This window comes from Podarcis bocagei (genome assembly GCF_964188305.1).
Source record: "Podarcis bocagei genome assembly, chromosome: 13".
Lineage (NCBI taxonomy): Eukaryota > Metazoa > Chordata > Lepidosauria > Squamata > Lacertidae > Podarcis > Podarcis bocagei.
Window position 1 is genome coordinate 50,277,548 of NC_138138.1, and position 60,948 is coordinate 50,338,495.

Here is a 60,948-nt window from a genome sequence, read left to right on the forward strand (position 1 = left end):
GCCAACAGAGAGGTCTAAAGAAGGTAGGTGAGAAAAGCCCCAGGGTTCCTTGCTAACTTCTCCCAAGCTTGTTACTCAGCTATGTCCCAGCTGGCAGTGGCGTAGCGTGGGTTGTCAGCACCCGGGGCAAGGCAAGTAATTTGCGCCCCCTAACCCATGGATTTGCCCCCCCTAACCCGTGGATTTGCGCCCCCTAACCCTAACCCCCAGATGTTGCGCCCGGTGCGGGCGGCCCCCCCTGCACCCCCACGCTACGCCACTGCCAGCTGGTCTACCTGCCAAGCTGCTTCTTGCCTCCAAGCTACGGATTATGCTAGGAAGCTGGAGGAGGGCAAGGGGGCTACTTGAGAGTCTGGCTGAAGCCTCATGGTCTACTGGGAAACTCCTGAGCTCCCAGAGGAATGTTGAGCTTCAAAGAAGTATGTAGGGGAGAAGAAGGCTATTGGAAAGCTTGCTCAAATGCTAGGCTTTTGTTTACTATGAATTGGCTGCTTGGAAGGAGGTAAATGAAAGTCAGGTGCTCAGCTGTGAAATGTCTCACCTCACCGTTCGGCAGCAGGCTATGAACTAGTGGGCCAGGGAAGGTACCTGAAAGCTTACTCCAAGCCTAATGACTCCTGCTCTCTTGGAGGGGTGCAAGGCTTATGGGAAGCTGGTGGGGAGGAAGGGAGATACCCAAAAGCCTGTCCCAGCCTGATCCTCAGCTGGGAGATGGCAAGGACCCAGCTGAGCACTAGGGCTTGCAACAAGCTGGACAAATGCAAGGGAGTGCTATAAAATCCATGTCAGCTGTAAGATCCCCTTACACTCAAAGGGGTGTAAGGCTTATGGGAAGCTGGTGGTGAGGAAGGGAGCTAGCCGAAAGCTGGAGGAAAGCATGGGGTCTAGCTGAAAGTCTGGCTGGAGCCTCATGCGCTACTGGGAAACTCCTGAGCTCCCTGAGGAGTGTTGAGCTTTTAAGAAGTAGGTTGGGTAGAAGGTTGCCTACTGTAAAAGCTTGCTCAAATGTAATGGTCAGCTAGGAGAGACTTTTGGATAGCTCCCTTCTCAATGAACATTCGGCTTCCAGGGAATTGGCTGAAAATCTACCCCAGGCAGATGCTCAGCTTAGAAATTTCTGACCCCTCCAGTTCAGCAGCAGGCTTTAAGCTACTGGCAGGTAGGGAGTACCTGAAAACTTGCTCCAAGCCTAATGATCATTTGGGAGACTCCTGCTCTCTCTAGGAGGAGCGTAAGGCTTTTGAGAAGCTGGTGGAAAGGAAGGGAGCTACCTGAACGCTTGTCCCAAGCCTGATCCTCAGGAGGGAAATCCCCCAAACCCAGCTAAGCACTAGGCTTAAAACAAACTGGGTACAAGTAGTTTCTGGAAAATCCATCTGCTGTGAGACTCCCTAGCTTTATGTAATAGCAGCAGGCTTCATGAAATCTGGAAGGGAACAAGGAGGAAAACTGGAGCTCTGCCCCACCTGATGCTCAGCTGGGAGATCATTCAGTAACTAGCTTAGCAGCAGGATTCAGGGATGCTGACCCTGGAGCAAACAGGAAATCTGAAGCCAGCCCTGAGTGTAAGGTTTTACAGGTGCTGGGGAGCATCTGGAGTGGTGGGGGGCTGCTTGGAGGCCTGCCCTGAGCCCAGTGCTCAACTGGGGGATTATTGACTCCCCCAGCTGAAGGCTGGCCTTCGGGTAAGCTGGTGGGGAGCATCAAGAAGGGGGCTACCTTCTATTCCTGATCTGAGCCCGGGTCTCAGCTAGGAGATTCTTGAGCCCCAGCCAGGTGCTAGGAGTCACAAAAGCTGGTAGAGAGCAGCTGGGGGGATCTAGATCCCTCCCAAAGCCTGATGATCCCTCCCAAAGCCTCCCACAGCAAGGAGATTCTTGATTCTACCTAAGTGTTGGGATTCACATAAGCTGGGGGAGGGGAGCAGCTGGGGAGGTAGGCTGCCTGGATGCCTACCCACATGCTTGCCACAAGCTGATGCACTGCTGTGAGATACGTGACACTTGAGTGAAATGCTTCACAAAAGCTAGTGGGGAGCAGCTGGTGGGGCACCAGCCTGGATGGCTGGCCAAGGGCCTCATGCTCCACTGGGAGACTCCTGTCTACCCAGCTTATTGTTGGCCATAAGCGTGTGGGAAGCAGCAGAAAAGTGGGGCTACTTGGATTTTTGCTCAGGCTTGATGCTCACCTGGGGGATAAGTTGGTAGGGAGCAGATGAGAGGCTACCTGGATGCCTTCTTTGAGCCTGGGAGATTCTTGACTACCCAGCTGAACATTAGGATTTACAAAAGCTGGATGGAGGCTGCCTGGGTGGCTACTACAAGCCTCGTGCTCAGCTGGGGGGAATTTTGGCCATGCAACTGTGTGTCAGGCTTCATATAAGCTAGTGGGAAGCAGCCAGAAGATGGCTGCCCCAAGACTGATGCTCAGCGAAGAGATGCAACCAGAAGGTTCCAGGACTGGCTGGGAACAAAGGGACTGCCTGAGAGCTTGCTCTCACCTTATGCCCAGCTAGGAGTTCCATCTGCAGGGAGGAGGGTGGCTGAAAATCTTCCCCAGCCAAATGCTTAGCTGGGAGATTCCTGAAACCACTACCCCCAGATGAGCAGCAGGGTCTAGCCTGGCAGAGAATCTTGCCCCAAGCCTAATGCTCAGTTGGGGAACCCCAAAACCTCTCAGATTATCATCAGGCTCCAAATAAGCTGCTGGGGAGATGCAGGAATCTCTGAAAGCCTGCCCCATGCTCATCTGTGGGGCTTGAGCTTCCCAGATCCACAGGTGGCTTCAGAAAGGCAGCAATGAAGTGAGGAGGTATCTCAAAGCCTGTGCAAAATAAAGCCTGTGTTAAACAGAGTCGCAACCTTCCTGAGCAACAGCAGGCTGCGGAGAAGCCAGCCGGGAGTAGCCAGGGTATGGGGAAACTGGCTGAGAGCTGGGAGGTTCCAATGATGGGTTCCTTGCCATGTAGGCAGCAGGAGGTGCTATCTGAAACTCTGGTTCTAGCCTGGTGCTCAACTGGGAGATTTTTGACTATCCAGATGAGCAGCAGGCTTCATGGGGGCTGGGTGAACAAGGAGTTATGGGGGGAAATCTGACCCAGGCCTGAAGCTCTGCCTGGAGACCCCCCAATTCCTACCAGAAGTGTCTTTGAGGTGCCCAAGTTCTACTCCATGTTCAGAAAGTATTCTTTGGAGCAGAAAGATCTCCAAGCTTTGCTGCACCACAAGCACTGAAGCCCTGGAATCTCTCTCAAGTGAGTTGCTATTGATGAGTGGGTTGAGCTGGTTAGGGCAGGAGGCTTGTCAAAACTCCTAGTTGCAGGGAAAGTTTCAGGAGACCCACTGAAAGACCACTTTCTGGGTTCTGTACCCAGCCCCGGGATGGTAGAGTAATCGAGAGGTTTAGCTAAGCAGGAAAATGCAATTTGGTATACCTGAGAAAGGCAGCCCCAAGGAACTGCACACTCCTGGGAGATGGAAAAGGACCATAACAGTTTAAACCTAGCATGATTCTTAGTGGTTGCAAGCTGAAGTGAGAGCAAGCTAGGTTTGATCCTCAGGATAGGAAAGATGTGTATTGAACACCAGAAATTTTGAATTCTCTCCTAGGGAGGTAAGACTTCCAGGGTTACTGTGTGAGAATCAGACATAACCAGGACTAGACCAAGAGGGGCTTGTCCCTAGCTTTGGAAGGGTAGTGGGTTTTAGGACAGGCATAGGCAAACTCGGCCCTCCAGATGTTTTAGGACTTCCACTCCCATCATCCCTAGCTAACAGGGCCAGTGGTTAGGGATGATGGACATTGTAGTCCCAAAACATCTGGAAGGCCGAGTTTGCCTATGCCTGTTTTAGGACAAAGGCATTTCAGAAAGCTGGAACTGACAGGATAGGTTAGGGAGCTAGGAGCCATAGCTCCTAGAGTCTGTCTAGCTGGCAGCGGTGGGGTGGGACAACCTCGCTGTGCCTTCAAAAGCAGCTTGAAAAGCTATGCCTGCTGAACTTCTACCTGCTTCGGAGATACTAAAGGCACAGGGAACATGGCAGGAGGAAAGTTCTCCCATGCTGTAGTTGGCTGGATTTTATGTATTGTAGGGCTGCCTTTTTTGATTTCATCATTTTACTGATTTGTTGCATGGTTGATTTTAATTTTGTCTATTTGATTTACATACACTGCCTGGAATATGCTCTTTTTATTATAAACAACTTAGAAGCTAAATAGTTGAACCTCTGCTTTATCGGATAGAAGAAAGTAGCAGGCCAGTGTATCGTCATTTATGGAATAGGTTAGGCCCACAAACCACCATCTTTCACATTTAGAGCTCAAAAACCGTTGCAACTGACTATACGAACTGACTTGGCTTCATATTATGGCTGGATTTTATCTGTTGTGGATTTGTGTCTTTTTGATTTAATCATTTTATTGAGTTGTTGCATGGTTGGTTTTAATTTTGTATATTTTATAACATATGCTACTGGGAGAATTATTATTTTTTAAAGTTACTCATAAGCTGAATAGTTGAACATCCACTTTTATCAGTAGGGGGGAAAGTATCAGGTCAATGTTTTGTCATTTGTGGAGTAGGCTGGGCCCATAAACCACCAGCTGCAGATACCCCGTAGGCTAGATAATCTTACACATTTATAACTCCAAGCAAGTTGCAATTGGCTGTACAAACTGATTCGGCTTCACTTTTATATTATTACTGACAGTTAATGAAGTTCAAAATCTCAGTTTGCTTGCCTCTCCATTTTTGTTTCTTCTGTTGACCAGCACTATTTTATTGTCCTCTTACCCAGTTTCAGTCAAATTTGTATGTGAGACGGCACTAAAAAGGACACCTGCAACCTGCGGCTGGTGCTGAACAAAGAGGAAGTGAGAGAACTCACACAACTAAAAGGAGGCCTGGAATTTTAAGATGTGGGCAATGCCAGCAAAAAACACCACCCAAGAGAGTGAGAAACACGCGCTGACTCAAGACATAAGTCTATCAGTGTTCAAGGAAGCTATGTCCCATTCACACCATACATTTAAAGCACTTTCGTCCCACTGTTTCATAGCTTCCCCTAAAGAAGCCTGGGCACTGTAGTTTGTTAAGGGTGCTGGGAACCGTTAGGAGACACACACACCCCGCACAGAGCTACACTTCCCAGCATTCTTTTGGGGAAGCCATGACTTTTAAGGTGATGTAAGAGCACTTTAAGTGGATGGTGTGGGTGTGACTGTGTTCCGAGGCAAGCGCATTCAGGACTGCAGCTACAGATCTTGAGCCAGAATTCAAATCTTGATTGCTTCATCCCACTGGTTTCGGTTAGATGAAAGGGGCTCAAATCTAATGACTTGGTCTCAGATGAGTGGCGAGTCAGCCATCAAAGTGGCTATTACCTTTTCTCCTTCATCTTACTCCGAACCAAGATAACTCAGTAGCTAAAGGCTTTCTCACTGTGGCAGGAAAAGCTTCCCCACTTAACTTTCTGGGGGACACCCGAGCACAGCCCAAAAGCAGGGAAGGAGCTGCCAACCTCAAGCGTAAATGTATCTGGTCTAGACACTTGTGATTTGCAATCTGTTGAGCAACTGGAAGCTTTTGTCATGGGGCAGGAGCAGTGGCGTAGCGTGGGGGTGCAGGGGGGGCCAGCCGCACCGGGCGCAACATCTGGGGGTTAGGGTTAGGGGGCACAAATCCACGGGTTAGGGGGCGCAAATCCACGGGTTAGGGGGCACAAATTACTTGCCTTGCCCCGGGTGCTGACAACCCACGCTACGCCACTGGGCAGGAGTCCAGAAGCACCCTCTTGGCCTAAGGCTCCACACCTCCTAACCGACACAAATACCTTGTTCTCTTAGAGGTAGTAAACCTAGGTCTCAGAGGTAACACGCAGCTAATACTCTTTCATAAAAACAAAACAAATCCCCACATTGTTTTTTAAAAGCACTGTTCATTTTCCACTTGTGAGAACACTGGGGAGGTTAGGAACTTCTTGCCAAGGTGCCAAATGTGGCCCTCTCTCCAACTTTTAAAACCCTCCCCAGACCTTTCCTTTAGTGTTTTTCCCTGGTTGGAATATGCCAATGAATTGGGATAATGGCTCTTGCTTATCTGGGTGGGGGAAATAGAGAGGCATGTGTGTGCAGAATTCTGACTTTCCTACAACTAGGATGTACAAAGGTAAGAACTGCATGTGTTTTTCTGTTCACCCTTGTTGCCTTTTTGCCTTTGGTCCTGCCCGCGAATGAAATGTGGCCCCTAGAAGCCTGGTTACAAGGGATGTGGCCCTTTGCTATTAATATTTCTTCCCTTTCCTTTGGGCATAGGCAGATGCGGATTTGCCACCACAGTGACAACTAGACCAAAACGACAGCCTTTCTCCTTACTGCTTTCCCCCACGCCCCACACTCTCTCACACTCCTTTCCCTTTTGCATGAAAGGATCCCCCATCTAATGGCTGCAAAATTCTCTGTTGCCATATCTTTCTCTCTGTTTTGTCAACATACCACGTAAAATAAGAAATTCTCCAGTATTGTCATACTGTACGTGATGAACTTGCAGCCCAAAAGCTGAGGTGGAATTCACTGAATAACAGTGCAAATGCAGCTTAAGGACAGACATCAGGCTTTCGGCAATTTTTAGAGAACACCAACCTGCCAGTGGGTGTTGAACAGGGCTGTGTCTATTCTGCAAATAATTCAGCACCCTAAGCTTTCACTGTTTTTAAAGCAGGTTTCTCAATCTCATAGCTGAGAAAATAAGCCTGAAAGTGAACAGATATTTCCTCCCCACCCCCTAACAAATAGCAGTGAGATCAATCATGGAACCTTCTTCATTCCAGGTGAGCTTAGCACTTGTCGACAATGGCAAAAATAAGAATGACCTCAGACGTGCCCAAGTGTCTTCAGGTTAATGCGCTACCTCAAATAATGTTTACCAAACCCCTTACAGGGTTTGAGGTTCTTATTGTTAATGCTGGCTCTAAGAGGAAAGGATTTGTCTTGAGGATTAATAAGATCTTAATCGAAATTTGAGCAGGTGTCCTTGCATGGCTGAGAGGAGGCGGATATGAGTGAACAGAGGGATGAAGTGTATATATCTATGGTGCTCTAGACCAGAAAAGTCAATGTCTCCCTGTATAAGGGAAAACATATAAAGATTAACCTACAGTACCACTGTCACCTATGGAAGATAACATAGCACCAACAGGTTGGTGTGAATGTGGTGCTAGAGGCACTTATTACCACTCACTGTGTTGTGATGAAGGCATAAATGAGGCGATGAGATCCTGCAACTCCCGCTCAGCTCATGGAATCATAGAATAGCAGAATTGGAAGGGACCCCCAAGCAGCATCTATTCAAACTTCTGCATTGCAGGAACATAAAAACATCCACATTTGCTGGACAGCATACCCTCAACATGCATTTCTGTCTTTTTTTTTTATTGCAGCGAGCACCACAGCCCCGACGGTCTTCCCATTGCCTCCCTGTAGCCAAGACTCCTCTACTGCCTCCCAGGTCTCCATAGGTTGTCTGGTCTCTGGCTACTTTCCTGAACCGGTCACAGTACGGTGGAATTCAGGAGCCATCTCCAGCGGCATCCGGACTTTCCCTGCAAAATTGGATTCATCCAGGGGCCTCTACACCCTCACCAGCCAGCTCACCATCCCAACCAGCACCTGGGAATCGGAGAAGTTCCAATGCAATGTCGCCCATGCAGCTTCCAGCTCCACAATCAACAAAGACATTGAGCGTGAGTCTGGCTGGGCCTTTGTTATCTGCTTCCTCTTTAACCTACAAATGGATGGTCGATCTGGCAAAAGAAAGAAAAGTAAAATACAAGGGTTGGGAGAGACGGGAAATGGATTCAATATATTTGGGTAGTGTTATTGTCGAGTACCAAGGCATGTTAAGCGCAGCAGCAGCTCAACGTTGGCTCACAAACGAATTGTGGGGGACAACTTCGGAGTTGTCTGTTCAGCACTAAAAGTGATGTTAGGGTTGCGCCATTTAAGATTTCAGTCTCCGGGGGCTAGGTACAGCAACATCCAGCGGCATTTTTTTAAAAAATACACTTTAGTTTTAAATTGTTAAATTTGGGGTGATTTATTTTTAAAGTTTATTTATTGCTGCTTTGTTCTCAGAGCAATGTTACCAGCATGTGTACCACACACAGTGTGTGCTGATAATAGTATTCATGACCTGCTCCTTTAAACTGCTTGTATTCACTTGCACAACCAATAGTAGGGCAGTATCTTGGTGAGGCTGTTCAAAACTTTGGGATTAGTAGGAGAGACAAAGGTGGCGAATGGCAGATGAATTAGTGGCCGCTCACTCTCCAGTCTTCTATCGAAGTGGGTCCCTCAAGGCTTACATTGAGTAGGAGACAAGTCCCAGACTAGAGATCACTAAAATCACAGAGAAGTGGTATTAATGCCCCTCACATATGGATGGGTTGAGAAGATCAATTTGGTTCATATTTAAAGACGAATATACATAATTCGCAGTACTTGAACCAAAACATGTCCATCATTTCCAACTTACACTTCTTTAAATTGTGCAAAGCTGTTCATCAGCCAAGTAATGTGCACAAAGAATACATATCGTGTGTGAGTGAATAATATATAAGAATGTGTTACATTAGGAGCACTGTTTTACAGGAATGTTTATATTAGGCAAAATATTACTCAGAGGTGTGTATATTAAGAGAAGTTTGAATTAAAATGCAGATGACTTTTCATGAGGACTGGTTTGCTGATTGGTGTGAAAGAAAACTTGAAAAATAAGCAACTGAGAGGAACCATAACTGACAGATTCACCCATCTCTGCCTTTCTATAATGTAGGAACCTCTGCAAAATCACCAGTGGCCCCGGAAGTCCGCCTGCTCCATTCCTCCTGCGATTCCAAATCCAGTGGTGCCACCATTGAGCTGTTCTGCATTATCTCCAGCTTCTACCCCAAAACGTTGACGGTGGAATGGCTGGTGGGTGGGCAAGCCGGGCTCCTGCCTTCATTCACTGAGCAGCCCAAGAAGGATGCCCACGGATACACTTTCAGTACCACAAGCACAGCCAATGTCAGCCAAGCTGACTGGCAGGCTGGGAATGTCTACTACTGCCAGGTGTTCCATGAAGCAACACAAACGAAGGTGAAGAGCAAAGCCAAGATATGTGAAGGTAAGAGCAGCTGACTAAGTTGGCACTTGAGTTTCCCTCTGTTTTGGTGGGCATGGACTGGAACGTGAGGGGGAGGGCTGCTTCCAGATTGCAGCTTCCTCCCACTTCATTTATACATATATAGATATAGCTGCTTTCAATTATGTCCCATTGAATTAAGCCTTGAACACATGACCTTACTAGTAGAGTAGTTGTTTTCCATTTCTGCTGGAAGCAGGACTCAGGGAAGACATAGGGGAGTGGACATCAGAGTGCCCCAGATGTCCATGAAAAGTCTTGGCAAATATGCTATCCTCTTCAGGGTCAGAGGATGTATTCCATCCTCTACAACATGTAGTTTGAGTCAATGGTGTAAACCACCTCCTGGATAGAACAATGTAGTCTTGATAGCAGAAGCTGATATTGTAGAAAGGGGTGACAGGGAACTGTTTGTTCCTGCTCATTGTTCACAATGGAATATGGAGCTTTTTTTAATTTTAGGACAACCAAAGGCAACAAACACCAGCTTCATTCTTTTAATATTTGTACCAAGTCTGGAGTTTTTGCTCCCTTTTACTCTGGAGCAAGGAATGCCCTTGTTAACAGCTGGGCTGCTTCCAACAAATAGAAAAGCATAATAAAACATCAAACATTGAGAACTTCCCTATACAAGGCTGCCTTCAGACGTATTCCAAAAGTTGTATAGTTATTTATCTCCTTGACATCTGATGGGAAGAAGTGAGAGTCAAATAGAGAATTAACATGAAGTTTGTGCCTCCAGATGCTACCGCCTGCCCTTCCACTGGCATTGATGTAAGAATCATACTCCCAACTCCAAAAGATCTGTATGTAAACAGCGACCCCAAACTCATCTGCGTGGTGGAAAACTTGATAGATACAGATGGGCTGATAATCACCTGGTCACGGCAGACACCAGGACCTGTGAGCCAAGAACTACTGGAAACAAAAGAAGAGCCTAATGGAAAGTTCACCGCTGCGAAGGCCCTCTCTGCCACAACGTGGCTACAGGGAGATGAATTCACCTGCAAAGTGGAATATCCAGGCCTGGCTGCTCCCATCATTAGGACCATTGCCAAGACAATAGGTAAGGGGGAAACAGGGTTGGTCTCCCATCCCAGGGCTGGTGGTTTTGTGTTACAGAAGGAAAATGCAACACAACTTGGCAAATCTGCAGTTTATGCTAGAGACACAAGTTACATTTTCAAGCAGTCTAGTGGAGGTCTTGTGCAGGTTTGCACAATCATTCTACTACCCTTGTCTCTGCTCAAAGGTTTTATGGTGCTAGAAAAACCTGCAATGCATTTTTTTTTAAAAAAAAATCAGAAGGCAACACTGGAACCAAGGAAAGAAAGGCTTGTGTCCACTCCAGGGGCCAAGACATCTCCCATTACTCTTTTCACTCTCATGAAAACCATTTCATCTCTAGTTACAGATCCTTCAAACCCCTGAATCTGTCTATTGATAATGTTTACCCAACATTGGTTGAGCTGGATGAAGGATTGAGCCAGTTCTGATGAAGGCAGATCTTTATGTCCTTGCCCTGGTGGCCCACTCCACAAATTTAACGAGCCACCAGGGTAACTGCTTCGGGAGCAACTGTGCAGAGCTTGCTCCTTGAAGTTTGCAAGATTTTCACCTTTCAACCCCAAGCCATGCTGCAACTTGAACATACCAGTACCTTCTCGGGAAAGACTGGGATTCTGTGTGGGCTGGGTGACTTCTGTATATCTGTTGAGAAACTGGGCTGTATAAATATACCTCATATCTCTGCTGTCCCAGTTTGTGCTCCTATTCATTCATCCAGCTCAAAGAAGCCCAACACATGCTATAGATCTTCACATAGATCTACACACTGGTGGTGACTTCAGCTGAAGGCACTTCAACTCATTGGCAATTGAGTATTTACCCCACTGTGTTTACTGTACAGACATAAACTGCTCTTCAAAGAATCTAACAGATAATATTTAGAGTCAAATGACATTAAAAGCCAGGTGGAGCAACTATTGGGAACATACTGCTGTTACGAAGTGCATATGAACAGGCCAGAGGTGAGGCACGCTCTCTGCAATAACCCTGTCTGGAGTACCTATGTTCAAGACAACAAAATCACAGGGACTCTCATTGTCAACACTGCATCCACTCATTTGGTCTAAACTTAACCACTGTTGCCTCTCCTTTTCTCTCACATATATTGTCCCTGATCTCAAAAAGGAACGGTCCGTGCTCCTGAGGTGTACCTTTTCCGACCCCACCCTGAGGAAATCCGTACTCGGCCACCTATGGTGACCCTCACCTGCCTGATCACTGGGTTCACCCCAGAGGCAATTTCTGTCCAGTGGCTGAAGAATCACAACGCTATACCTGACGATCACCATGTCAACACCCCAGTCATGAAGAACAACAACAACCATTCCTACTTCATGTACAGCCACATGAAAATCGCATTAACTGAGTGGAACAATGGAAATGCGTTCACCTGCATGGTTATCCACGAAGCCCTCCCCATGAAGTTCACCCAGAGGACTGTGGAGAAATCCCAGGGTAAAAAATGATGACCATCCCTCCTACGGCATTGCAACCTCTTCAGCCTCTCCCAGATTTTCCTCTAGCATTGTTAGATAAACCCTGTGTAAATAATTTCCATGCATGCATGTTTGGCCTATGGCTGAATAAAAAGAGAACCAACTCAGATATATCCCATGTTGTGGTCATTTGCAGGAAAATTGATGACTAGAGTGAGTTTTGGAAAGCGGGGGTGGGTGGGTGGGTGGGTGGATTAATTAAGTGGGTATTCATGGTATTTGGAAGCAAAATGTATTCACCATTATCAGAGCTATGCCATGGGAGGCAGGGGTGCAAACGTCTGATGTCAGTATATATGTATTTTAATGCTCACAACAGGCCCTTGATAAGTGCCGGAAGTGAGAGGGATTTGGTCCAAAGACACCCAGTGAGCTTCATCTAATTGGGTGGTGATTTGAATCTGGGTCACATTCCACCAGGCTCAAGTCCAATATCCCATCATCTGCTCCACCCTGGCTTCCATCTATACATGTCCATACACAGGAAGCTGCTCTCCTTTTAAAGTCTGGTGCTGAAAACAACAAATAAGCTGCTAATTCGCTACTGAGGAATATTTCTGTACCAGTCTCTGCCTCCTTCAGCCAACTGCCACCAGGCCTCAGTTCCTCAGGGGTTGAAACCAATTGATCATAGCAGAGTTGCTGTGTTCACTGCATTCCAAGAACATAATTATAGCTCAGTGCTCTTTATATTTTTTTATCTGCCACGCCCCCCCAAAAAAATCAAAGCCCAAAGTTCATCCAATAAGTTTGCCTTTTTAGGCACCCATATATATACAAGGGAGTCCTGCCCATATCAGAATATTTTGCATTGCCTCTCCTTCCTCTGCCTGCTCCAAATATTGATATATGGTACATGACGTAAGAAGCTGGCTCATTGGTTTGCCTACTCAGAGTAGGCCCACCGAAATTAATTGATATGTGCAATTTAGGTTCATTCGTTTCAATAGGTCTACGCTGAGTATGATTAGCATCGGGTGCAAGCTATGCAGCGTTCTCTGTCGCAGAGCTGGAACCTTGTTCCAATAAGAGGGGCAGAGCTATCTGTATGGAGGTGCAATACAGAGGCCAATGTCATCCTGTGGAAAGTTAGTTCAATGGGGCACAGCAGCATGAGCAGCAGGGACAGAAAGTAGGCAGAACTCACCTGGTGCAACATATGTGCACACTCCCCGCTTCAACACATGTAGCTTCCCTTCATATCAACTCACCTGGCCTGGATTTCAGTGACAGGGCAGAAGAAATGAGACAATGCAAAACACCTGCATTGCTTGAAAGCAAAGAATAGTTTCTGAGGGCCAGCTATAATGTGATGCCATGGGGGGAGGGCATTTTTGGGGGGGCAACCCACAGTTTGCTGGGGCTGCATTTCAGGTCACCGCACAAGGCAGCAGAATGCGTGTAAACCCCTTATGCCCTGTTACGCCCTCTTCCAGGTCAAAACACAGCGAGTGTTTACACAGCCGCATGTGCCTTGAATGTGCACAAAATGGTTGTTGTGGATATAGGGAGAGGTTTTCTCCCTTACCGCTCCCCATGGTTACAATAGAAGCACCATAGGGAAAGGTTATTTTAATCCAGAACCACATAAAAAAATAACCTCCCCTTGCACCAGGATCCTGACAAAAAAAATGGCCTTCAAAGTAGCTATTAACTGTTAAAAAGAATCAGAAGAAATTTCATTTGACACCTTTAGCATCACATCAGTAAGACATGGGGGGGGGGGAGGATAATAATAAACCTAGTTTGACCCTGAACTTGAGATGGGTGAGCAAACTGAGCCAAGTCAGATGGAGCCATGAGAAAGAATCAAATTCACAGAATATTCAGGCCATAATAATGGATTGTTCATATATTATTGGGTGGGTTATGAGAAATAAAAGGTCCAATCAAGACACATATGTACACAATGCAAAAAGGCAGAGCGAGGATATGTTTTCCAAAATGATAGTCAGGGATCCCCTCAGAACCATCCCATCAAATACGAAAGAGCAAAATCTCTGACATTTTACAAAATCGGAGAAGGGAGAAAATAGGACTTTCAAGTACACTTTTCCCCAGTCACCCCTCCTTTTGGAAACCAAACACAACATCTCCACTAAGTCACTCTTGCCCTAGTTATGCTGCAAGGGTGCGGCCTCAGCAATCACACACAAACTCCCTACCCACACCTGCTCCCTGGTTACTCCTTGAGTCAGTACTTAATGTACTGGTTAGTATTTGTTTTGGTGCTTAGAACTCCAGATTCAAATCCCACCTCAACCATGAAGCTCACTGCGTGGCCTTTCTGGACTTCCTTCAGAAAACGAGTTAATTTAAGACTGTGCTAAAACATGCCCACCCCCTCATTTATTGAGGATTATTCCATCCAGCCATCTTCTGTGACTCACTGAAACTGTCAAGATTAGGATGTATTTTGTCATGTGGTGAAACGGTTAAGCAACTGTTTTGAACACCTCTGAACATTGCTATTCCTCATTGATTTATTACCTGAAAAAAAGGAAGGAAAATAGCATTCTGCAGATGAATTGAAACACATTGCACAACAGGTTCATCCTAAACAAACTGACGAAAATTAGATGAACTGGTACTTTAGGCAGAGTGTCGGAAAAGGGAGAAGGGGAGAGAGAGCGAGAGAGAGAGAGAGAGAGAAGTGTTGCAACAGAGTGAAGTTACTCTGTAGGACAAGGCACAAACATTATGTGGGGTGAACAGAGAGAGTTCCCAAAGAGCCAAAACCAAGCCACTATTGCAAAATTTAGATAATATTAATTGTTATATAGGCCACAGGTGATCTTGCAGGTATATGGTTAGTGCATCATGGATTTTGTAGCCTATGTTAAACTGTACGAAATAGAAGGAATAACATTAGTAGTACGTAATTCGGCATAATTCTATATGTACAATTAGATATTAGTGGTGGGTGAAGGGATGGCTGAAGTTATAGGATATTTTATGTTGAACACTGGAAATGACGTCTCTCTCTCTCCCCCTCACAGAGGTGGCTGTGTCAACAATTGATGATTACAGCGATGAAAAAGAGGAGGAAATGGATCGTCTCTGGGTCACCATCTTTGTTTTCTTCATTCTCTTCCTCCTCAGTGTTTCTTACAGTGCCACCATTACACTGTTCAAAGTGAGTAGAGAGGAACGTCTGTTATATGTCTACATTTGAATCTTATGATGTGGAGTGACAGAGGCAGCAGAAACACCACTGGGATGGAGGGTGGGAAGCAAAGGATAAGGCTGAAATATTTGTACTCTTTATTGTAAATTAGTGAATGGTTCTGTTTAGGACTCAGCACTTACCTTTACATATCCTTGATGCCAAATAGTCCATTAGATACACCATTAAAATCAGATGACTGGGATGAAGGAAAATATTTGACTTACTGATCTGCAAGAGAAGTTTAGGGATAGGAAGATGCTGGAGATGCAATGGTTGAGGGTACGTTCTTCCATATGTGGTGGAGCTGTAAAAGGTTAAAAGTGTATTGGGAAATAATCCACAATGAATTGTAAAAAATGTTTAGAAGTACTTCCCTCCCCCCCAAAAAAAAAAAGCCAGAGTCCTTTTTGTTGGGGATAATTCAGACGGAAATTCCCAGGTGTCAGAAAAGGTTGTTTATGTTTGCCACCACTGCAGCCCATGTTTTGTTAGCCCCAAAATGGAAAACGAGTGAGGTCCCAACTAAAGAAGAATGGCAACTTAAACTGATGGAATAAACACAGCTTGTGGACCTAACATATAGAATAAGAGAACAAGAAGAACATATGTTTAAAGAAGATTGGGAAATGTTTATTGAATGTATGGGGGGAATTTTGTACACTTGAGAAAGTTGGCAGCATTAAGATAAATTCAACAGTGTAAACAAATTTTGTTGGATATAATAATGGAATACTGAATGGTTTAGTTTATGTAAAATATGCAGGGATTTATAATATGCAAAAAGAGAAGAAAGGAAGTCATTGGCATTTTAAGGTTGTTTAAATGAATATTCTAAAGTGTAAAACAAAAAAATTAAGAAAAAATATATTTAAAAATGGGATAGGAAGATGCAGAAGGATGGCAAGGAATGATGTTAGTATACGGTGCCAAAAGAAAGTACTTCTTCACACAGCATAGCTAAGCTATTGAATTTGTTCCTACAAGAGGTAGTGATGGCCCCAGACTTTGATGGCTTTAGAAATGATCACACAAATTCCTGGAGGAGGAAGGCTATCAATGGCTACCAACCTCAATGGCTAGGTTCCACCTTCATTGCTCAAGACAGTGTTCCTCTCAGTACCAGTTGCATTCAAATCCTGCCTTTGGGCTTTCCACTACAGCATCTGGTTGGCCAATATGGGAGCAGGAGGCCAGGCTGCATGGACACTCTTTGACCAGATCCAGCAGGGTTCTTCTATGTTCTTACACTTTCTTGTGAGCTGGTGGTTTATAAATAAATAAGTAAATATAAGGAATAAGTACAGGGTAAGTAATAATACATCATACAACTTGCAACCTGTGACTGGCAGGAAACAGGGAGGACAAAACCACGAATGACAAATAGAACATGCAGATCTTTCTTCTTCCACACGCACTTCTGTTCTGTGTCTTCCTTTCTCCTAATTCTCATTCCTTCCTGCAGGTAAAATGGCTCTTCTCCACTGTGGTGGTCCTGAAAAAGCAGCCAGCAGGCCCTGACTATAAGAATGTGCACCAATGATTGGCCTAAAAGCATTTTCCTGAGAGCTCTTGTCCTACACTTTGAGATGTGCAAAGAAGAAGTCACTGGCTGGAGATAGGACTCCGTTTCCAGCATTAACAACCAAAGCTTCTCTCTGCTGTCTGCTTTTCTTCCCTGGTAGGGGGACAATGAAGTCCCATCAGATGAAGGACAGAGAGGCAATTTTGTTAGAACTTGAAGCTGGACTCGTCATATTATGTCATTTGCTGAGACTGGGCTCCCAAGACAGGAAGCCTACTGGCCCTATGTACATCTGTTTCCCACAGTGACTGTCAAGAAGAGCAACTAGTACTCCCAACCCAAGGTGTGGAGACAGTCCCACAGGCCTTGAGAAAGGAGTTTGGCACATCTACTCAGCATTAAGTCCTCCTGAGTTCAATGGGACATACATCTAAGTATACATATGACTGCAGGCTGGGTATCCACTGGACTCTCCCCATTTCAGAGCTTCAGATCTGCTCTCAACCCCATGTTCTGCCATATGCTCTGCCGGCTCATCCAACATACCCTCATCACTAGTAGGCATCGAGCCTCACCCAGCTATTGGAGACACTGACCTGTCCTGACCTGACCTAAGCATTCTACATAAATGTCCTATTCTGAATATTGTCCTTCTCTATACTGAATATTTCAATCAATCAGTTTAAGACCCACACAATACCAACAATTTGTTCTTCCTCAGCCCCATGACTGGCACTGAGGACATTTCTGCTCTTTTATATATTACATGATTTGTGGTCACAACCAGTGGTTTTTTTCTGGGCGGACACAGCGGGACGCATACCCCTAAACGTTTTGTTTTGCCCCGACTGATGGATGAATTGACATGCCAACTGTCTCTGTAGTAGCAGCACAGACTGGAGCTCCATCATTCTCCCTGCTGGTGCCTGGGAAGGGGAATCTGGGGTGGCTGCGGTGGAGGTGACAGCACTGCTGCTCCTCCTCTTGCCGGGCTGGAGCAAACCGGTGAGCACTCACCCCTCCTCGCTCAAGCCAACCCCACCGCTGCCGCTGCCAGGGGCCTTCCTGCCCTCTCACCGCCGCTGCTATTTTCTAGCCATTTTTAGCTAGTTTCTGCTATTTTCATATACAGTGATACCTTGGGTTAAGAACTTAATTCGTTCCGGAGGTCCATACTTAACCTGAAACTGTTCTTAACCTGAAGCACCACTTTAGCTAATGGGGACTCCCACTGCCACTGTGCCACCGCTGCACGATTTCTGTTCTCATCCTGAAGCAAAGTTCTTAACCTGAGGTAATATTTCTGGATTAGCAGAGTCTGTAACCTGAAGCGTATGTAACCTGAAGCGTATGTAACCCGAGGTACCACTGTATTGCATGTTTTGCGGTCATAACTATATTTACTAGACAATAATAAAATAAATAAATAAATAAATAAAATTACCTTCTGAAGGTTTTTGTTTCGTTTTGGCTCCTCCTTCACATACTTTCAGGAAGGAGCTCTTTTGAGAATTCTGCCTGTTGTCCCATAAAAATCAGTGGTTTGGGAACCTGCAGACTTGCAGATGTTGTTGGACTCCAACTCATAAAAGTCGCAGCCAGCATAACAAATAGTCAGGGATGGTGGGTCTTGCAGTCCAACAATCTCTGGAGGGCCACATGCGAAGACCCCGTGACCCCGCAGTTACTTGCATGCGAAGACCCCGTGACCCCGCAGTTCTCCAGGGAGTAAATTACCAAATAAGACAACAGGATATAGTTTATGGTTTCAAATAAGCCACAACTTTTATTGGTTACAGATGTGAACAGTTTGGCATAGGCATTTGGGGAAACCAGTTTATTTCACTTCAGCCCGTATGCTGGGAATGCAACTAAGGGTAAACCACCTCGGAGGGATATGACCTACATCAAATAGGGGTACCTCCCGAGGGGTCACAGTTGGAGGGATGCTATGGCTGCAGTCCTTTCCTGGGCATTGGACAGAAGCTACTCCTCCAGAGCTCTCTCCGTGAAAACCCGCTCTTTAAAGCTCATTTGGAGCAAGCGGTACTCCACAGCAACCCAAATGGATGCTTTTTTCCAAATGAGCACTAAAGAGTGGGTTTTGTGGGGAAACCTCTGGGGTGAAAACAAAACAAAAAATAAAAAATATGGACTCTGGATATATGATTTACTGCCTTATATACAATTAAAGAAAAGTTTGTAAAGATGTTCTATAGGTGGTACTTAACGCCAGTTAAGTTGGCAAAGATATATAAATTGAAATCCAACTTCTGTTGGAGATGTGGTGGAGAAATAGGAACAAAAATACACATGTGGTGGAGGTATGAGGAAATTAAGAAATTTTGGATAGTAGTACATGAAGAACTAAAGAAGATGTTGAAAATATCAATAACAAAGAAACCAGAGACATATTTCCTTGGATTGATAGATGAAGAGATACCACGGGTGGGGTGTGTGTGGATTTTTCCATATTCAAGTACAGCTGCTAGAATAGTGATTGCTCCTGGGTGGAAATCACATACTATACCTACAAAGGAGGAATGGATTTGTAAACTACCGTAAATGAATATTTAATTTTGGCAAAATTAACTGCTATAATAAGAAATCAGTCAAATCAAAAATTAAAAAAGAAGTGGAAATGTTTTGATGAATATATGGCAAAATGTTGCTCAAAAAATGATACGCTAATATGCCTAGATTACAATGTGAAGTACTGGATGGAAGAAAAATTAGTAAGGAAAGATAATAAGAATATATAGATGATTTGAGAAGATTGTAGAATGCAAGATTATTGTAAATTGTATAATGTGGAGGAAATCGAGTGGGGGCAGAGGGAAGTGGGAGGAAGGAGAAAAGAATAATATGATGGATTGAGGAAATATAAATGTAAATGTATGGGGGGATGGGGAGGAAATAGTGTTGGCTCTGGTACATCTGTATTGTCATGTAATATGTGAAAATCAATAAATAAATAAATAGAAAACATGGAGCTTTTAAGCATCTATCTATGCTTGGAAAGAGTGGGGCAAAGGTAACTGTGGATGAACCCTGAGATGTGCACAAGCTGTTACATTTTTGCCCGCTGCTTCTGCCACCTCTGCCCGAGGTGGTCATCCAGCAAGGGACCAGCCAGACTCCAATGGCTCCTCCTCTGGCAAGCCCAGTGCTCTGAGGCAGGAGCTTCTCATTCACCTGCTTGTAGTACAAGTGAGGTGAGCAATGCTGCTTTCTATGTCAATCATTGGGGGGGGGGTTCCCTCTCAGGAATATACTGCATTTACTAAGAGACAAAAGACTCCTTCATAGTAAACACAGCAGGGAGAGGTCATAAAATCATAGAATTGTAGAGTTGAGATGGATCTCAAGGGTCATCTGGTCCAAACCCAACCATGCAGGAATCTCAGCTAAAGCATCCATGACAGATGGCCATCCAACCTCTGCTTGAAAACCTCAAAGGAAGGAGAGTCCACAACCTCACAAGGGAGACCGTTCCACTGTCAGACAGCTCTTACTAGAAAGAACAGTTCTTCATAGAAAGCCCAGAAGGGAAAGAACGGGCACCATTTAGGAGGCATAAAAAGGGATCTCACAAATGTTCAAGTTCCTGTGAGGTCCTGTTCCTAGCCCCATCTCCAGCAGATGTTCTCCTAATATCATGGAGCCAGCTCAGAAATGTGCGGAGAGGGAAGATGGTGCTGCTGAAACTTAGCCTTCAAAGAGAAGAAGATGCAATCTGACTCTGGTCGGAGAAAGGGTGACCTTTCTGAGGGAGAAGTGAGGGTGGTTCAACTTTAACCAAGGTTGTTCTTCTGAGGGTTTATTTTAGCCCTTCTAGCAAAAGCACAGAGTGTGTTAATAGCTTACTGTGGATGAAGTTCTTCTTCAGGTCTCTGGTTGCTGCAAAGTGCTGCAATTCACTGTATAACCCCAAATGCAGAAGAGGAGTCTGATACTTGTGTAGCTACGGTATATCTGTTTGTGAAAGAAAATAAATACTTGTAGTAGTTTCCTGGCAATGCACAAGAACAATAAATATTCTGTTGATTTCTTAACCTCATTTCATTTGACCTCCAGTCTGCAACCTCTTCCTCTCCTATGTAGTTCACTCTCTGCATTTTCAGACCCTCCAGGTGTCCCTATTTTCCAGGGACAGTCCTGGATTTACAGAAGCCGTCCCCGTTTCGGATTTGATCCTGGAATGTCCTCCTTTTCCTTAGGATGTCCCTGTGTTCCATCTGAGAAATGTTGGAGGGTATGCATTTGGTGTGTCAGATTGTGGTTTTCTGAACAATCACTGTGTCCCCTCTATGTGGAGGTCCGTCCTCCCTCAGAGACTTAAGGTTCCTTAAGTCCTTAAGATGTGAGACACCTGGTAAAGACGCTAACAAGTTGCAGGATTGTTTCCGTAAGGAAGTTAGATGCTTCTCCTCAGAACACCAGGGATGTGAGCAAACTGGGGCAGAGATATGGGAGCAGTCTTCCAGCTGAGGGGGGTTTTCCCAGCCTTTTTCCTTCCCCACCCCCATGGAGGTGCCAGGATTGCAGGATGTAAATGTTTCTCTCTCTCTGCCCTCTCAAGGCTCGGAGGGTCAGGGAAGCACTTCCAAGAAGGCAAGAGCCTCTGGAAAGTCACAGAAAAATAAGTGTATCATCACCAATTCTCTCAGGAGTTTTTTCCATGAGGATTTGAAAGGCTCTAACGCCTTTCCCCCACTCCCACATATTTTTCCTTCTAGGGGTAACTTATATATTTCTTAAAATTCATATGTGCTTGGTTGTAAGAAAAAAATAACTCAAAGGAGGCTTTTACCATGGCAGTTTTAAATAAATAGATGAGATAAATAGATAGATGATAGATAGATGATAGATAGATAGATAGATGATAGATAGATAGATAGATAGATAGATAGATAGATAGATAGATAGATAGATAGATAGATGATAGATAGATAGATGATGATAGGTAGATAGATAGATAATTGATAGATAGATAGATAGATAGATAGATAGATAGATAGATAGATAGATGATGATGATGATGATGATGATAGATAGATAGATAGATAGATAGATAGATAGATAGATAGATGATAGATAGATAGATAGATGATAGATAGATAGATGATAGATAGATAGATAGATAGATAGATAGATAGATAGATAGATAGAGATATAGAGAGAGTGCTTTGTTCTAAAAAAAATATGTTTGGGGTACTCTCATTTTGACTCAAGAAAATCACCATTTTATAGTTGAAATCGGGGGAAATAAATACAGTAAATGGACAAAAGTACAAAGATTTAGGGGTATGCGTACCCCTGAGTACCCCTAGAAAAAAAGCACTGGAGAGAGAGAGAGAGAGATTACCTCATGAGGAGTTTTAGGGCTTTCCCTATAGGATGGCTTGGAATTACCCTACTGCCTGAAACTACAGGGTGGGTTTGTCCTTTTTTCTGGTTTCATCAGGCTTCTCAAAGTATAATTTATTCTCTTTTCTCCCAGTTTTCAATTCGTTGGCTTAAGGAATCCCTGAAATACTCCCAGTGGAGTTTAGTTTAATTTGGCTACGGCTTGCACATGCAACCGCAGATGCCAGTCTGTTTTTTTCAATCCCTGGTATCCTGAGAAAGGGCTGAGAGAGACCCCTGCCAGTCAGACCCTGGAGCGCCACTGCCAGTCAGTGTGGGCATTATTGGGCTAAATAAGGCAGCATCCTACATTCCCTCTGTTGATGGGAGTTTTATGTGTCATTTTGCTATTATGTTTATAAATGGCGATGATGATTTATAAAATACGGCATACTGCCTTGTATATTTTTCTATCGATTGAAAGGCGGGATGCAAGCAGACACCTGGCCACACAACAGGTCTTCTCCTTCCCGCTGCAGCTTTCAATATGCCCCAAAATATGTTCTTTAAGGTTGAGGGACTCTCCAGAGGAGATTTTAGAGGGCATGTTGGGGCTGGTGGCAGGAGAAGAGGAACCAGAGAGGTCCTGTTGCACAAGCAGTCTTACGTTTCACAAGCAGGCGGATGTCATTGAATATCAACCATAGATTATAGACGTATTGCCCTCAAAATTTAATCTATCCCAAGTAAGAATTGGAAACCATCAGTGGGAATGAAGTGTGATACAAAAATGGTTACTAAATGAGGGTGAGGCCTAGAATGGAACTCAAGCTTGGACAATGCCATCCTTATAGCTGGAAATAATTCCACTTACAACAACGTCATACCTCATTAAGTTCACCAAAATTGACCATGCAACCCTATACCTGTCTGCTCAGAAGTAATCCTTACTGATTCAGTGGGATTTTCAACTCACTGGTGAGAAAGAGGAACAAGGCAAGTTACTGGAGGTCTGGCTACCTGCAAAATTGTAGTAGTAGTTGTATTTTTATTATTATTAATTTATTTATACCCCACCCATCTGGCTGGGTTTCCCCAGCCACTCTGGGTGGCTCCCAACAGAATAAAAAAGCGATAAAACAGCAAACATTAAAAACTTCCCTAAACAGGGCTGCCTTCAGATATCTTCTAAAAGTCAGATAGTTGTTTATTTCTTTGATATCTGACGGGAGGGCGTTCCACAGGGCCGGTGCCACTACCGAGAAGGCCCTCTGCCTGGTTCCCTGTAACCTCACTTCTCACAGGGAGGGAAGCGCCAGAAGGCCCTCAGAGCTGGACCTCAGTGTCTGGGCAGAACAATGGGGGTGGAGACTCTCCTTCAGGTATACTAGGCCATCTACAGGTATACTGCTTGTTTAATACTTTGGAATCCTGTGTATCTTTACCTCCCCTTGGTATTATACATCGCCTTGATTGCCCCTGGACAAAAACCAAACTAACCCTGTTAATTTTAATCAACTAATTAATTAATGTGTGCATAGGTAAGAGAAAAACAAGTGGTTTGAGTTTTTGCAGGCCAAATTCAGCCCAATTCCGGTACTTCATATAGCCTTGTTTTTCTGAGCAATGGAACTTTTGGGTTTTGAAAAGGTGTTAAACCAGGTGATAAAAAAGAGGAAGTGATTGGCTCCCAAATATATCCCCTGGACCTCATTTCTGATTATTATTATTTTCACACCTTCACGCCAGCTCTCAGGATGTCAGTGTTCTTTTTAAAGGGACTTCTTAAGAACTTGGGGGGAACTCTGAAGGCCTCATTGCGGCGGAAATGACTCCCCAACAGAAACAGACTGTGGGTCATCCAACAGAGGTCTGGTTGCTTCAATCATCTCCAACCTTGGGATCGGTGAGTTCAGAAGAGGGTTTGTTCTTTACGTTGGGGGGCAGGGGAGTTATAGTATGGAAGGTCGGGTGGATGCAGGTACGTTGACTCTGGACCAATTGAATAAGATGACTTTCATACATATGCTGCGTTAAAAGATACTTACCACTTTCCAGAGGTGGCCTAAAGTATCTACAATGGCAGCATTTGTTAATAACCCTGTTTGGACCAGCATAGAAGACACCAGAAATATTAGAACAATTGGTTAAATCCTTTGAGACCAAAAAGCTGGTTACTATTTTTTTATAGAAATTTGGTATCAATAAATCAATTTGATATGCAGACTCTGATAAAAGAATGGAATTAAGAATTGGAGATTCCTATATTACCTAGACAGTAGGAGAGTGTTTTAGCTTCTGTAGCAAAGGTGTCAATGGATTATATGAATTACATCTTAGACAACAAAAATAATATTTAGAAATTATGGGACTCTGTTACATTTGTATAGAAAGAGACTATCTATGGCAACTGAGCATCTTTATATAAGGGAGATGGGAGCAGCAGAAAGAGCTTGGAGCTGCTGATCGTGAGACAAGGAGGACTGCCAAGCAATACTGTAGGCAATACTGAGCTCAATATAAGGAAGCTTCCTATGTTCCAGTGTCAGGCTACAGCAACGTGGACACATGAACCTTCCCCAAATACCACATTCAGCTTAGAATCTTCCCACCACTTAGTCAAGAGAGAAGCCTTAAGACGGTAGGTGAGAAAAGCCCCGGGGCTCCTTGCTAACTTCTCCCAGGCTTGTTACTCAGCTAGATCCCAGCTGGTCTACCTGCCAAGCTGCTTCTTGCATCCAAGCTATGGTTTATGCTAGGAAGCTGGAGGAGGGCAAGGGGGCTACCTGAGAGTCTGGCTGAAGCCTCATGGTCTACTGGGAAACTCCTCAGCTCCCAGAGGAATGTTGAGCTTCAAAGAGGTGGGATGGGCTACTTGAAAGCTTGCTCAAATGCTAGGAGTTTCCCAAATTCCCAATGAACATTTGGCTTCCAGGGAATTGGCTGGGTGGAAGGAGGAGACTGAAAGTCAGATGATCAGCTGTGAAATTCCTCACCTCACAGTTCAGCAGCAGGCTTTGAACTAGTGGGCCAGGGAAGGTACCTGAAAGCTTACTCCAAGCCTAATGACTCCTGCTCTCTTGAAGGGGTGCAAGGCTTATGGGAAGCTGGTGGGGAGGAAGGGAGCTACCCAAAAGCCTGTCCCAGCTGGGAGATGGCAAGGACCCAGCTGAGCACCAGGGCTTGCAACAAGCTGGGCAAGTGCAAGGGAGTGCTATGAAATCCATGTCAGCTGTAAGACGCCTGGCTTCATACAGGAGCAGTATACTTCATGAACCCAGGAGGGGGGGGACTGGAGCTATGCCCCACCTGATGCACAGCTGTGCAGTTCAATACCTAGTTCAGTATTAGGATTCAAGGAAGCTAATCCTGGAGCAGAGGAAGGTTGAAGCCAGCCCTGAATGCAAGGTGTTATAGGTGCTTGGGAGCTGCCGGTGGGGCTGCCTTGAGGGCTGCCCCAAGCCTGATGCTCAGTTGGGGGAACAAAAGCCAGGTGCTCACAAAAGCTGAGGGTAGCAGCCAGGTGGGTGGACTGCCGAAATGCCTCCCCAAGCCCAGTGCTCAGCTAGAAGATTCTTGACTACTTAGCTGTGTGCTAGGAGCCACGAAATCTGTAGGGAACAGCTTCAGAGGTTTCCAGCAAGCTTTAGGCACAAGTATTTGACAACCCACCCAAGTGGTATAATTCACAAAAGCTGGTGGGGAGGGGAATGCCTGGATGGCTGTCCCAAGCCGCATGCTCAGTTGGGAGATTTTTTGCTACCTACCTAGATGTTGGTCTTCCCATAAGCTGGTGGAGGAAGCAGTTGAGAAGCAGGGCTATGTGTAAGGTTTTGCAATTGCTGGGTGGGTGCCTGGAGGCCTGCTCCAAACCCGGTGCTCAACTGGGGGATTCTTGACCACCCAAATGAATGTCAGGCTTTATGTAAGCTGGTGGGGAGCAGTTGGGAGGAGGGCACCTGGATTCCTGCTCTGAGCCTCATGCTCAACAGGAAGATTCTTGACCACCCAGTTGAGAGTTAGGCTTCACAAAAGCTTGTCAGGTGCTGCCAGGTGGGTGGGCTGCCCAGATGGCTGCCCCAAGCCTGATACGAGGTTCTTGACCACCTAGCTGTTCACATAAGCCGGCGGGGGGGGGGGGAGCAGCTGAGAAGTTGGGGAGGGCTATGTAGGTGCATGGGAAAAGCCAGATGCTCAACTGTGTGATACTTGGCTTATCAGAAAATCAGCAGACTGATAGGGCTGCCTGAGAGCCAGCTTTAACCTAATGCCTAGCTGGGAGTTTCCTGACTTTCAGATTAAGCTTCATCTGGCAAGGAGGAGGGTGGTTGAAAGTCTACTCCAGCCAGATGCTTAGCTGGGAGATTTCTGCCACTGCCCCCACTCCTTGATGAGCAGCAGGCTTCAGCCTCGCAGGGAGCAGGGGAGCTACTTGAAAGCTTGTCCCAAGCCTGATACTCAGCTGGGAGGTTCCTGGTTTGCAGCTGAGCACTAGGCTTAAAACGAGGTGGACAGGTGCAAGGGAGTGCTATAAAATCCACCTGACACTCAACTGAAAAATTCCTGGCGTCATGTTGAAGCAGCAGGTGAGAATAAATGGACCGGGGGTGGGGGACTGGAGCTCTGTCCCACCTGATCTTCAGCTGGGAGATTCTTCAATACCTACTTCAAGGAAGCTGATCTTGGCACACATAGGAAGGCCAAAGCCAGCCCACAGTGTAAAGCTTCTGCAGGTGCTGGGGAGCAGCTGATGCTCAGCTGGGAGATTCTTGACCACCCACGTTTGAGTGGCACTTCAGAAAAGCTTGTGGGAAGCAGCTGGGTGGGCTGACAAAATGCCTGCCCCAAGCATGATGCTCAGCTAGGAGTTTCTTGCCTACCTAGCTGAGTGCTCGGAGTCACAAAAGCTGGTAGGAAACAGCCAGTGGGGTTTCCTGGTGCCTGGTGCACAACTGGAAGGTATGTGACAACCCACCTGAGTGCTATCATTCACAAAAGCTGGCAGGGAGCATCCAGGAGAGGGGACAGCCTAGATGCCTGTCCCGAGCTCAGCTGGGGGACTTTTGACTATCCAGGCAAGCAGTTGAATTAACAAAAGCTGGTGGGCAGCAGCTGAGAGGGGAGACTGTCTGGATGGCTGCCCTAAGCCTAGTAACCGACTAGGAGATTTCTGACCACCCAGCTGTGTGTTAGGCTTCACAAAAAACAGCTAGCAGGGAGCAGCAAGGTGGGAGGCTGCCTGGAAGCCTGCCCAAAGCCTAACACACAGCTGGAAGATTCTTGCTAACTCAGATCAATGTAAGACTTCACATAAGCTAGTGGGAAGCAGTCGGCAAGCTCTCTGGATGTCTGCCGTTAGCCTGATGCTCAGCTGGGAGGTACTATCAATCAGCAAACTTCAGGGGAGATGGCAGGGAACAAGGGGCTGCCTGAAGAGCTTGCTCTAACCTGGGAGTTAGCTGGGAGTCTCCCAAACCTCCCAGAAGAATGTTAGGCTTCATTTGGCAAGGAAGGTGACTGAAAGTCCATTCAGATGCTTAGCTGGCAGATTTCTGACCACCACCCCCCGGATGAGCAGGAGGCTCCAGCCTGGCAGGGAGCAGAGGAGCTGCCTGAAAGCCTGTCCCCATGCCTGGCGCTCATCTATGGTGCTTTTGGCCTCCCAGATCCACAACAGGCTCCAGGAGCAAGGAAGTATCTTAAAGCCTGTGCCAAGCCCAGTGTCGAACTGAGAGACCCATAAACTTCCTGAGCCACAGCAGGCTGCAAGAAGCCGAAAGGGAGCGACCAGGGGGCAGGGGCTGGCTGAGGGCTAGGAGGTTCCTGACCCTTCAGATGTAGGAAGCTGGTAGACAGCAGGAGGTGCTTTCTGAAAGTCTGATCCAAGCCTGATGCTCAACTGGGAAATTCCTGACCATTCAAATGAGTAACAGGCTTCATGGGGGCTGGATCTGCTCCAGGCATGAATCTCAGCCTGGAGATCCCCCAATAGTAGGCTTTAAGGAAGCTGTCTTGGATCAAGTAGGCTACCTTAACTTGGCTTTCAGCTCAGGGTCTGGCTTCAGGGAAGCCATATGAGAAGCTGACGGGGCTGTGGGGAAGGGTGGGGGGGAGCCAGTGGGCTACTTGAATGCCTGTCCGATGCCCGAGGTGTAATGTGTAGCTTTAGGGCTTCATCTCTTGAGACCCGAAACTTCAAGCTCAGCCAAGGAACAAGAGGGTTAGGAAGCAAGCGGCTTTGAGGATCCTAAATTCTACTCCCTGCTCAGAAAGTGTTCTTTGGGGCAAAAAGACCCCTAAGTTTTGCTAGGCTGCAAGGGCTGAAGTAAACAGGAGCCCTGGGTTCTCTCTGGAGTGGGCTGCAACGGATGAGTGGGGCCAAGCTGGTTAGGACAGAGCCATAGAAGAGTAGGATAGTTGAGTGGTTTAGAGAACAAGGAATGTGGTATCTGGTGCACCTGAGAATGGCAGCCCTGAGGAAGCTCCTGCTTCTGGGGGAGGAGAGAGGAGCATAACAGCTTAAAACATGAACTCCCCACATTAGGAGAGTGGTTTCCAGTGGTTGCAAGCTGGAGTCAGCATGTGCTGGACTCCTAGGTTTGACCATCAGCTCTGGCTGAGGAGGGGAAGGTAGAGAAGATGTGGGTGACTGGAGAGGGGGCCTGTGCAAGGTCAGAAGGGAAGTTCCATGGGACTAAAAGGCATCCCAGGTCTTGTAGCTAGAGAAGGACATGTTTGGCAGTTGTCACTATTTAACAGGAATGGTTCCTATTTTCTGGAACTTGTCTCTGGCAAAGCACTGTCCCTGCCTCGCCTTTGGGATGGGCGTTGTTGAAACTGTCTTAATTATGAGTTGCTTTTGCTCAGCAGCATCCCCAAGACTTCTAAACATCTCTCACACACCTCTTCTTTAACACTCACACATGCTGATGTCGCTCACATTCAGCATTTGAGAACATGTTGTTGGACTCAGGATTTCTCACAATATTTGCACCTTCTTGGCTTTTAAAGATTGCTGGGCAGTCCCATTTTATGCCTGGATTTTATCTACTGCTGGGTTATCTTTTCTTGATGTTATCATTTTACTGAGTTGTTGCATAGTCTGTTTTATTATGTATGCTGCCTGTTGAGTCAGCCACCAGAGAGACACGGCTGTTTCCTTGGTCTTACTCCTGAAACAAGGTATCTAAGCAGTTTAAGGTTTTCCCCATCATGGCAGGAAAAGCTTCCCCTCCTAACTTTCTGAGTGACACCTCTGCGGGGAAAGGAACTGGCTATGTGTCTACAATTTGCAAGCTGTTGAGAAACCTGAAGTTTTTCTCATGGGACAGACGTCCAGCAGCACCCTCTTGGCCTAAGACTCTGCATCTTCTAGCAGACAGCAAGACCTTGTTCCCACAGAGGTAGTAGACCTAGGTCTCAGAGATAACACATGGCTGATATGCCTTCATTTTTCCCAACCTGCATTATTTGTAAAAAGCACTGTTGTTGTTCAACTAGTGAACCAGGGGGTAATGGGGCACCTCATGCTTAGGGAACAAATTTGCCCCTCCATTCTTTCCGTCCAGCTTTTACAACCCTCCCCAGACTTACCACATCCCATTCCTTGAGTGTTTTTTGCCTGGTTGGGAAGTGTCCTTGAATTGTGATACTGGTTCTTGCTTAACTTGGATGGGGGAATCTATGTGTGCACAGAATCCTCTGAATTTTCTGCAGCTAGAAAGTGCAAAAGTAAGAGTTCCATCTTTTGCTCTGCTCATCTTTGCTGCTTTTGACTTTGAACATGACTCCAGTTAGCATGTGCCCCCAGAACATTGCTCATGATGGAATGAGACCCTTGGGTTACAAATGTTCCCCACCCTGCTGCTAGAATTTTTCCTCCCTGACATCATTTCCTTTAGGCATAGGCAGACACAGTTTTGCCACTAGTGAAAACTAGGCAAAAGCCACATGCTTCCTTCTTACCACTTTCCATAAACCCCAAAGCCCCCTTTTCGTGGATGTAAGATCCCCCCACAACTTTTTTTAAATAAATAAATGTAGAATTCAAAATGAAATTGTATCTGGTTTGGTTATACATTAAGAACTTGAAGCCCAAAAAAATTGATGTGGAATTCACTGATGCAGCTCAAGGACAGCATTTGGCAAATTTGGAAAGAATCAGCCAGCTGGTGGGTGCTAAACGGGGCTGTTTGTATTCTGCAAATAATTCAGCATCCTAAGCTTTCAGTGTTTTCAAGAAAGTTTCTAGCTCTCGTGGTTAAGAAAATAAGTTTGAAACTGTTGCTTTCGTGCAATAGATACCTCCCCTCTCTCAAACAAATGGCCAGATCAATTAAGCAGCGTTCTTCATGCCCAGTAGGTTTGGAACTTGTTGGCAATAGCAGAACTATGGATGAACTGAGGGATGCGGGTGGCACTGTGGTCTAAACCACTGAGCCTCTTGGGCTTGCCAATCAGAAGGTCGATGGTTTGAATCCCCGCAACAGGGTGAGCTCCCGTTGCTCTGTCCCATCTCCTGCCAACCTAGCAGTTTGAAAGCACACCAACGCAAGTAGATAAATAGGTACCACTGCAGCGGGAAGGTAAACGGCGTTTCTGTGTACTCTGGTTTCCGTTATGGCATTCTGTTGCACCAGATGCGGTTTAGTCATGCTGGTCACATAACCCAGAAAGCTGTCTGTGGACAAATGCCAGCTCCCAGAGCCTGAAAGCGAGGTGAGTGTCACAAACCCATAGTTGCCTTTGACTGCACCTAACCGTCCAGGGGTACTTTACCTTTACCTTTACCTTTATGGATGAACTTGAGCATGTCCCAGTGTCTTTCAGGTAAATGTGCTGCCTCAATAATGTTTGTGATAGAGGCAACCAGGCCCCTTATGGGGGTTTAAGGCTCTGACTTTTAGCACTGGCTCCAAGAGCAAAGGATTCGCTTCTAGTATCAATAAAATCTTAATAGAAATGGTGACAGGCCTCCTTATTGGACTGAAAGCGGTCTAGGAGATACAGATGGGTGAGCAGAGTGATGAAGTGAAATGTACAAATCTATGGTTTTCCCAACCAGAGAAGTCACTGTCAATTTGCGTAAGGTAAAACACTTTAAAATTAGCCATAAATGGTAGAGAACTCCAGGACAACTATTGCCTATGGAAACTAACACTCACTCCAGGCCTTGGAGGGTTAAGCTACCTGGGAGACCCTCACAGGTACCACCTTTTTTTGTTTGAGTTCATAACTTAATTCTAAGAAGAATCACACCCGGGGCATCAGACAAGCTCTGCACAGGTCTGAACATTTCTTCTTGTACTTCTTTGGCGATCACTTGTAGCCGAGTAAGATTGTCTTCCATAAACACGGTTTTAACAGTGGACCCATAAGTGACTGTAGAGGCCAGTTCTGGATCCATACATCCTTCCACAGTGGGGACATAGGTTTCCAGGCAGGAAATGATCATGGTGAGGGTTTGCCAAGCGTTCCTTCCTCTTAGCACATTTCTCCCTTTCATCCTGACTTCAAGCATCTTCAAAGCCCATGACACCTTTGGTAAAGGCTGTTCTCCAGTTGGAGCACTCACAGGCCAGTGTTTCCAAGTTGTCATTGTTTACACTACATTTTTTTAGATTTGCCTTGAGAGAGTCTTTAAATCTCTTCTGTTGACCACCAGCACTACACTTTCCATTTTTGGGTTGGCATGGATGTGGTGCTAGAGACACTTATTACCACTTACTATGTTGTGATGAGGGCAGGAATGAGACAATGATATCGTGTAACCCACACTCAGCCCATGGAACACACATTTGCTGGACAGCATATCTTCAACATGTCTTTTTCTCTCTTTAATTACAGCAAGTGCCACAGCCCCGACGGTCTTCCCATTGCCTCCCTGTAGCCAAGACTCCTCTACCGCCTCCCTGGTCTCCATAGGTTGTCTGGTCTCTGGCTACTTTCCTGAACCGGTCGCAGTACAGTGGAATTCGGGAGCCATCTCCAGCGGCATCCAGACCTTCCCTGCACTATTGGATTCATCCAGTGGCCACTACACTCTCACCAGCCAGCTCACCATCCCAACCAGCACCTGGGAATCAGAGAAGTTTGAATGCAATGTCACACATGCAGCTACCGGCTTCACAGCCAACAAAGACATTGAGCGTGAGTCTTTCTGGGCCTTGGTTATCTGCTTGCTTTTTAACTCTCAAATGGGCAATCAATGCGGTTAAAGAAAGTAAATTACTTGGGTGGAGAGAGAGGGGCAATAGATGCAATATTTTTGGGTAGTATTATTGTCTCATTTCAAGGCACATTAAGCATGGCAGGCACCAACAAAAAGAAAAAATGTATTTGCCCAACAAGGCTTACAAATGAAATATAGGGGTTGGAGTGGAAAGAACGAGTTTGGAATCCTCCATTCAGTACCAACAATGGTATAAGAAAAAGTCAGGTTGTATCATTTCAGATTTCAGTTGTCAGCGGCAAGTTGGAGCATCATCCAGCAGTAACTTTTTGGAATACATTTCAAGGTTAGATTAATTTAGAGGGTTTTGTGGCCATTTATAGATCATTCTTCTTTGGAGCAAGTTTACCAAAACACAAAACATACACACACATGTGAATGGCATTCATGACCCCTCATTTTAATTCATTATATGAGTTGTCAACCTGCAGAACCAGTGAAATGACTTAAGTTCTGGGGTGGTTGGCTGTTCCTATGGCCCACTCACTTGTAATGTTGGAAGGAATGGTTAGGATTGATCACCCTGTGCCAAGGCAAAGCATGATAGCTACAGGGGGTAGCAAGCTTTGAAAAGGGATACAGAGTGGGAGGAAAGTGCCTTGATGAGAAGGTGAGGCTGTTCATAACTTTGGGATCAGCGTGTCAAAAGGTGGGGAGGATGATAACAGGAGAACCAAAAGAGGCAAATTGCAGATGAGCCACTTAGACCTCAAAGCTTACATTGAGAGGAAAATAGGTGGCAAAGTGAAGCTCACTAAGAGATGGGGAAGGGGGATAGATCACAGACAAATGATATTAATTCCCCTCACATGTGGATGGGAGATAATATCAGTTCAGTTAAGATTTAAATATGAATCAACCTAATTCACAACAAAACTTGAATGAAAACACAGCCATCTTTCAAATTCACACTTATCCGAATTTTGCAAAGCAGTTCTCCAGCCAAGTAGTGTGTACAAAAATGCATCTACTAGGGAAAGATGTGCACAAAAATGGATATATTAGTATAAATAACATATAAAAAAGCATTATATCAGGAGCACTGCTTAGCAAAAATGTTTATATTAGGCAAGATTGTATGTAAAGACAGCATGTTAGGAAAAAATAGATTAAAATGCAGATGAATTTTCGTAAGTACTTATTTTAGAAATATTTGTATAGAGATACGGAGAATTGGGGGGGGGGCTGAGAGAAATCAAAATTGACAAGTTAACCCATCCCTGCCTTCCCATAACTTATACCCCTCCAGACTCTCCTGCGAAACCAGCAGTGGTCCCAGAAGTCCGCCTGCTCCATTCCTCCTGTGATCCCAGGCATGCCACCATTGAGCTGCTCTGCATTATCTCCAGCTTCTACCCCAGCAAGGTGACGATAGAGTGGCTAGTGGGTGGGCAACCTGGGTTGCTATCCTCGGTCACAGCACCACCCAGGAAGGATGCCCACGGATACACCTTCAGTACCACAAGCACAGTCAATGTTAGCAAAGAAGACTGGCAGGCTGGGAATACCTACCACTGCCAGGTGTTCCAAGAAGCAACCCAAACCAAATTGAAAAGCAAAGCCAAGATATGTGAAGGTAGGAAAGGTTGACTGAGCTGGCACTTGTGTTTTCCTCTGTTTTGGTGGGCATGGACTGGAATGCAAGGGGGAGGAGGACAACAGCTTCGAGGTTACAGAGGGTCCTCTCAGGTGCTAAGCATTTCAAGATAGTGTCCTTCCTAATTCATACACACAGAGACAAACAGACACACACACAGTGGTAACTCGGTTTGGGAACTTAATCCGTTCCGGAAGTCCATTTTTATTTTTTATTTTTTTAAATCATATTTATTAGAGTTTCCAGTAAAAACAGAAAAGAGATATAACAGAAAAGAAAAGATAGAAAAGATAGAAAAAAGAATTTAAATCCTTACTTTCATAACCTTCTTTCTAGGACTCCCTCCTCCCCCTCCCAACTATATTCCCCTTTCATTAATTTGGTTCCACAAGCTCTCATTCCCAATTTAAAACTTAATATGTTTAACCCATTAACCAATTTAAATTTATACAATCTTACCATCCATCTTTAACAGAAAAAGAAAAAAGATTTTCCCCCCAAGATCTGCCCCAATTTCCTTCCACGAATTCCCTCTTTTTTAAAAAAAAAACATGTTAGATCAAAATACCATGGTATACAAAAGTTATATAAAGAAATAGAAGATAAAAAATATAAGAAGATTCAAAAAGTTGGTTACATAGCCTTTGGATTCCAAAACTCCCCCTCCCTTCCCCGGTTTGAATTCCCCATGTCCATCAGTCTATATGTTATCAGCCTGGAGGTCTCAAGTCCATAGCCAAATTTTTCCCATTCCACCTTGCCGGTTTTCTTTTAATTTGTTTATTTTAATGATGTTTAACTTCAAAAATCCAGTCAAATAGAGGCCTTTAGTTTCCTTGGTCTTTGTTGCTCCTCCCATTGTTCTTTCCATGTCGTAGTTGGTCCTTTGTTCTTTTTATTCCTTACTTTCTCAGGTTTCTTGTCTTGTTCAGCTGCTAAAACGTTCTTATTCCGAGATCTGGTATCTCTACAGAGGTTTGTTATTCAGGAACAAAAACTTACGTCCAGTCCCTTCCTTTCTTCAATAGAGAATTCTATTGTCTCCTTTTAATGTAAACACCTCTGTAGACAAAATACTATTTCAGTTTTGCAGCTTTCCCAGAGAATAAGTCCTGTGCTCAGCCCAGAGTAATTTTCCACATACGACCACTTGTAATGTCCCGAAACCCCTCTAGGGGGATTGCAGTAACTTTGTATCCTCTAATCCAAAAGTCAAGTTGTTGTTTCTTTTTTTCCCCGATGATTTATATCCATATAATGTCAATTTGTAACAGAATTAGCCAGCAAAATACTTGTAACAAAGTCCTCTTTATATTCTCAAGCTTTGACAGCTACGTTGACAGCTGTCAAAGTCTCCGTCTCTCTTCGCCAGGCTCTGCGAATCGCCCCGGTTCCCAGGGGGGGTTGCCTTTTCCCTCTCACCCTCCACTCTTCTCCTCCAGCACAATTCTTGTAATTTCCCATCGTGGAATTAATAATTTTTATCAGCAGTAAACTTCTGAATTGATCTTGGTTACCCAGTCCTTGTTTTAGAATGTTTACAATCAGGGGGGGACTGACTTCCTTTTTAGATCACCCCCGCTCGTGCCGAATCCGAAAAAAAATCTTTTTTTCTCCTTTTGTACCCGGTTTCCCAATTACTCACGGATTGTTGTTAATAGTCCGAATTTCCAATGGAAGAAGCCAGCGCTCTCCGTCGAATGGCATGCGGCTGCGCTCAGCAGGGGAAGCGGTAGACTCAAAGCACCACGCCACTCCCCGGCACCCGATCGGAAGCCTTTAAAAAGGCTCCTTCACGAGTCGGGAGGGCGCTAGCGGTGCCAGCCGAGTCACCATGTCCACGGGCTCCGTGCCCGTGGTTTTTAAGGGTCCCCGCGTCGCTGGCGCGGTAAGACCCAGCCCCTGCCGAGCAGACTCCCTCCGGAGCTCGGAGGGAGTCCGCCATTCGGCGATGGCGCCAACCCGGAAGTCCCGGAAGTCCATTTTTAAACCGAGGCGCACTTCGCCTAATCAGGCTTCCCGCCACCAGTGCCCTTCCACTGTTTGGCTTCAGGAGACACTACTTCAGGTTTTGTGGAGTTCATAAACTGAATCATTCATAATCACTCCCCACATCAAATGGGGGGTGGGGTTTGTGTGGTTGCGCACAGCCCCAGTGGCGTAGCGTGGGTTGTCAGCACCCGGGGCAAGGCAAGTAATTTGTGCCCGCTAACCCGTGGATTTGCGCCCCCTAACCCTAACCCCCAGATGTTGCACCCGGTGCTGCCGGCCCCCCCTTCACCCCCCACGCTACGCCACTGCACAGCCCCCCCCATCCTACGCAGCTTGCTAAAATACAACCTGGCTTTGCCCCCTCCCACACCGGATACGTGGAGGTTCCCGCCCACACAATAGAGGGTGGAACTTACCTGGGAGTCCTCTTAAACCGAGGTACCACTGTGTGTGTGTGTGTGTGTGTGTGTGTACATATACATACATACATACATATGCGCTGCTTTCTATTATGGCCCATTGAAATAAACCTTTTCCCATTGACTGCAGTGTACACATGACCTTAATAGTAGAGTAGTTATTTTCCATTTCTACTGGAAGCAGGACTCAGGGAAGACATAGTGCAGGGGACATCAGAGTGCCGCAAATGTCCATGAAAAGTCTTGGCAAATATGCTATCCTCTTCAGGGGGTTGGGGTCAGAGGACATTTTCCATCCTCTACAACATGTAGTTTGACTCAATGGTGTAAACCTTCTCCTGGATAGAACAATGAATCATAGAATCATAGAGTTGGAATAGCCCACAAGGGCCATCGAGTCCAACCCCCTGCCAAGCAGGAAACAATGTAGTCTTGATAGCAGAAACTGATGTTGTAGAAGAGGGTGATAGGGAACTGTTTGTTCCTGCTCATTATTCACAATGGAATATGGAGGGTGACAGGGAACTATTTTTCTTTTATTTTTTGCTTGGTTACTGACAATGGAATATGGAGCTTTTATTGATTCTCGGACACCCAAGGGCACCAAATGCCAGCTTCTTTCCTTTAATACATGTACCAGGTGTGGAGTTATTGATTCCTTTTACTCTGCAGCAAGGAATGCCCTTCTTAACAGGATGCATGCAAGCCCCTAAAACAGCAGGGAAGGGAGGGGCGGTTGGAGAAGTAACATGACGTTTGTATCTGCAGATAATACTGATTGCCCCTCCGCTGGCATTAGCGTGCAAATCATGCCCCCAACCGCAAAAGACTTGTACATAAACAGAGACCCTACGCTCACCTGTGTGGTGGAAAATCTGGAAAATGCAGATGGGCTGAAAGTCACCTGGTCACGGGCAGATTCAGGACCTGTGAGCCCAGGTTTATTGGAAGTGAAAGAAGAGCTTAATGGAAAGTACACCGCGACCAGCTCCCTCCCTGTCACAACATGGCTGCAGGGTGAGGAATTCACCTGCAACGTGGAATATCCAGGCTTGACTGCTCCCATCACTAAGAACATTGCCAAGACAACAGGTAAGGGGGGAAACAGAGTTGGTCTCCTGTCCTGGGGTTGGTGTCCTTGTGTTGCAGCAGGAAAGAGAATAATTAAACACCCAGCACCACTTGGCTTATCTGTGATTTACATTGCGGACACACTTTGCAATCTCACACAGTCTGGTGGGGCTATTGTGCAGGTTTGCACAATCATTCTACACTTGTCTCTGCTCACAGGTTTTTATGGTGCTTGAGAAACCTGCAATGCATGCTTTTTATCAGAAGGCAACACTGGGACTATTTCCATCTCCTGCTAAGGATCCTTCTAACCCCTGAATCTGTCTATTGATAGGTAGATGAAGGATTGAGCCAGTTCTGTTGAGGGCAGTTCATTTTCCTTGCCATGGTGGCCTAATCCATACATTTAAGGAGGTACCTGGAAAGAACAATGTGGGAACTTGAGCATACCAATACAGTGGTGCCCCGCAAGACGAACGCCTCGCAAGACGAAAAACCCGCTAGACGAAAGGGTTTTCCGTTTTTCGATGCGCTTCGCAAGACGAATTTCCCTATGGGCTTGCTTCGCAAAACAAAGAAGTCTTGCGATTTTTTTTCGCTTCCCCCCCCTTTTTCTAAGCCGCTAAGCCGCTAATAGCCTTTTAGTTGCTAAGCCTTTAATAGCCGCTAAACCGCTAATAGTGCTAATCCGCTAAGCCGCTAATAGGGTTGCTTCACAAGACGAAAAAACCGCTAGACGAAGAGACTCGCGGAACGGATTAATTTCGTCTTGCGAGGCACCACTGTAACTTCTCAGGAAAGACTGGGATTCTCCGTGTTATGGGCCCCCTGTGTATATCTGTTAAGAGAAAGTAGACTGTGTAAAACCTCTGCTATCTTGGTGTGGTACCTTATGTATTCATCCAGCTCGAAGAAGCCCAACCCATGTTGCACTTCTTCCTACCCAGGGCCACGTGCACAAGAGCTTCAGCTAAATGCATTGTAGCTTGTTAATGTTGTCGCTGAGGATTTACTCTGTCTACTGTACTTGAAACTGTTTTTCAAGCCATTTGGCAGATAATAATCAGCACTCCTGTCCAAACCACAAGCCCCAGGATTCTCTTGGGGAGAAGCCATGACATTCAAATTGTAACAGGAATTGCAATATGGATAGATTAATTTCTAAAACTTTGTTTGCTGTGCTATTTATGAATGTGAATGCCACCAGAGAAGGCAGAGCTGTTCATTTATTTGTTTGTTTGTTTGTTTGTTTGTTTGTTTGTTTGTTTGTACATACATACATACAGGTTTCCCCAACCACTCTGGGCAGCTCCCAACAGAATATTAAAACACAATAAAACATCAAACATTAAAAACTTCCCTAAACAGGGCTGCCTTCAGATGTCTTCTAAAAGACAGTTGTTTATTTCCTTGACATCTGATGGAACAATGTTCCACAGGGTGGGTGCCACCACCAAGAAGGCCCTCTGCCTGCTCCCGTCCCTTGCAACTTCACTTCTCGCAGAACAATGGGGGTGGAGACGCTCCTTCAGGTATACTGGGCCGAGGCCCTTTATGGCTATCAAGGTCAGCACCAACACTTTGAATTGTGCCCAGAAGCAGGATGCCTGTGTATATCATGGAGACAAGCAAAGCTTTTTTTCTAGAAAAATAAGTGTCATTACTCACCATTAAGTGATTACAGTTAAGTGCCATACTTTTTAAAGACAAAACAAAAGGTGATGGTACTGTGTACCCTTGAATACCCCCCCCCCCCGGGGGGAGCACTGTTTCCTGACCAGAAAGAAGAGCACAGGTAGACTCTGGGGAAATCCTCATGCAGTTTCAGATAATATGACGGGCCTTTTGGGATCATTATTGGGAATGTATTGCGGCATCCACTAAGTGGTTCTAATCTTAATCACTGCTGGCACATCTTTTCTCTCATACATTCCCCCACCCCACCCCACCCCCCAAAAAGGCGACATAAAGGCTCCCAAGGTGTTCCTCTTCTCCCCACACAATGAGGAAATCCGTGCTCGGCCACCAACGCTGACGCTCACCTGCCTGGTGACAGGATTCACCCCAGAAGAAGTTTCTATCCAGTGGTTGAAGAATCACAATGCCGTGCCTGAAGATCACCATGTCAACACGCCGGTCATGAAAGACAAGAGCAACAACTCCCACTTCATCTACAGCAAGCTGACAATCCCATTCTCTGACTGGAACAATGGAACCCCTTTCACTTGCATAGTTTACCACGAAGCCCTCCCTATGAAGTTCACCCAGAAGACCGTGGAGAAATCCCAGGGTAAAAAATGATGGCCATGCCTCCTATGGCACTGTAGCCTCTTCAGCCTCTCCCGGATTTTCCTCTAGCATTGTCAGATAAACTTGTGTAAAGGTCTTCCATGCATGCATGCATGTTTGGCCTATGGCTGAATAAAAGAGAACTAACTCAGATATATCCCATGTTGTGGTCACTTGCAGGAGAATTGATGACTGGCGTGGGGTGGGTGGGTTCTGGAAAGCAAGGAGAGAATGGATTTATTAAGTGGGTCTTCATGATATTGGAAGCAAAATGTATTCGCCATTATCAGAGCTATGCCATGGGGAGCGGGGAGGTTGCAAAGGTCTGGTGTCAGTATATGTGAAGTTTTACTGCTCACAACAGGCCTCTGTTATGTGCCAGAAGTGAGAGGGATTTGGTCCAAAGACACCCAGTGAGCTTCATCTAGATCAGCGGTTCTCAACCTGTGGGTCCCCAGATGTTGTTGGACTACAACTCCCATCATCCCTGAGCTCTGGCCTTGCTAGCTAGGGATGATGGGAATTGTAGTCCAACAACATCTGGGGACCCACAGGTTGAGAAAGGCTGATCTAGATAAATGGTGATTTGAATCTGGGTCAAATTCCACTGGGCTCAAGTCCAATATCCTGTCATCTGCTCCACACTGGCTTCCCTCTATACATATCCATACACAGGAAGCTGCTCTCTTTTTAATGTCTGGTGCTGAAAACAGCTGCTATAACATTGAAGAGGAATATTTATGTATCCTCCTTTCCCACAAAGATTCTGTTGCAGATCCCCCCTCAACCTCTCCCATCACAACCACCAGCAGCTTCATCCTTTTGTCAACTGTTACCAGGCCTCTGTTCCTCAGTGGTTCAAACTAGTCAATTGTGGCAGAGCTGTGGAGTTCACTGCAGGCCCAGAAACAGTATTATAACTCAGTTTTCCATGTATTAGAAGCTGATAGATAACATTACAGCAGGAAAAGAAGCTGTGGAGGACAGTGTAAACAAGCAAAACTGAAGAAGCAGCAGAGCAAGGGGACCAGAAAGTCAAGAAGGTCCAAGATGCTAACAAGGCTTGGGTGGCTCAAATAGAAGCAACAGATTTAGAAATGGGAGCATGTTTGGGAACACACACACACACAAACACAAGCACAAACACAAACCAAGGGAGTAAAAATAAAAAGGCTGGGGAAATGAGCAAAATGTCTTTCTAAATTTGCCACAGTCCCAAAAAATCAAGGCCCAAGCCTCATATTCTAATTTTTCCTTCTTGGTATGAATATGTATTCTGCCCATTGCAGACGACCGGTGGGAAATTATTTTACGTTGGCCTTCTCTTCTTCTGTCTTCCTGTTTGGGACATATCTTATAAGATGAAAAAGCTGACTTTTATTGAGTCTTGATCAGCTTTCCTTCTCAGCCTAATGCTGGTCACTCTGACCAGCTCCAGCTCTTCAAACTCTACATAATGTTTTCATGAATCCCTTTAAAAGAAACCGAGACAAAATCATGAATGACAGTTCTAATTACAGATATTGGCTGTATCCAGTGCTAGCCTTACTCACAGCAGACCCACTGGAATTAATGAATAAGACTACCACTTGTCCATTTATTTCAATAGCTCTACTCTGAGTAGGACTAGCATTGGCTACCATCTGTGCAAGGTATGTTCTCTGCTACAAGGACAGAGATATGGAGCTGGAAGTACAGGAGCAGGCGAGGCATCCTGGGGAAAGATAGTTCAACAGAGAGCAGGAGTAAGGGAGTCATAGGGCCAGAAAGTAGCCAGCAGTCATCTGGTGCAACAGTCATGCACACTCACCATCGACAATATATAGCTTTCCTTCATATCAACTCACATTGTCCAGATTATTCATCTCAGGGAGGCAGCAGAAGAAACTAAGAAAATGCACCACACCTGCATTGCCTGAGAGCAAAGAATAGTCTGTAGGAGCCAGACTAAATGCGAGAACAGGGACAAGGAACAGCCACAGGGAAGCCACAGGACTACATACCTGGGTCCTTACAAAATTTATCCCTCAAAGTGGCTGTTAACTATAAAAAAACCCAAGTGACAGTTAGCATCCCATCTGTGAAATTAATAATTATGATAATGATGATAGCAATTATTATTATTATTATTATTATTATTATTATTATTATTATTATTATTATTATTATTAGACCCTAAATCTGATTGTGATGGGTGAGCAAACTGAGCCAAGCTTTGGATAGATTGGCGAATAGGTCAGATGGATGAGGAGCCATGAGAGAAAATCAAATTCACTGAATATTCAGGACATATTTTTGGACTGGCCTTACATTGAGGGTGGGATGTGAGAGATAATATGTTAGAGAAGGCGCTTTGACCCAATCATGACATGCAGGTATACAATGGGGGGTATTTTTTCTCCTCACAGAGATAGTCTGGGATCACCTCAGAACCACCCACTCAAACACATACACACAAAAAGATAAGCTGCCTCAAAATCTCTTGACATTTTGAGCAGTGATCTTAAAAATCGGGGGGGGGGGGTAGGATTTCTAAGCACACTTGGGCCCAGCAGCCCAAATCTCCACTCAAACACTCTTGCCCCAGTTATAGGTAGGTAGCCGTGTTGGTCTGCTGTAGTTGAAATAAAATAAAAAAATTCCTTCCAGTAGCACCTTAGAGCCCAACGAAGTTTGTTATTGGTATGAGCTTTTGTGTGCATGCACACTTCTTCAGATACCTTGCACACGAAAGCTCATACCAATAACAAACTTAGTTGGGCTTTAAGGTGCTACTGGAAGGATTCTGTTTGTTTGTTTTGACTCTTGGCCCAATTATGCTGCAATGCTGTGGCCTCAGCTACCTGCACATGAAATGAACACAACTCCCTACCCACACCTACTCGCTGGTTACTCCATACTTCGATGTTAACAGGTGGCCTGCTTTGCGTACTGGCTAGTGTTCGTTTTTGGTGGTTAGAAGACCGGATTCAAAGCCCCCATCAACTATGATGCTCACTGTGTGGCCTTTCTGTATGTCCCTCAGAAAATAAGGAGAGAGAGAGGCTGAAGTTACTCTGAAGAACTAGGCACAAACATTACCTGGGGTGAACAGGCTGGGTTACCAAAACTCTAACACCAAGCCTCCATTTCAAAATTTAGATGATATTTATTGTTATGTAGGCCATAGATGATTTTGCAGATGTGCAGTTCATGCGTCATAGGTTTTGTAGTCCATGTTAGACTGTAAGAATAAGAAGAAATATAAGAATAGTACATCGGTACTACTGAGTAGAACCTATGAGTCAGAATAACTCTAAGTGAAGTGTCCATGCATGCTAATACCTGCCACTTCCTGCCATATTACTAAGGACAAGGGAGACTTGGCAAACAAATGGGAGCAGATAGAATCTAATGGGGAAAGTGGATTTTTAAATGGCAACCCATAGCCTGGTATTAGGTGAGGAATTACCTGACCAATGCACTATGATAGAATTCCCACCCTATAGGTTTCATACATTTCTATCTGCGATTACAGTCAAATTTCGGAACAGGTAGCTTTGAGATTTCTGTAGCCTATGTTGATTACAAAGGGTATAGACATTAGTGGTGGGTGAAGCTTGGGAATGTTTTATGGTGAATACAGGGATTGACGTCTCTCTCTCTCCCCTCACAGAGGTGACTGTTTCAACAATGAATGATTACAGCGATGAGAAAGAGGAGGAACTGGACCGCCTGTGGCGAACCATCTTCATTTTCTTTGTTCTCTTCCTCCTCAGTGTTTGTTATAGTGCCACCATTACACTGTTCAAAGTGAGTAGAGGGGAAGGGGTATTATATATCGACATTTGCATTTAAATGGTGGAGGAAGGGAGGCAGCATAAACACATCAGGGATAGAAAGACGAGAAAAGACAAAGGGATAATGCTGAGATGTTTGTACTGTTAGTTGTAAATTACTGAATGGTTCTGTAGAAGAATGAGCCTATAACATGACACGTATACTGTGTCAAACAGTCAATTCAATATCCCATTAAAATCAGAACAGGATGAGGAAAAATATTTGACTTGTTGGTTGGAAATACAAGTTAAGAGTAATGGGATGGGGAAAGATGGCAAGGAATGGTTTTATGGTACAATGCCCAAAGGCCATAGTTCTTCATATGGAATTTGCTCCTGCGAGAAGTAGTGATGTTCATCAACTTGGAAGGCTTTAAAATACAAATTCATGGAAAATAAGGTTCTCATTGGCTACTAACTGCAATGGATATGTTCTGTCTCCATTGTTAAAGGCAGTGTGGCTCTGAGTACCAGTTGCTAGGAATCACAAGTGAATAGAGCACTGCTGGGCTCAAATCCTGTTTGTGGGGCTCCTATGGAAATCTGGTTGGCCGCTGTGAGAATAGGAGGCTGGGCTCCCTTTGACTTGATGCAGCAAGACTCTTCCTATTACTCTTCTGTCATGTTCTTATGTGTTAGTGGTTTATAAATAAACACATAAATATACCTTGCAAACTGTGACTGGAAAGGGAAGGGAACTAAGAACAAGTAGATCTTGCATATTTTTCTTCTTCTGTACTCATTCCTGCTGTATGTCTTCCTTTATCCCCACTCTCACTACTTCCCACAGGTAAAATGGCTCTTCTCCACTGTGATGCTCCTGAAGAAGCAGTCGTTGGGCCCTGACTATAAGAACGTTAGCCAAAGAGTGGACTAGAAACATTTTCCTGGGAACTCTTTCCTTCACCTCATGGGGTGCAAAGAAGTAGTCGCTGGCTGGATTTAGGGCTCCTTCTCCAGTGTGAACGCCCTAATCTTCTTTTCTCCTCCTTGCCAGGTGGAAATGAAGCCCTTCTACTGGTCCTTTAAACATGTCTTCCACAGTGACTGTCAAGAAGAGTGTGTTGTTTTCCAATGTAACTGAACTGTACAGCTTTGTATTTTACGTACTACTTGGTAAATATTCTGTAGGGGGGATTTTTTTGTACTATATAAGGTAAGATGTGCACAAAGGGAGAGGGAGGGAAGGAATGCTGGTATGTTTTTATGCTGATTTGTTGAAGGTGGAGTGTGACAGTTAGACGTGTGTGTGTGTGTGTGTGTGTGTGTGTGTGTGTGTGTGCGTGTGTGTGTGTGTGTGTGTGTCTTGGGATTTTGGAGAGGGATAGTGAAGGGTGGCTGGTTTGGAGCTGAGGAGCAATGGGTAGAATGGGCAGAATATGCTATTAATAGAAGTATAAACACATGATATAAAATATCCAGACTCTGTTATGTGCAACATCGTATATGTACCTGTCAACATCCAGCTTTTACTGCCATAATAAAGTTTTGGTTTGTTCACACCACGTCTCATGTTTGGCTAAGCTATCAAGGCTGGGACAAAGGGATATTAGTATTGATAAGGTGGCAGCAGAATACTATTTTCTGGGAGAATGCCTTAGGCATTGGAAGCCCAGAGCTCATAACCCTGTAAGGCACATAGGAACCCAGCAGTTGGTGGGGGTGAGAAATCCTTTACCAAGCAAAAGGGGAACAAAACTAGAGTACCCTCTTGCTCCTAAGTGGTGGGCTGGGGCTGGGGAGGGTACAGCAAAGAGGAACCAGCTCTCCCACCCAGCCTGTGATTTATAAAGTTTGGAGACAGATGCACAAGCCTTGAGAAAGGAGCTTCGGCATGTCAACTCTGACTGGGTTCAAAGGGTAAAGGTAAAGGTAAAGGGACCCCTGGCCATTAGGTCCAGTCATGACCGACTCTGGAGTTGCAGTGCTCATCTCGCTTTATTGGCTGAGGGAGCCAGGTCATGTGGCCAGCATGACTAAGCCGCTTCTGGCGAATCAGAGCAGTGCACAGAAATGCCGTTTACCTTCCCGCTGGAGCGGTCCCTATTTATCTACTTGCACTTTGACGTGCTTTCGAACTGCTAGGTTGGCAGGAGTAGGGACAGAGCAACGGGAGCTCACCCCGTCGCAGGGATTCAAACCGCCGACCTTCTGATCGGCAAGTCCTAGGCTCTGTGGTTTAGACCACAGGGTCACCCGCATCCCTATGGGTTCAAAAGGACTTACTGCTAAATAGCTATGCATAGGACAGCTGCCTGAGTACCCTTAGTCCTTACGTCCACTGCATCCTCCCTTTTTTAGAGCTTCAGGCCTCCTCTCCACCCCATGTGCATTATTTGCCTGTTCATCAACATGCCCCCTTCGCTCACAGGCATCCAGTCTACCCTAGCTGTGGGAGACTCTGACAGCCCCAAGGGGGCACAAAATAATACTAATACTAGTACTAAGAAGACCCACTAAAATGTAACAGTACCAAAAAGAATTATTGTGAAAATAAGAACTAGTTTTGGAGGGCGCCGAATATTGCTCTCTCTCAGGGCATGGTATTACCAAAGTCCACCTCTGATTCAGACCTATCCTATTGTAGCCAAATCCACCTAAGGACAGTACACAAATGTCCTTAAACTCCTTTCCTATTACTGAATAGTTAAAATATCAGTTTTATGGCCCACCCAGCACCACCACCATGTTCTTCATCAGAATCATGACTGGCACTGACTGCTGTTTTCATATATTGCCTGTTTTGTGGTCATAACTATATTTACTAGACAACAATAAGAACATACCAAAATGAAATAGTCTACCTATAGTTTTTATTTTGGCAAGGGGTGTGTGTTTTTGTTCCTCCTTTACATACTTTCATAGGAACTTCATCCTCTCTTGAAAATTCCACCTGTTGTCCTTCATTCCCATAAAATCAGTGCTGGGGGAACCTGCAGATTTGCAGGTGTCATTGGACTCCAGTTCCCAGCAGCCACAGTCAGCATAAGAAATGGTCAGGGATGATGGGTTTTGTAGTCCAACAACCTCTGGAGGACCACAGTTTCCTCACTCTTTACTGACATCTTAGTTTACCTGGACTCTTACATAAAGCCACTTCTCTCTGTTTCTTCAAAGGCTTCCTCAAAGCTCACCTTTTCCATAAAGCATTTTGGCCCTTCAGTCTCATTCCCGACTCAGAGGTACAGTGGTACCTCGGGTTACAGACACTTCAGGTTACAGATGCTTCAGGTTACAGACTCCGCTAATCCAGAAATAGTACCTCGGGTTAAGAACTTTGCTTCAGAATGAGAACAGAAATTGCACGGTGGCAGTGTGGTGGCAGTGGGAGGCCCCTTTATCTAAAATGGTACTTCAGGTTAAGAACAGTTTCAGGTCAAGAACGGACCTCCAGAATGAATTAAGTTCTTAACCCGAGGTACCACTGTACTAGAAGAGCGAATGCTGCTTTTCAAAGAGCTGAAAGCTGTTTAAAAGAGCTTTCATTGCTCTTGTTTTGTAAATTTATCTCCCTTTTACCACTGGGACAAAGGCTTGGCAAGTGTTAAAAAACTCTTTTACCTGATGGGTCAAAATAATATGTGCTATTGTAATGGGCAAAGATGCCTCTGTTGCATCGTTTTCAACTCCCTTAAAAATGTTTAAGAAAATGGAGTTGTCTTTGATCACGCTGAGACATTAAGTGAGGATGAAGGCAATCTTTCTTACACCAGTCTTTCTGTGGTGTCTGAGGAAATGAAGAGCAGAAACTTTTGCAGGAATGGCAAAAGCTCACCAAAAGTCCCCAGTTCAGTTTCTGGTATCCTGAAATAGGGTTGAGAGACCCCTGTCTAAAACCCCAGAAAGCCACTGCCAGTCAGTGTGGGCGGTACTGGGCTAAATGGACTGGTGGTCTGACCTGTGAAAAGGCATTTCAGGTGTTGTTTGGCTGTTATATGTTTAATGTTTTAAAATTTAAGTATTTATTGAACTTTCCCCACAAATACACAAACAAGAATGTAGTACAAAGTCAGCATATGACACCCGCATGAGAAAAATGGGGATCAACAATGATGGCTACAGGCAAAAATAAAAATTGTTAGCTGTTTGACATGCTGCACTGTGGAGGGGGAGGGTGCAGTCAGCTTTTATGAGTTGCCAGCTGACCAAACATGGCCCACAGTTAATGCCCAACCAGTCAACTAGTCCACTGCCCATTTGAAGGCAGCATTTTGACAGGGAATCCCCACTCCAAGATTCTGCCAGACAGAGAAGTCCTCTAACAGTCGACAAGACACATGGGCCCTAGCTTCTTGGGGTGGTGGACTGAGGTGAGATCTGTAACTGCTGCCCACCTGAGAAGGGTGAGAGGCCATTAGCACTCTGAAATTGAGGTTTGGATGAAATCACTGAGTCAAACCAAAAGAAAAAAATGGGATGTCAGAGTGCCCAATCTTAGTCATTAACGTATGTACTGCAATAAAATGAAACCATGTCTTAGAAAACTTGGTTTAGATTTTTTTTAATGTATTATTTATGTCAGGAAATGTGTACACATGAGGGTTGTTGGAGGATGAAGAAGAGAAAGTGCAACTCCTGTTGCACAAATGCACTTCCATTGCACAAGCAAGTTGGCTGCACCAGATAGTGCCCACATTGGCCTCACAATTTAATTTATCCCACAGCTGCATGAAGTAGGAATCCAAAACCATTTGCGGGAATGAAATGTGATATGAAAATGGTTAATAGCAATATATGAGGTGAAGGCCTAGCTTGGCACTCAAGCCTGAATGAGCCTCTTTGACAGTGGCATTGTTACACTTGGTAGTAAGCTTCACCAACAACAATGTCATCACGAAAGTTCACTGGGATTGACAGTGCAAGCCTTTATATGTCTACTCAGAAGTAATCCCCACTGAATTCAATGGGGCTGGGAAGCCAGTGGTGATTGTGGTGAGCAAAGGGAATAGCCGTAGACCGAAGCCCCTGCAAAGTCCATATAGGATTGCAGCCTCAGTTTATTTAACTCTGTAACGCTTAATGTCTTTATATAATTTTGATTTTATACATCACCCTGGACAAAACAAGCAAACAAACAAGGGCTGTTAAGTTGAATTAACTAATTAATTAGGAGGGAAGTAGGTGAGTATAAGCACAGGTTTTGAGTTTTGGAAGGCCAGATTCACCCCCATTCTGTATTTCATCTAGCCCTATTTTGGGGTTATGAGAAGGTCAGAAAAAAGGGGGAAGTTCTGGCTGACCCCAATTATATCCCTTGAACTTAAAACTCATGATGTTTTTTCACACCTTCACGCCAACTCTCAGGACGTCACTAACGTGCAACGTTCTTTTTTAAGGCACTTCATAAGAGCATGGTTAGGGGAAAACTCCGAAGGCCTCATTGCGACAGAAAATAGTCCCAAACAGAAACAGACGGTGGGTCGTTCAGCAGAGGTCTGGTTGCTTCAATCAACTCCAGCCTTGGGATCGGTAAGTAAAAGAGGGTTTGTTCTTAATGTTATGGATCTTGAGAAGATAGGAACATAGATACCCCAAAGGAAAAGGGACTCCTTGGGATGTCCTAGACTTTCCAGGAAGCAAGTGAAGGATACTATGCCTGAGAAGGGGAGAAGCATTTTTCTCCTGTACTCAAGGGTCTCCTGTTGATTCTTGGGCTTCCTAGCTGATGCAAGTCTTCCTTGCTACCATCTTCCAACTGAGCATCTTTATGTAAGGGAGGCTGGGGGAGTAGATGGGGCTTGGAGCTGCTGCATGTGAGGCTTAGAGAAGGCTGCAAGGTAGCCTTGCTGTATCCCACCAGCTTCCCTATAGTCCAGCATTCAGATGATTCTTGGAGCTGAGAACTTCAAGGATAAAGAGCGACTGGTCAACCTTCCAGAAGCTCCACTTCAACTCCTATTATCAGAGCCAAATGGGAAAGACTGAATCTCAGTGGTAGAACATCTGCTCTGTAAGAGGAAGGTCCCAGGATCAATTCCTGGGGACCTTCTGGTCTGGGGGAGAAGCCCACCTGCAACCTTAGAGAGCCACTGCTGCCATCAGTTAGTGTAGGCAATACTGAGCTTCCTATGTTCTGATACCAGGCCAGAGCAACAGCAACAGCTGAGAGGAAGGAAAATAGGCACATGAACCTTCACCATGCATCATGTTCAGCTTGAAAGCTTCCCACCACTCAGCCAAGGGAGAGGTCTAAAGAAGTGAGAAAAGCCCCAGGGCTCCTTGCTAACTCTTCCCAAGCTTGTTACTCAGCTATGTCCCAGCAGGGCTACCTGCCAAGCTGCTTCTTGCCTCCAAGCTATGGATTATACTAGGAAATTGGAGGAGGGCAAGGGGGCTACCCAGCAGTCTGGCTAAAGCCTGATGCTGAACTGGGAACTTCTGGGCTCCCAGAGGAGTGCTGGGCTTCAAGAAAGTAGCTGGGGAACAAGAGGACAACCTAAAAGCTTGCTCAGATGTGATGGCCAGCTAGCAGTTCCTTGACTTTCTAGTTGAAGGTTGGTCTTCAAGGAAACCGATAATCTACCCCAGCCAGATGCTCAGCTGTGAAATTTTTGACCTCACAGATCAGCAGCACAATTCAAGCTGGAGAAGGCAGTACTTGAAAGCTTGCTCCAAACCTAAGGCTCTTTTGGTAGACAGCTGCTGCCAAAGCAGGAGAGATAGCTCACTTCCCACCAGCTTCCCATAAGCCTATCTGAAAGCCTGCCCCATGCCTGATCCTCAGCTAGGAGATCCTTGGCACCCAGCTGAATACTAAGCTAAAACAAGCTTGCTCAGCTGTGAGATTCCTGGCTTCCTGGACAAGCAGTGCACTCCATGAACCCTGGAGGGGAATGTGAGCTCTTCCTCACCTAATGTTCAGCGGGGACATTGTCCCATACCTAGTTCAGAACCAGGATTCAAGGAAGCTAACCCTGGAGCAAGTAGCAAAGCTGAAGCCAGCCCACAGTGTTAGGATTCTGGGTCCTGGGGAGCAGCAAGGGAGGCTGCCTCTGCTGTGAGCCTAATGCTCAGCTGAGAGATTGCTGACCTTCTAGCTGCATGCTAGGACCCAGGAAAGCTGGTGGGGAGCAGTCAGGAGGGCAGGCTGCCCAGATTCTTGCCCCAAGCCCGATGTTCTGCTGGGAGATTCTTGACCACCTAACTGAGTGCTAGCTGAGTCACAGAAGCTTATGGGGAGCAGCCAAGGGGCTGCCCAGATGCTTCCCCAAGCCTGATGCACAGTTTGGAGATGTCTGAGCGCCTAGCTTATTATTCACAAATGCTGGTGTGGGGCAGCCAGGATTGAGGCTGCCTGAAAACCCCAAACCTGATGCTGTGCTGGGAGATCCTATCAGACAGTCAGCAGACTTCAAGGAAGATGGCAGGATACAACAGGGCTGCTTGCTCTAACCTAACGCCGTCTGGGAGCTTCCTGACTACCAGAAGAACGTTAGGCATCCTCTGGCAAGGAAGGTGTCTGAAAGTCCACCCAGGCAGATACTTCACTGGGAGATTTCTGACACCTCCCTCCCGCAATGAGCAGCAGGATTCAGCCTGCCAAGGGGACCAAGAGCTACTTGTGAGCTTGCTCCAAGTCTGATGCTCCAATGTGAGGCTCTTGGCCTCCCAGATCCACAGCACATTTCAGATAAGGTGTTATGAAGCAAGGAATTAACTTAAAGCCCATGTCAAGCCCATGTTAAAGACTCATAACCTTCCTGAGCCTCAAGGGAGCAGCCAGGGTAGGGGGAACTGGATGAGTGCTAGCAGCTTAGAATGACAGGTTCCTGAGCCCTAAGATGTAGCAAGCTTTAAGGAAGCTGCTAGGTAGCTAGAAATGCTGTAAAAGTCTGGTCCAAGCCCGATGCTTAATTGGGAGATTCCAGACTATCCAGATGAGCAGCAGGCTTCATGGGGGCTGGGTGAAAAAAGAGATATTATGCGAAAAGATCTGTCCCAGACCTGAAGCTCAGGCTGGAGATCCCCCAATTCCTACTGGAGCAGCAAGAAGCTGTATTGTATCAAGGAGGCTGTCTAAACCTGCTCCAAAGAAGATGCTCAGCTGGGAACCTGCTTGCCTCCCAGTTGAGCATCTGGCTGCAGGGAAGCCATCAGACTGCAAAGTTAAGGAAGCTGGAGTGGGCAGCCACAGGGCTACCTGAATGCCTGATGCTGGAGCTATGTATGGTGCACAGCTTTGGGGGTTCATATTAGAGGCCTGAAGCAGCAAGTACAGCAAAGGAACAGGAGGGTTAGGAAGCAAGCAGCTTTGAGGAGACGAAATTCTGCTCCCTGCTCAGAAAGTGTTCTTTGGAGCAAAAAGATCTCTTAGCTTTCCTGGATTTCAAGGGCTGAAGCAGGCAGGAGCCCTGGCTTCTCTCTGCAGTGGGCTGCTATTGATGAGTGGGTTGAGCTGGTTAGGACAGGAGGCTTGGCAAAACTCCTAGCAGGGGAATGTATTGCAATTTTCAGGAAGAGTTTCAGGAGACCCACTGAAAGACAACTTTCTGGGCTCTGTACCCGGCCACAGGAGGGTAGTGTAATTGAGTGCTTCAGAGAAGGAGGAAAGTGGGATCTGGTGTACCTGAGAAATGCAGCTCTGGGGAACCTCATGCTCCTGGGAGATGGGAAAGGAGCACAACGGCTTAAAACAAGCATGGAGTCTCAGCATTAGAAGGAGAGTGGTGTCTAGTGGTTGCAAGCTGGAGTCAGCAAGAGCTAGGACTCCCAGGTTTCGTTCTTAGCTCTGGCTTAGGAAGGGAAAATAGATGTGTAACAAACACCAGGATTTTTCAAATGAAGCTTCTGGGGTTACTAAGTGGGAAGCAGATGCAGCCAAGCTTTGGGGGACTTGTTGCTAGCTTTGGAAGTGTGGTGGATTCGAGAGCAAATGGATTTCAGGAAGCTGGAGTGGACTGGATAGGTTAGAGAGTTGGTAGCCCTAGCCACCTGTTGGGTTGAAATAAACGACAGACAAATGACAAGTGTCATATGGGAGGCATCTCTCGAGCATGTCTCGGGGAGTCCCTTTTATTGAATATTACAGCATTGCCACATATGTGTTTGTTGCTGATTGGTTAACACAAATACAATGCAAGAGTTGCATATAGGCATTAATCATCAATAGATTAAAGGTTGGGAAAGGGAACACATGGTTGGACAGGTATGAAAACCTCCTTATTAAACTATAACTAGTGATTGATATTGCAAAACTTAAAAGAGCATAACTATCGCATTCCGTTCCACCAGGCCTTTGGTTAGGGCACAGCCTGACTCCCTCCTTTGGCAATCTTTACAATACTTTAGTTTATGGTTGCCATCAATTGTGATTTTAATTAATTCTTATGATGTTTTTATAATGTTGCACTATTTTAGTGTTGTTAGCCGCCCTGAGCCCGGCTTCGGCTGGGGAGGGCGGGATATAAATAAAATTTATTATTATTATTATTATGTGGTCAACCATGCATTAAGAACAGGTCAGGGTACGATGTTTCATGAACTCAATGTGAACTAAACATTCTAGGGTGGGTGAGGAAGGAATGCTTCAGCTTAGAGCGGTTTGCCAGACTCATGTGCAGAAGCAGAACTTCCCATCAGCCACCATATTCTGTCTAGGGTTCTATATGGACCAGGAGGGACAGCCTCACCTTTGCCAGCCCAGTGCAGAAATTGTCAGGAATGTGGAAATAAGCATTCTGTATAAAGCTATTGCCAATGGCTTGGTAGAAAGCAAGAAAAAACAACTATTGACTATTCTAATTCTATCCCCATTTTGGAAGGAAACTATGACATACTGGGGAAGGAGGTAGTGGTGTGAGTTGAGGTTTTATCAGATTGGGTTAGCAGAGTGCACATGCAGGTAACACAGTGGGGCAGACTGGCCGCTTTTTCCTTGCAGAGCTTCCATGCTTTTAACAATAGTCTAGCAGGCAGAAAATCAAGCAGTGAAGCTGTCCCCACCACTCCCTCTCCACTCCTGCACCTGCTGAACTTCTGCCTGTTGGGGATACATTAAAGGCTCAAGGGACTTGGCAGGGAAAAGGAACCACACCAGAATGGCTGGGATATAGGGTTGCCACCTCATTTTTCCTGCACGTGCTCCTGTGCCTGAGGTGCACATATTTAGCAGGGGAAACTATTCCTGGCATTGGAAAAGAGCAAAAGGGAAACCTTCCTTTGCTGAATGTGTGTGTGTCAGGCTGCGGTGATTAATAAAAAATGCCCCAAATATGTGACAGCAACCATAGGAAGTAATACAAAATCACTTGCGGCTTTAGGTCTCCATCAGGGCAAAATTACTCTGCGTGCAACAGTCAGAGGCTGACTCAAAGTAAATCCCTAACCTTTAGACTTGTCAGTCTGTCCACACATACCTGAGGTTAAGGGGGGAGGCCTTTTGTCTTTTTTCAGGCAGACTTGGGGCCTCAGCCTCTTCTTCTTACAAAATTCAGCAGAGCATAGCAGTGGTCCAGCTCAAAGAATCCAGAGATTCTTTAGATCTCTACTGGTCATAATAATGCTGACCACCATGGCATAAAATCTCGTGGTTTCTTCAGGCTAGATTTATTATTATAATTATTACTCATAAGCTGAATAGTTGAACATCCACTTTATCCAGTAGGAGGAAATTATCAGGTCAGTGTTTTGTCATTTGTGGGGTAGGTTGGGCCTATAAACCACCAGCTGCTGATACCCCATAGAATAGTTGATCTTACACACTTAGAACTCCAAACAAGTTGCAATTGGCTGTACAAACTGATTTGGCTTCACCTTCATATTATTACTGCCAGCTAATGATGTTCAAATATTCTCTAATCACAGTTTGCTTACCTTTCCATTTTTTCTTCTTCTGTTGACCAGCACTATTTTATTGTCCTCTTACCCAGTTTCAGTCAAATTTGTATGTGAGGGGGCACTAAAAAGGACACCTGCAACCTGCGGCTGGTGCTGAACAAAGAGGAAGTGAGAGAACTCGCACAACTAAAAGGAGGCCTGGAATTTTGAGATGTGGGCAATGCCAGCCAAAAATGCCACCAGAGAGAGTGAGAAACATGCACTAGCTCAAGATATAAGTCTATCAATGTTCAAGGAAGCTATGACACATTCACACCATACATTTAAAGCACTTTCGTCCCACTGTTTCATGGCTTTCCCTAAAAAAGCCTGGGCACTGTAGTTTGTTAAGGGTGCTGAGAGCCGTTAGGAGACCCCTCAGAGAGCTACACTTCCCAGCATTCTTTGGGCAAAGCCATGACTTTTAAGGTGATGTAAGAGCACTTTAAGTGGATGGTGTGGGTGTGACTGTGTTCCTAGGCAAGCGCATTCAGGGCTGCAGCTGCAGATCTTGAGCCAGAATTCAAATCTTGATTTCTTCACCCCACTGGTTTCTGTTAGGTGAAAGGGGCTTAAATCTAACAACTTGGTCTCAGGTGAGTGGTACATCAGCCACCAAAGAGAAGTGGTTGTTACCTTGGTTCAGAAGAAGAAGAAGAAGAAGAAGAGTTTGGATTTGATATCCCGCCTTTCACTCCCCTTCAGGAGTCTCAAAGCGGCTAACATTCTCCTTTCCCTTCCTCCCTCACAACAAACACTCTGTGAGGTGAGTGGGGCTGAGAGACTTCAAAGAAGTGTGACTGGCCCAAGGTCACCCAGCAGCTGCATGTGGAGGAGCGGAGACGCGAACCCGGTTTCCCAGATTACGTGACTACCGCTCTTAACCACTACACCACACTGGCTCTCACCCAGGCACCCAGGCAAAAAAAAAGGGGGGTAGCTCCACAGCTAATGCTTTTCCCACTGTGGCAGGAAATCTGCAAGCTGCTGAAGTTTTTCTCACCAAGCAGAAGTCCAACAGCACTATCTTGGCCTAAGGCTCCACACCTCAACCGTCCTCAGACCTACCCTGTACCATTTCTTGAATGATTTTTTTGCCTGGTTGGAATATGAATTGTGATCATGCCTTTTGCTTACTTGGATGGGGAAATGGGGGGATGTGTGCATTGGAATCCTCTGACTTTTCTACAGGTAGAATGTACCAAGGTATGAACTGCATCTGTTGCTCTGCTCACCTGTGTTGCTTTTGCTTTTGCCTTTGGCTCTGCCTGTCAATGGCACGAGGCCCAAGAAGATTGGTTGCAGCAGAATGTGGCGCTCAGGCTACCATGGCTTCCCACCTTTTCCTGCCAACTTCCCGTTTCCTTTAGGCATAAGCCAGATGCAGGGACAGCAAGGCCAAAACTACACCCTTTCTTCTGATTGCTTTTCCCAAACCACATACTCCAGCATTCCTTCCCCTTGGCCATGAATGGGTGTTGCCTTCTCATGGCTGTAAGATTCGCTCACATCTCTCCCTCTTTTTTTTAATCAATGTAGAATGCAAAATGCAAATGTCTCCTGCATGTTTAGATAACTGACAAACTTAAGGCCAAAAAGTTGAAATTAATTATTCACTGAATAACAGCGCAATTGCAGCTGAATGACATAAGTCAAGTATTAGGAAAACTCAGAGAGAAACAGTCTGTCAGTGGGTGTTAAAACAGGGCTGCATGTATTCTGCAAAGAATTCAGAATCCTAAGCTTATTTTAAAAGAACATTTATAGCTGGGAAAATCAGCTTGAAAGTGATACATCAGCACAACATATATCTCCTTGTCCCTTCCTCTAACAAATAGCAGAGATCAATCCTGCAGCATTCTTAAATCCAGCCAGGACTGGAAATGGTTGACAACGACAGAACTCTCCATGAACTTGGGCACACTCGAGAATCTTTCAGGACAATGCTCTACCTCAAAGGAGACGATCAGATCCTGTAACCCACACTCAGCTGATGGAATCATAGAAAAGTAGAATTGGAAGGGACCCCCAAGGGGCATCTATTCCAACCCCCTGTATTGCAGGAACACACAAGCATCCACATTGGCTGGACAGTGTATACTCAACATGTCTTTCTCTTTCATTGCAGCAAGTGCCACAGCCCCGACGGTCTTCCCATTGCCTCCCTGTAGCCAAGACTCCTCTACTGCCTCCCAGGTCTCCATAGGTTGTCTGGTCTTTGGCTACTTTCCTGAACCGGTCACAGTACAGTGGAATTCAGGAGCCATCTCCAGCGGCATCCGGACCTTCCCTGCACTATTGGATTCATCCAGGGGCCTCTACACTCTCACCAGCCAGCTCACCATCCCAACCAGCACCTGGGAATCAGAGAAGATTGAATGCAAAGTCGCCCATGCAGCTACCAGCTCTGAAATCACCAAGGAGATTGAGCGTGAGTCTGGCTGGGCCTTTGTTATCTGCTTTCTTTTTGACCCTCAAATGGACACTCAATATGCTGAAAGAAAGGAAAGTGAAATACTTTGGTGGAGACAGTTGGGGAATAGATGCAATATTTTTGGGTGGCGCTAAACCACAGAGCTTAGGACTTGCCAATCAGAAGGTCAGTGGTTCAAATCCCCGCAATGGGGTGAGCTCCCGTTGCTCGGTCCCAGCTCCTGCCAACCTAGCAGTTCGAAAGCACCTCAAAGTGCAAGTAGATAAATAGGTACCACTCCAGCAGGAAGGTAAACGGCGTTTCTGTGTGCTGCTCTGGTTCGCTAGAAGCGGCTTAGTCATGCTGGCCACATGACCTGGAGGCTGTACGCCGGCTCCCTCAGCCAGTAAAGCAAGATGAGTGCCACAACCCCAGAGTCGGTCACGACTGGACCTAGTGGTCAGGGGTCCCTTTACCTTTACTTTATTGTCTGGTACCAAGGCACATTAAGCAGGCAGTGCATGTCTCTGCCCAACATGGCTTACAACTGAAATGTGGGGGTTGGGGGACAGAGAGAGAAAGCTTGGAATTGCTCATTCAGTACCAGACATGAGGTAAGGAAAAGGCAGGTTCAGTAGTCAGGGACAAGTTGAAGAAACACTCAGAGTCAACTTTTTTGAATACATTTCAAGGTTTGGTTGTTGAATTTACAATGATTCGTGGCTATTTATTTTTAAATTTTGTTTATTGCTGCTTCATTCTGGGAACAAAGTTACAAATATTAGTAGTGTATACACAGTGTTTGCTGCCGTGGGCATTCATGACCCCCACCTTTAATATCTTATATGAGCTGTCAAGCTGTAGAAGGAGTGAAGTGAATTAAGAAATGGGGGTGGGGGTGGGGGTGGATATTCCTGAGGCCCAATAACTTGTAATGATGGAAGGAATGGCTAGGATTGATCACCTTGGGCTATCCTTTGTGCTGAAGCAGGCAAGGCAAAGCATGATAGCTACAGGGGTGAGGCAAGCTTTGAATAGGGATACAAAGTAGGAAAACAGTGCATTTCTGAGTGAGTGTTCAAAACATTGGGATCATGATATCAAAAGGAGGGAAGAATAGTAATAGGAGAACCAAAAGATGTCAGTGGCAGATGAACCAGTGGCCACTCACCCTCCAGTCTTCTAACTAAGCGGATTCCTCCATTTGGGTCTCAGGGCTTACGCTGAGTGGTAGACAAGTAGCGTCCGATCAAATCTGTCCTTCTCTGGATTTTGCAAAGCAGTTCTCCAGCCAAGTAGTATGTACAAAGCTGCATCAACTAGGGAGAATTGTGCCCCCACACCAATATATGATATGAATAACATAAAAATCCATCATATTGAGAGCACTGCTTAGCAAAAATGTTTATGTTATGCAAAATTGCATACAAAGGTTTGTATGTTAGGAGAAATTTGGATTAAAATGCACATGAGTAAGACCTTGTTTTTTAAAATAGTTGCAAACTGATGTGGAGAACTGGGAGAATAAGAAACTAAGAGGAAACCGAAAGTGACAATTTCACCCATCCCTACCACTCATAAATTATATCCTTCCAGGCTCTATTGCACTACCTCCAGTGGCCCCAGAAGTCCGCCTGCTCCATTCCTCCTGCAAACCCAGATCCAGTGATGCCACCATTGAGCTGATGTGTGTGATCTCTAGCTTTTACCCCAAAATGCTGACAGTGGAATGGCTGGTGGGTGGACAAGCTGGGCTCCTGGCTTCATTCACTGAGCAGCCCAGGAAAGATGCCCATGGATACACCTTCAGCACCACAAGCACAGTCAACGTCAGCCAAGAAGACTGGCAGGCTGGGAATACCTACTACTGCCAGGTGTTCCACGAAGAAACCCAAACCAAAGTGAAAAGCAAAGCGAAGATATGTGAAGGTAGGAAAGGTTGACTGAGCTGGCACTTATGTTTTCCTCTGTTTTGGTGGGCATGGACTGGAATGCAAGGGGGAGGAGGACAACTGCTTCCAGATTATTGAGAATCCTCTCATACATGTGATAATAATTTCAAAACAGCCTCCTTCCTAATTTGTGTATATATAGCTGCTTTCAATTAAGGCCCATTAATTGACCTTACTGATAGTGTTGTTGTTTTCCATTTCTACACCGCTGCAAGGAGTGTACTTGTTGAGAGGTGCATGCAAGCTGCTGAAACAGCAGAGAAGTGGGGGTTGGTTAGAGAACTAACATGAGGTTTGCGTCTCCAGATAATGCCGAATGCCCTTCCAGCGGCATTAATGTGCACATCATACCCCCAACGCCACAAGACCTGTACGTAAACAATGACCCCAAGCTCACTTGTGTGGTGGAGAATCTGGAAAATGCAGATGGGCTGAAAGTCACCTGGTCACGAGCGGATTCTGGACCCGTGAGCCCAGAACTACTGGAAGTGAAAGAAGAACGTAATGGAAGGTTCACTGCTACCAGCTCCCTCCCTGTCACAACATGGCTGCAGGGTGAGAAATTCACCTGCAACGTGGAATATCCAGGCTTGACTGCTCCCATCACTAAGACCATTGCCAAGACAACAGGTAAGGGGGGAAACAGAGTTGGTCTTCCATCCTGGGGCTGGTGTCCTTGTGTTCCAGCAGGAAAGAGAATACTTAAACACACAGCACCACTTGGCTCATCGGCAATTTACACTGCGGACACACTTTGCAATTTCACACAGTCTGATGGGGGTATTGTGCAGGTTTGCACAATCGTTCTACACTTGTCTCTGCTCACAGGTTTTTATAGTGCTTGAAAACACACAACACCACTTGGCTCATCTGCAATTCACACTGGAAACAAACTTTGCAGTGGAAAAGGAGGTCTGGAAAACCATTCCCCTTTGCTCACAGGTTTTTATGGTACTTGAAAGACCTGCAATGCATTTTTTATTATTATTAGAAGGCAACTCTTGGACCAAGGGGGGGGGAAGGGTGCGTCCCCCACAGGGGTCAGTGACTCTCACATAACAATTTTCATTCCCATAAAACTATTGCCATTTCCACTCTATTGATATTGTTTCCCCAGCATTGATTGAACCTAGATGAAAGATTGAGCCGGTTCTGTTGAAAGCAGTTCTTCATGCACTTTCCCTGATGGCCCGGTTCACACATTGTGGAGCTACCTGGGTATCTGCTGTGCAGAGGTTGCTGCATGAGCATTGCAAGATTTTAAACTATGCTTGCCTTTCGACCCCCGGCCCTGCAGGAACTTGAGCATACCAATAACTTCTCAGTAAAGGCTGGGATTCTGTGTGCTGCATGATATCCGTATATATATTGGGAAGCAGGGCTGTTGAAATCTTAAATCACTGCTATCTCATGTAGTTCAGATAATATAATTGGCCAGTTAGGGTAATTATTGGGAACATGCTGCTGCTATGAAGTGTGTGTGGACAGTCTGCAATGACCCTGTCTGGAGTACCTATGTTCAAGACAACAAAATCACAGTCTTTCCCTACAAGACCCTCATTCTCAACATTGCATTCACTAATTTGGCTTAATGTTAATAATTGTTGCTTCCTCCGTTTCTCTCACACATTTCGCCCCCTCCTCTCAAAAAGGCACGAGAACCCCTCCCGGAGTGTTCCTCTACCCCCCTCACCACGAGGAAATCAACGCTCAGCCAGCAATGCTGACCCTCACCTGCCTGGTCACAGGATTCACCCCAAAAGAAGTTTCTATCCAGTGGCTGAGGAATCACAATGCCATGCCTGAAGACCATCATGTCAACACGCCAGTCATAAAGGACAACAAGAACGACTCCTACTTTCTATACAGCCACATGAAAATCCCATTCGCTGACTGGAACAACGGAGTTTCACACACCTGCATGGTTATCCACGAAGCCCTCCCCATGAAGTTCACCCAGAGAACCGTGGAGAAAACCCAGGGTAAAAAATGATGACCATCCTTCCTATGGCATTGCAACCTCTTCAGCCTCTCCCAGATTTTTTCTCTAGCGTTGTTAGAAAACCCTATGTAAATAATTTCCATGCGTGCATGTTTGGCCTATGGCTGAATAAAAAGAGAACCAACTCAGATATATCCCATGTTGTGGTCATTTGCAGGGGAATCAATGACTGGGGTGGGGTGGGTGTGTTCTGGAAAGCAAGGAGAGAATGGATTAAGGGGGTCTTCATGATATTGGAAGCAAAATGTATTCACCATTATCAGAGCTATGCCATGGGGAGCGGGGAAGTTGCAAAGGTCAGTATATGCGTAGTTTTACTGCTCACAACAGGCCCTTGCTATGTCCCAGAAGTGAGACTGATTTGGTCCAAAGACACTCAGTGAGCTTCATCTAGTTAAGTGGTGATTTGAATCTGGGTCACCTTCCACTGGACTCAAGTCCAGCATCCTGTCATTTGCTCCACCCTGACTTCCATCTACACATGTCCACACACAGGAAGCTGCTCTCCTTTTAACGTCTGGTGCTGAAAACAACAAAGAGGCTGTTGTAACATTAAAGAGGAAT

General features: G+C 45.5%; 1 long non-coding RNA gene and 3 gene segments (V, D, J or C); all 4 read left to right on the forward strand.

The window, feature by feature from the left end:
* Positions 1 to 8,294: 8,294 nt before the first annotated feature.
* Positions 8,295 to 11,715, forward strand: LOC308571869 (immunoglobulin heavy constant epsilon-like). The segment is given in 4 exons: positions 8,295 to 8,340; positions 8,831 to 9,163; positions 9,984 to 10,247; positions 11,375 to 11,715.
* Positions 11,716 to 14,130: 2,415 nt separating this feature from the next.
* Positions 14,131 to 19,422, forward strand: LOC308572301. Its single transcript, XR_014001688.1, has 2 exons — positions 14,131 to 14,881; positions 16,377 to 19,422. It is a non-coding gene; the product is annotated as an uncharacterized lncRNA (long non-coding RNA).
* Positions 19,423 to 30,595: 11,173 nt separating this feature from the next.
* Positions 30,596 to 39,535, forward strand: LOC308570788 (Ig gamma chain C region-like). The segment is given in 5 exons: positions 30,596 to 30,614; positions 31,632 to 31,934; positions 33,266 to 33,592; positions 36,793 to 37,116; positions 39,056 to 39,535.
* Positions 39,536 to 47,251: 7,716 nt separating this feature from the next.
* Positions 47,252 to 60,512, forward strand: LOC308571871 (Ig gamma-2C chain C region-like). The segment is given in 6 exons: positions 47,252 to 47,264; positions 48,609 to 48,671; positions 56,146 to 56,448; positions 58,027 to 58,359; positions 58,689 to 59,012; positions 60,035 to 60,512.
* Positions 60,513 to 60,948: the final 436 nt, after the last annotated feature.